Consider the following 72,089-nt stretch of genomic DNA (forward strand, 5'->3'; position numbering starts at 1 on the left):
ATGGTGGGGCAGTTTGGAGGGGTAGGGGCTGTAGAGGGGGCAGGGGCTATAGAGGTGTCAGGGGTAGTATGGTGGGGCAGGGGGCTATAGAGGTGGCAGGGGAGTATAGTGGGGGCAGGGGCTATAGAGGTGGCAGGGGAGTATAGTGGGGGCAGGGGGAGTATAGTGGGGGCAGGGGCCGTATAGTGGGGGCAGGGGCCGTATAGTGGGGGCAGGGGCCGTATAGTGGGGGCAGGGGCCGTATAGTGGGGGCAGGGGGTGTATGGTGGGGGCAGGGATAGTATGGTGGGGGCAGGGATAGTATGGTGGGGGCAGGGATAGTATGGTGGGGGCAGGGATAGTATGGTGGGGGCAGGGATAGTATGGTGGGGGCAGGGATAGTATGGTGGGGGCAGGGATAGTATGGTGGGGGCAGGGATAGTATGGTGGGGGAAGGGGGAGTATAGTGGGGGCAGGGGGAGCAGGGGGAGTATAGTGGGGGCAGGGGCAGTATAGTGGGGGCAGGGGCAGTATAGTGGGGGCAGGGGCAGTATAGTGGGGGCAGGGGCCGTATGGTGGGGGCAGGGGCCGTATGGTGGGGGCAGGGGCCGTATGGTGGGGGCAGGGGCCGTATGGTGGGGGCAGGGGGAGTATAGTGGGGGCAGGGGCCGTATAGTGGGGGCAGGGGCCGTATAGTGGGGGCAGGGGCCGTATAGTGGGGGCAGGGGGTGTATGGTGGGGGCAGGGATAGTATGGTGGGGGCAGGGATAGTATGGTGGGGGCAGGGGGAGTATAGTGGGGGCAGGGGGAGCAGGGGGAGTATAGTGGGGGCAGGGGCAGTATAGTGGGGGCAGGGATAGTATAGTGGGGGCAGGGATAGTATAGTGGGGGCAGGGATAGTATAGTGGGGGCAGGGATAGTATAGTGGGGGCAGGGGGAGTATGGTGGGGGCAGGGGGAGTATGGTGGGGGGCAGGGGGAGTATGGTGGGGGGCAGGGGGAGTATGGTGGGGGGCAGGGGGAGTATGGTGGGGGGCAGGGGGAGTATGGTGGGGGCAGGGGGAGTATGGTGGGGGCAGGGGGGAGTATGGTGGGGGCAGGGGCAGTATAGTGGGGGCAGGGGCAGTATAGTGGGGGCAGGGGCAGTATAGTGGGGGCAGGGATAGTATAGTGGGGGCAGGGATAGTATAGTGGGGGCAGGGATAGTATAGTGGGGGCAGGGGGAGTATGGTGGGGGGCAGGGGGAGTATGGTGGGGGGCAGGGGGAGTATGGTGGGGGCAGGGGGGAGTATGGTGGGGGCAGGGGGAGTATGGTGGGGGCAGGGGCTGAAAAAAAAAAACGTTTTGATTTAAAAAAAAAAAAAAAAAAAAAAATTCGACAAGTTCTTCCCCCACCCCCTCCCAGAGACTTACCTTGGGCCGGGGAGGGAGAACCTTACCCCTGGTGGTCGGCTGGGACGGGCTGCACTGGAGGCTGGAGCTGCAGTCAGGACCGCTGGGGAGTCTGGGAGCAGTAGAAGTCCCGCCCCCTTCTGACATCATCAGAGGAGGACGGCTGACTTCACTGCCAGGCTCCTGCTGTGTGCTGGCTGCAGGGAGAGAGGGGAGATTACAAATCCGAGTCTCCAGCCAGAGGCAGGGGCGGAGCCAGAGGCAGGGGCGGGGCCAGAGGCAGGGGATTCGGATTTTTGCGCCCCCCTCCTCTGGCGCCCTAAGGCGGCCGCCTGTGCCGCCTTATGGACGCGCCGGCCCTGAGCGTTTAGCAATTCCACCAATTATGGAAGCAATATTATGGAAAAACAATTTCAATGTCCACAGAGGACGGCCTCTCCGGCAGGTTGTACAAAGCAGAATACAATTCCTGGAATGTCTAAGGAATTTTATAATAAGGAATAGAAGGAATTGTACAAGAATTAAGCACTTATTAAAAACTGGATTAAAAAAATCCCATAGATTAAATATGTAATACGTCCTTCTTAGAGTTATTTGAGAAAGATAAACATTCTGAATAAAGCATCTTAAAATACTGTTTGTTTTTTTATTTTCTTCATAAAGTGCACAAGGACATAAATAAAGATAGATTAAATATCTAGTAGGTTGTCTGATTTATTAATATACAGCTAAAACCTCTAGTTAAAACAAGATCTTACAGTAAGGACACTATATCAGTTTCAAAGTTTTTACAGACTCCCAACATGTAAAAACTAATTCTCCCCCCCCCCCCCCCCATGCACACCCCCCACATGCCCCCCCATGCAGGCCCTCACACACAGTCACACACACCATATTACAACATTTACACACACTATTAACACACAGACATTTTGCACACACCATAAAACACACAGATACACGCACTGGCATATAAAGACAGCTTGTCACACAGATACCCACACTCAGAAACACACTGGCACATACACACAGATACACACACTCAGAAACACACTGGCACATACACACAGATACACACACTCAGAAACACACTGGCACATACACACAGATACACACACTGAGCGGCAGCTTGCAATACGATTAACCTGCAGTGTCAATATGGAGCCGAGAAGTAGCTGGCCTGGTAAGCAACAACCATTGCAGATTGAAACTACCCGAATCCTCTTAGTCCTGCTAGAACCCTCAGAGTCACTGCCCGCTTGCAGTGCAGAGATTTACCACTTTCTAACTAGCCACAGAATGAGTGTCTGAGGTCTCACTGTGATCACTGAGTAGCTGAGCCTACACTATGCCTTGTGCGGTATGGGTTATTAGCAATATATGCCATTTACCTCCTTCCTTTTGTCCTTTCTAGACCTTTTCCTACTACTGTGAGCAAGTGATAGCAGACGTCTCTCCTGACAAAATGGCAACTTAATGGGAGGGAGCCCACACCATGTTGCAGCCAATGGAATTGAAATCACCATTGATTTGAGTCTGTGATCAGCACTCACATCACTTTGAGCACTGCATATAGCTCCTCTGTCAGTCACGGCCACTAAACATGGTCTTGATGTAGATTAATTTAGAAATAAACAAATATGTTTAAATGTCTATCTGTTCCTGTCCAAATCTGAGATGATTAAATTGCGTATACGCAGAAGTAAGCTCACACTGACACATGGAGTTCAGGTTAAAAGCACTTCAGAAAATTTAATGCAATCTGGCTGGAAAACAGTTATGCAGATCTTTTTAAAGGCAAAATGACATCATCATTGAATATCAGATAATAACAAATAAACATCATTAATTGGATTAAATGTTATGTGACTATATCAGTGTCCACCCATCAATATTATTAATTGGATCAAAAACTAAGTGGTTAGCTTCGTGTCCACCCACCAAGAGGTGGTATTATTTTGGACACGGGTGGGGACAAGGGGGTCTTGAGCGTCATTTTACACGGTCGGTGATGTCAGATCTCGTGGCCAGGTGCAAGGTCTCTTATGAATAGAACATTTCATTACTACAGTGTTCTCATGGCCTTCAATTTATACTATGTTGCGAGTTAGGGGAAATTCAGCAGTTCCTGGGTTAGTCATATCTTTATGGAAAAATACAGTCTTTGTCTATTGTGTTAGATGTGCTGAGCAATTCTGTCATGTAATGTAGTTTTCATATGGAGAAGTCAGGTTATGAGGACAAAATGGAGGATTTGTCACAGCATCAGGTTAAAATGGAGTTAGTGCAATAATTCAATACAAGTACAATAAAGACTTTTTAATAATTCTACATCAGTCTGAACCACCAGAGAGGAGCCGCAAGTATTTCGATTGATATCTGGGTCTCCCTGGTGTGATCAGGGATTTAACCCCTTAAGGACACATGCCATGTGTGACATGTCATGATTCCCTTTTATTCCAGAAGTTTGGTCCATAAGGGGTTAACCTTACTCACACCCAAACCCCTGGACGTTCCATGTCAACACAGCTAAAGCCCACTCTGTGGAGGTCAGCATAGAATGCCTTAATGAGGTCACATTAAGAAGGAACCCTACATCGACAGCACTGCAGAACATGTCGGTGCTTTATAACTAACCAGAATTGTCTTTGCCGTGTCATAAATCTCATCAACTCATCTCAAAGCTTAAATCCTCCAACCTATTAAACACTCTGTAATACACAGTGATAGTAATTAGTAAATCCCAGGAGTGAACCAAGCATTGCCCGTGCACATGGCCGCTCTGCTGGTTGTGTCTGTAAATACGTGTGTGTTTGTTTGTGTGTGTCAGTAAGGAGCTGCACTGACAGGATGAGAGGAGTTTAGAGGGACACCCCAAGCACCATAACCACTACAGTGACCTGTAGAAGTCATGGTACAGAGCTCCTCAGCATTAATACTCCCAGTAACGTGCTATTACAGAGCTCCACAGCATTAATACTCCCAGTAATGTGCTATTATAGAGCTCCACAGCAATAATACTCCCAGTAATGTGCTATTATAGAGCTCCACGGCATTAATACTCCCAGTAACGTGCTATTACAGAGCCCCAGAGCAATAATACTCCCAGTAACGTGCTATTACAGAGCTACACAGGAATAATACTCCCAGTAATGCGCTATTACAGAGCTCCACGGCAATAATACTCCCAGTAATGTGCTATTATAGAGCTCCACGGCATTAATACTCCCAGTAATGTGCAATTACAGAGCTCCACGGCATTAATACTCCCAGTAACGTGCTATTACAGAGCCCCAGAGCAATAATACTCCCAGTAATGCGCTATTACAGAGCTCCACAGCAATAATACTCCCAGTAACGTGCTATTACAGAGCTCCACAGCAATAATACTCCCAGTAATGTGCTATTATAGAGCTCCACGGCATTAATACTCCCAGTAATGTGCAATTACAGAGCTCCACGGCATTAATACTCCCAGTAATGTGCAATTACAGAACTCCACTGCATTAATACTCCCAGTAACGTGCTATTACAGAGCTCCACAGCAATAATACTCCCAGTAATGCGCTATTACAGAGCTCCACAGCAATAATACTCCCAGTAATGTGCTATTATAGAGCTCCACGGCATTAATACTCCCAGTAATGTGCAATTACAGAGCTCCACGGCATTAATACTCCCAGTAATGTGCAATTACAGAGCTCCACGGCATTAATACTCCCAGTAACGTGCTATTACAGAGCTCCACAGCAATAATACTCCCAGTAATGCGCTATTACAGAGCTCCACAGCAATAATACTCCCAGTAATGTGCTATTACAGAGCTCCACAGCATTAATACTCCCAGTAACGTGCTATTACAGAGCCCCAGAGCAATAATACTCCCAGTAATGCGCTATTACAGAGCTCCACAGCAATAATACTCCCAGTAATGTGCTATTATAGAGCTCCACGGCATTAATACTCCCAGTAATGTGCAATTACAGAGCTCCACGGCATTAATACTCCCAGTAATGTGCAATTACAGAGCTCCACGGCATTAATACTCCCAGTAACGTGCTATTACAGAGCTCCACAGCAATAATACTCCCAGTAATGCGCTATTACAGAGCTCCACAGCAATAATACTCCCAGTAATGTGCTATTATAGAGCTCCACGGAATTAATACTCCCAGTAATGTGCAATTACAGAGCTCCACTGCATTAATACTCCCAGTAATGTGCAATTACAGAGCTCCACGGCATTAATACTCCCAGTAACGTGCTATTACAGAGCTCCACAGCAATAATACTCCCAGTAACGCGCTATTACAGAGCTCCACAGCAATAATACTCACAGTAATGTGCTATTATAGAGCTCCACTGCATTAATACTCCCAGTAATGTGCAATTACAGAGCTCCACGGCATTAATACTCCCAGTAATGTGCAATTACAGAGCTCCACTGCATTAATACTCCCAGTAACGTGCTATTACAGAGCTCCACAGCAATAATACTCCCAGTAATGCGCTATTACAGAGCTCCACAGCAATAATACTCCCAGTAATGTGCTATTATAGAGCTCCACGGCATTAATACTCCCAGTAATGTGCAATTACAGAGCTCCACGGCATTAATACTCCCAGTAATGTGCAATTACAGAGCTCCACGGCATTAATACTCCCAGTAACGTGCTATTACAGAGCTCCACAGCAATAATACTCCCAGTAATGCGCTATTACAGAGCTCCACAGCAATAATACTCCCAGTAATGTGCTATTATAGAGCTCCACAGCATTAATACTCCCAGTAATGTGCAATTACAGAGCTCCACGGCATTAATACTCCCAGTAATGTGCAATTACAGAGCTCCACGGCATTAATACTCCCAGTAACGTGCTATTACAGAGCTCCACAGCAATAATACTCCCAGTAATGCGCTATTACAGAGCTCCACAGCAATAATACTCCCAGTAATGTGCTATTATAGAGCTCCACGGCATTAATACTCCCAGTAATGTGCAATTACAGAGCTCCACGGCATTAATACTCCCAGTAATGTGCAATTACAGAGCTCCACGGCATTAATACTCCCAGTAACGTGCTATTACAGAGCTCCACAGCAATAATACTCCCAGTAATGTGCAATTACAGAGCTCCACTGCATTAATACTGCCAGTAATGTGCTATTACAGAGCTCCACAGCAATAATACACCAAGTAATGTGTCTTTAAACTGCAATAAATGTATTTAGAAATCGGTCTGTGTTAATTAAATCACAGTTTAGTTGCAAAACGTGTTCTTGGTAAGTCACTAAATATTCTCTGAGCCCTGCCCCCACCCCTACAGTTAAAGTACCCCTCTATGTCCTTTTGAGGAATGTTGGGGGTATTCATTTGCCTTAACCAAACAAAGAACTGGCCCTGGTCAAAACCCATGTAACAGACACATCTATCGTGTGTAAACAAGTACTGAAACAGGACGTGAAACTCTGCCGTAAAGTAACGCCTGCCACCATGGACCCTTCACCTTATGTTAATGGTAAGGACACGGACAGGGTTATTTATTGTCTGGAATTCAAATTCATTTCAAATCTAAGGCATCAGCAGAACGCTTCTGGTTCAGCTATTTTGGCCTCAAATGTTAATCCAAATGGGCTGTGAACTCCCGACAATTCTCCCTTTGGTGAATAACCCTGATGGAGCCTTCTGGGACAGTCATCGCAGTGATTAGAAGACGTTTAGATGGTAATGGAATGCTACAATGATATCCTCGGGATGCAAACATGGACAGATTTGTACAGATAAAGTGTAAATGTATCTCCGCATTATGTTATTGGAACTTCAGGTGCCGGAAAAGCCCAGTTTATGTCAAACCGCTGGAAAACACTTTGACAAAACCCAGCTTGTCACCAGTGCGACAAATTAAAGTGCATCCTGCGTCTATGTGCAATTTGTTAAACAGCTTTGTTCAGGCTCTCATCATTCTGGGATCAATTTAGACGTTGGCCGCTGCATGCCCACATTATATTATTGCATTTATCTCTCCTGCATCATTATTCATGCAAATGTACCTGCGTTATCTGTGCTACACTGCGCATGCACCTTTTGGAGATGATGACCTATGACAGGATTATTTAAACTCATTTCACACTGTGCCCTGTCAGGCTTGCCTTGTGGTGGTCCAAGAGCGCTTTACAATCTGGTTTATATTTTGGCTTTTTGACCTCAGCTGGAACGTTGACCATTCTCCATTCTGAATTCCTTGAACCATGGCCAATCTAAGGTCCAGTAATACGCCTCTATACCATTCTGTAACTACCGTAGTCAGACATAACTTAAAGGAACACTATAGTCACCTAAATTACTTTAGCTAAATAAAGCAGTTTTAGTGTATAGATCATTCCCCTGCAATTTCACTGCTCAATTCACTGTCATTTAGGAGTTAAATCACTTTGTTTCTGTTTATGCAGCCCTAGCCACACCTCCCCTGGCTATGATTGACAGTGCCTGCATGAAAAAAAAAACTGGTTTCACTTTCAAACAGATGTAATTTACCTTAAATAATTGTATCTCAATCTCTAAATTGAACTTTAATCCCATACAGGAGACTCTTGCAGGGTCTAGAAAGCTATTAACATAGCAGGGGATAAGACAATCTTAATTAAACAGAACTTGCAATAAAGAAAGCATAAATAGGGCTCTCTTTACAGGAAGTGTTTATGGAAGGCTGTGCAAGTCACATGCAGGGAGGTGTGACTAGGGTTCATAAACAAAGGGATTTAACTCCTAAATGGCAGAGGATTGAGCAGTGAGGCTGCAGGGGCATGTTCTATACACCAAAACTGCTTCATTAAGCTAAAGTTGTTCAAGTGACTATAGTGTCCCTTTAACCCCTTAAGGACACATGACGTGTGTGACACGTCATGATTCCCTTTTATTCCAGAAGCTTGGTCCTTAAGGGGTTAAAGGCTCACTCCAACCACCATGACACCTTCCGCTTTTAGAAGTGGTTATGGTAGTAGCAGTCTGTATGTGCAGCGTTTTTACTTGAAACCCTGTACAAACAGAGATATTTATCGAAGGCTATTTGCACCCCTGACACACATGACTGTTCAGGGCTGTCAAAAGTGAATTCTGTGCAAAATGTACATCTGTCGTCAGCGCACTCAGCTGGCAGAACATGTAATGGGATTCTCACTCGCAGGGAGCCTCCCCATGTTGCCTGTTCTTCACCAATCCCTTTGCAACCAAGTTCAGAGTGCGTGCAGGAACTCAGATCTAATGCTTCTGTATGAGATATATTCAATATATATGATTTTAAAGATTACAAGACAAGCAGCAGATATTATTTACAAATTAACTTAATCATTAAGATTCTTCTTACTGCTGCACTCGGTGACGTCTCTACATGTTCATATTACATGTATATTAAGTTATTATTTATGTTATATGTATATTATTATGTTATTATTTATATTATATGTATATTATTATTTTATTATTTATGTTATATGTATATTATTATGTTATTATTTATGTTATTATTTATGTTATATGTATATTATTATGTTATTTATATTACATGTATATTATTATGTTATTATTATGTTATTATTATGTTATTATTTATGTTATATGTATATTATTATGTTATTATTTATGTTATATGTATATTATGTTATTATTTATGTTATATGTATATTATTATGTTATTATTTATGTTATATGTATATTATTATGTTATTATTTATGTTGTATGTATATTATTTATGTAATTATTTATGTTATATGTATACAGCTCTGATTATTCCGGCTGGCTGTGAGACAATAAGCATGCAGAGATATAACTCCCTTTCTGGCTGAATACAATCACTGGCTGCTATAAAATACGTTATGTTTCAATTTATGGGCTATCACATTTTTCATGCCTTTTAGATTAAAATGAATTCCTTTTGTTCCTACGAACTGGAACTTGTATCTTCTGTGAAGTGTCCTGATGTCGGACTTTCTTCGTTGATCGGTGTTTGATCTGTGGATGTTCTGCTTGGCTTTTACAGCAACATAGATTTTTATTAAGTGGATAAAATGTATTGGACACGATGGTCGACGCAGAAAATGTATCATAAAATCATGAATCAAAAGGGGACGGAAAGAGAAGGAGGAGAAAGAACAGGAGACACATAGTGGGAATTATGGAAAAATTGTTATTCATGAAACTGGATAAATTGTTTTATCACTATTGATGATAATCCACGTGGACCTTTGTTGGCCAAACTGAGTAAGAATGTTGTGAAGCACATTAAGTAAGCAAGTGCCACGTTTTGGTAAGGTACCCACTTAAGGCAAGGGCCTGTCTGGGGTACTATAACTCTACGTAATTCAGCGGGAGTGATAGCAACAGATATTTGTATCTACCATAACTGGACTGTGTTAACCCCTTAAGGACCAAACTTCTGGAATAAAAGGGAAATATGACATGGCCCACACGTCATGTGTCCTTAAGGGATTAAAGATCTGTAACAGATTGGTCCCAAACGGACTTGCTGACAGTCTGCGACAATGTGATATCCTATCGCTTTTTTTCAAAGCTGTAAAGATTCTCGAAGTGGGAGCGTTGTTCTATTACTGAGTGATTCTTACTAGACTCCCTCCTGTACAGAAAGTTAGGCAAATTTCTGCAAAATGTGTGAATACAAATACAGTGATATCAAATTATAAGTAATTATAAATCAAAGTGAGATGTTTTAATACTTTAATATTGCAAGAACATAATAAGGAAATATATTGGCATAACTGGAGGCAAAGTATGTGTCTCTATCCATTCGAACAAATTGGATAGTTATCTCAATACATATAAATAATACAGTATCATATTATGGGTAACGGGCTGCACATAGAGGGTCACATTCATTCACAGGGATCTCATTCAATGTACCCCATAGCTACTCCTTATCACCCCGGTTACAACCAGAATGATTGCGATAAAGATCAGTAGAATGCTGAGCACGGTCGCAGCGATGTTGAGAGAACGCGCTGTGCCACCATACGATACGGCGCCATTCATGTCGCCCACCATCTTCCGATCCCTTGACTGTGGAGTAAGAGGAAAGAAAAGGTTATAGAGATTTACGTACTTGTTATTTTCTAATTGAAATATTACGTTATATCATTAAATCATTCCGTTTGGATAAGGTTTTTTCTAAAGTGCGAATTGTCAGGAATTTAACCCCTTAAGGACCAAACTTCTGGAATAAAAGGGAATCATGACATGTCACACATGTCATGTGTCCTTGGGAGTTCAAAGTTTACACCAGAGAAGCCAAACTGAAAATATAGCTTAGTTATGGTTTTCAATAAATTAAATTGTAAAATTCACTTGGAATGTTCAACAATGTCCACTTTATAGGGAATAACTCCAGTTCAATAAAGTGCGCTGTGCCTTTAAAAGCGTGCCATCAAATTCGTGTACATAAATTGTAAAACAAAGTGCTTATTTAGTAATGTGCAAATAACACTTCAACTAGTGCAAAGCAGTGTGATACAATTGTTTTACAGTGTATTGACACAATAAGCCCTTTAACCCCTTAAGGACCAAACTTCTGGAATAAAAGGGAATCATGACATGTCACACATGTCATGTGTCCTTAAGGGGTTAAACTTTGCACAAATATGTGAATGGAAATTGCACTTTGAGAATATTGCACTAGTTAAAGTGTTATTTACACAATGCTAAATATTGCACTAGTTAAAGTGTTATTTACACAATGCTAAATATTGCACTAGTTAAAGTGTTATTTACACAATGCTAAATATTGCACTAGTTAAAGTGTTATTTGCACAATGCTAAATATTGCACTAGTTAAAGTGTTATTTACACAATGCTAAATATTGCTCTAGTTAAAGTGTTATTTGCACGATGCTAAATATTGCACTAGTTAAAGTGTTATTTGCACAATGCTAAATATTGCACTAGTTAAAGTGTTATTTACACAATGCTAAATATTGCACTAGTTAAAGTGTTATTTACACAATGCTAAATATTGCACTAGTTAAAGTGTTATTTACACAATGCTAAATATTGCACTAGTTAAAGTGTTATTTGCACGATGCTAAATATTGCACTAGTTAAAGTGTTATTTACACAATGCTAAATACTGCACTAGTTAAAGTGTTATTTGCACAATGCTAAATATTGCACTAGTTAAAGTGTTATTTACACAATGCTAAATATTGCACTAGTTAAAGTGTTATTTACACAATGCTAAATATTGCACTAGTTAAAGTGTTATTTACACATTGCTAAATATTGCACTAGTTAAAGTGTTATTTACACAATGCTAAATATTGCACTAGTTAAAGTGTTATTTACACAATGCTAAATATTGCACTAGTTAAAGTGTTATTTACACAATGCTAAATATTGCACTAGTTAACCCCTTAACGACGCTGGACGGAAATTTTCCGTCAAGGCAGACCTACCCTTAAGGACGCTTGACGGAAAATTTCCGTCATTTACTAAAGTTAACACCAGATCGCCGCGATCGCGGCGATCGTGGGGTTAACGCTGTTGCTGGGTGCCTCGGCGTTTGAGGAAGCCCAGCATCAGCCAATAGCGCTGTCCCAGCACATGTGATCGCTGTGACAGCCAGTCACAGCGATCACAGTGCTGCTGGGATTTCCTGATCCTCCTCCCTCCACCTCTGTGTGTGTTTAGAAGTGGAGAGAGACGGATCGGTTGAAATTTTGTGTCCCTGACAGACACAAAGTATTTTAAAGTTTAAAAAATCCCTTTACTTCCTTTCCCTGTAAAAATTAACAAGGGTTTAACCCTTTGATCACTGGCAGCAGTGATCACAATACTGATCACAGTACTTTACTGAGATCAGTTTTTTTTTTTGTAACCCTCAGGGGTTAACTTTATTTTATTTTAAACCCTCAGGGGTTAAATATATTTAATTTATTTTTTGTACTATTATTTTCAGTTAATTAGTCAGCTGGGGTGGATTGAAGCTAGGGGGAATTGGGGAATCTAGCATTAGTGTAGCTAGGAAGCTGAAAAGTTTTAGAAAGTTATTAAAAGTTATTAAAAGTTTGTAAAAGTTTGTAAAAGTTTATAAAATCATAAAAAAAAAGTGAAAAAAGGAAAAAAGAGGAAAAAAAAGTAGTTTATTTTAAGTCAAAGCATTTCTGCTTTGCTAGGTGTAAGCACTGTGTTTAGCGGTGATCTGATTTCTGTTTTTACCCACAGGGGTTAATTTTTTTTTAAGTTTTTAGAAGTTTTTAAGAGTTTTAAAAAAGTTAAAAAAAAGTATTAAAAAAAGTTCAGAAAACAAAAAAAAGTATAAAAAAAAGTTAAAAAAAACAAAAAAAAATACGTTATTTAGTTAAAGTTAATTTTAAGCTTTGACCATGCTTAGAAGGTTTAGTGCCGAGGAGGCATATAATATATTAGCAGCCGACTCAGAGGCAACCGACACTGCCTCAGAGAGTGTAGAGGGTGACTATGTGCCAGACACAGATGAAGAGAGTGAAGATACCCCTGGCACTGCTCCTGGCGCTGATATTTGGGTGCCCCCTAACAATTTTGTCCCCGACATCCCTCTGTTCACTGCGACTCCTGGTATTCAGGGAGACGTGACCAGCTATAACTCCCAGGATTTTATGGAGCTGTTCCTTGGGGATGATTTTTTAGGGCAGATAGTTACACAAACAAATATTTATGCAGCGCAGTATCTGGCACAAAATGCAACAAGTCACCTTGCCACAAAAGGGAGCTGGTACCCCACCAGTGTGCCAGAGTTAAAACAGTTCTGGGCACTAACCATGCTGATGGGAATTATAAAAAAGCCCAGCATCCGAATGTACTGGTCCAAAAACCCAGTATGCAATACTCCCATTTTCTCTCAGACCATGAGTAGGCCCAGATATGAATCAGTACTGCGCTTTCTGCACTTCAATGACAATTTGAAGTGCCACCCCAAAGATCATCCGCAGTATGACAAACTCTATAAAATCCGCCCCCTAATTAACCATTTTAATAAAGAATTTGGCCTAATTTATACTCCCCAAAAGAATATATGTATTGACGAGTCCCTAATGAAATACAAGGGTAGACTGGGGTTTAAGCAATACATACCAGCCAAAAGATCCCGGTATGGCATCAAGCTATACAAGTTATGTGAAAGTAGCAGTGGGTATGTTTATACCTTCAGAGTATATGAAGGTAAAGATAGCCACCGGGATCCCCCAGGTTGCCCTGATGTAGTTGGGACTAGCGGAAAAATAGTTTGGGATCTAATGAACCCGCTACTGAACAAGGGGTACCACCTCTACCTTGATAATTACTACAATAGCATACCCCTTCAAAAAATGCTATATTGTTTTGAGACTGTGGTCTGCGGCACTATCCGCAAGACACGCACTGGCTTCCCCAAGGCTCTGGCAGAGAAAAAAATTAAAAAGGGGGAAACTGCTGCTCTATGCCAGGACGAACTGCTGGCTCTGAAATACAGAGACAAAAAGGAGGTGTTCATACTGACTACCATGCACAGTGAACACACACGGTATAAGAAAGTGGGCATTTATTTAATGCAAATGGCTACTCATAACGCATTCATCCTTTTCAAAAAGGCAAATCCTCAGCTGAAATGTACTTTTCTTACATTTCAGTTCCAGCTAATTTCGGTGCTGCTCACTGAGTGCCACAGTGGGGAGCCATCAGCAGGGCCTAGCAGCAGAAATATTCAGACAGGTCACTTCTGCTTTCGGATACCACCAACCCCCAAAAAAAAGACCCCCCAGAAAAGGTGCAGGCTGTGTTACCAGAGAGGCATTCGAACGGAGACCAGTTTCTACTGCCCTGATTGTCCCTCTCAGCCTGGCCTTTGTATTGGGAACTGTTTTAAATTATTTCATACTCAGGGCCAATAGTATGTTGTAGTTCTTCTGTTATTTAACCACTGACTATATATATATTATTTTATTTTTACCTTTTATTTAGTTAATTGGGGTGGATGATAGTTCCTGGGAAATTGGGGAGTTTAGTGCGTATGCTAGGGGTAAAAAAAAAAAAAAAAAAAAAAAAAAATAACATTATTATTACATTGTTTTGTTAAAGTTCTTGTGTAAAAAGTTAAAAATGCTTAGGAAGTACAGTTAGAGAATTCTGACAGCGGATTGAGATGTGACAGACAGTGCCTCAGAGTTTGACCCAAAATGGGACATGGACCCAGCATGCAAATTCAAAGTTTGAAACAAACCTGAAATGACTGAGTCTCAAATGTGCCCCTTCAACATCCACATATACCTGAGAAAGGTACACACGGGGGTATTGCTGTACTCAGACGACATAGCTGAGTGACATATGAAGCATTATACTGCCGTAGCACACCTAAGGATTGTAAACTATGCATTAAAATCTCAAAGTGTGTGCCAAAAAGGCAGAGAAAATGCTTACTACTACTAGACTTGGTACTCACTAGCGAAAAAATTATCCCACCCTAAGGTTCAAAACGGGCCTTTTGAAATACCCTGGGGTGTCTTCTTTAAAAAATGGTAGGCCTTTGTTGGGGAAGTTTGAATTCTCAACCTGTTAAATGCCCAAAATGGGACATGGACCCAGCGTAAAAATTCAAAGTTTGAAACAGACCTCAAATTGCCGAGTCTCAAAGTTGCCCCTCCAACATCCACATATACCTGGGAAAGGTACACACGAGGGTATTGCTGTACTCAGACGACATAGCTGAGTGACATATGAAGCGTTATACTGCCGTAGCACACCTAAGGATTGTAAACTATGCAGTAAAATCTCAAAGTGTGTGCCAAAAAGGCAGAGAAAATGCTTACTACTACTAGACTTGATACTAACTAGCGAAAAAATGATTCCACCCTAAGGTTCAAAATGGGCCTTTTGAAATACCCTGGGGTGTCTACTTTAAAAAACGGTAGGCCTTTGTGGGGAAAGTTTGAATAAGCAAACCTGCTATTAGAACCCAAAATGAGTCATAAACCTATAAAATTCTGTGAAAACTGAAATGGTCAGGTCTCCTATATGGCAGTGTAGCGTCAGGTATTCCGACTGAAGGCCTACATTGGGGGTATCGTTTTACTCATAGGAGATAGCTCAGCATAATTTAGGTTGTTTGATCATATTGGAACATCTCAAATATACAAAATGCCCAGCACAAATGTAATGCTTAAGGAAAAAATGCGAAAAATATTTTTTTACCACAAACTTTGACATATAATGGCGAAAAAATGGCGACATGTTAAGGCACAATATATGCCATACGAGATACCCTGGAGTGTCTACTTTCACAAATGGTAGGCCTTTTTGCGGTTTTTGAAACAGTCAAACTGCTATAATGGCCCAAATTGAAACATAAGCCCTGCAAATCCGTCTCTCAAAATTCTACTCTAAAAACTGAAATGGTCAGGTCTCCTTTATGGCACTGTAACGTCACCAAATAGTGTCAAAGACATACATTGGGGGTATTGTTTTACTCAGAAGACTTAGCTGAGCATAATTAGGGGTGTTTTATCATAGTGGAACATATCAAATATACAAAATGCCCAGCACAAATGTAATGCTTAAGGAAAAAATGCGAAAAATATTTTTTTACCACAAACTTTGACATATAATGGCAACAAAATGGCGACATTTTAAGGCACAATATATGCCATATGAGATACCCTGGAGTGTCTACTTTCACAAATGGTAGGCCTTTTTGAGGTTTTTGAAACAGTCAAACTGCTATAATGGCCCAAATTGAAACATAAGCCCTGCAAATCCGTCTCTCAAAATTCTACTCTAAAAACTGAAATGGTCAGGTCTCCTTTATGGCACTGTAACGTCACCAAATAGTGTCAAAGACATACATTGGGGGTATTGTTTTACTCAGAAGACTTAGCTGAGCATAATTAGGGGTGTTTTATCATAGTGGAACATATCAAATATACAAAATGCCCAGCACAAATGTAATGCTTAAGGAAAAAATGCGAAAAATATTTTTTTACCACAAACTTTGACATATAATGGCGAAAAAATGGCGACATGTTAAGGCACAATATATGCCATATGAGATACCCTGGAGTGTCTACTTTCACAAATGGTAGGCCTTTTTGCGGTTTTTGAAACAGTCAAACTGCTATAATGGCCCAAATTGAAACATAAGCCCTGCAAATCCGTCTCTCAAAATTCTACTCTAAAAACTGAAATGGTCAGGTCTCCTTTATGGCACTGTAACGTCACCAAATAGTGTCAAAGACATACATTGGGGGTATTGTTTTACTCAGAAGACTTAGCTGAGCATAATTAGGGGTGTTTTATCATAGTGGAACATATCAAATATACAAAATGCCCAGCACAAATGTAATGCTTAAGGAAAAAATGCGAAAAATATTTTTTTACCACAAACTTTGACATATAATGGCGAAAAAATGGCGACATGTTAAGGCACAATATATGCCATACGAGATACCCTGGAGTGTCTACTTTCACAAATGGTAGGCCTTTTTGCGGTTTTTGAAACAGTCAAACTGCTATAATGGCCCAAATTGAAACATAAGCCCTGCAAATCCGTCTCTCAAAATTCTACTCTAAAAACTGAAATGGTCAGGTCTCCTTTATGGCACTGTAACGTCACCAAATAGTGTCAAAGACATACATTGGGGGTATTGTTTTACTCAGAAGACTTAGATGAGCATAATTGAAGATTATACTAGCTTTAGTGTACTAATAATCTTAATTTTAGTAATGACAGGAGGCGAATATTTGCATATCTTTCTTTACTGAAAACTCCAGCAGCATAGAAACAGTAACAACCAATCAGAGAAAAGATATGGTGCCCATAAAAGGCCCTGTCTATGACATCACTTCCTCTTTCTTTGAAGCGAAACAATAAATAGCAACAATAAACATAATCATATTACGTCAACAGTTCCACAACATATTAGAATAATCAACTCCAGTAGTTCCGTGATGTAGAGTTATGGGAGGTGAGTATTTGTCTTGAGGAGAAGACGTTCACGCTGTAAGAAAAAGAAAAAGGTGAAAGGACTCTGGCGTGATAACTTGTCCGCATACAATAAACATTAAGAATCTGATATACCAATGGATACTAGAATGAGTAACATATCAATATATATTCATTCTAAAGCAATGATATTTAAGAATCTATAAATACAACATAATTCAAGGTACATGTCTAATTATTCAACCTATACAAGTCTCTCAAGCCACATATCTAAGTAGCAAACATACAACCATAACGTACTTACCTTCCTGAACATAAAGTGTATATTCTGTTCAACACGAGAAAACATGGGAGGGATCCTATAGGGTGGGAAATATTCGCCTCCTGTCATTACTAAAATTAAGATTATTAGTACACTAAAGCTAGTATAATCTTCAATTTTACCACATGACAGGAGGCTTCATATTTGCATTTTTAAAGCTTAGAATTGACCAGTGTGAAGGAAGTATGAGATGTTTGCCGAAATAGAGCGTTCTAAACGTACCCTCTCGCGCTCAAATTGCGCATCGTGTAGTGTCGGTTAGGGAGGCGACGGCCGAAAAAGACTTGTGGGGCCAGCGCTCCCTTGACCGAGTGGGCTCCGAAACAAGGTTCGACGCCCGCCAGATGCAATAGCCAGCGGCTCCATCTGGCCAGTGTAGCGGTAGGCACCTCTCCATGAGGTTCCACGTAAGAAGTCAGGAGTAGACCCATCGCATGAATACGAAGGGGGAATGATTTCGGTATACTCCATTAGCGTTCCGACCACACCTAGTTTGGTGTCTGACACAAAGTATGGGTATGACACCGAAGATGAACTGGACTTAGTTCGTCTCGATATGGTAAAGGTAATCCCATCTGGCGTAATAGAGAAAACCATTCATATCGAAAGCCCTAACGTTCATCACCCGTCTAAATAAGACGAGGCATAACAAGAGGGCTAGTTTGGCTGAAAGTTGTTTCCGTGACAAACAAGGATTGTCCTGCTATTCCCTCAAGGAATCACAGCACCACATCCACCTGCCAGAGGTGTGAATACTCTCGATAATTCGGCACCCCGTAGTAGTCGACAACCCCGTGGATCTTGACCTACTGGTCCGCCCTGTACCGGAACGCGCGCCACCGATATGGCGGATCCGATCACGTTGAGGAATCGATATGACCGCCCCAACGAGACCAGGTGTGACAGATAGTTAAGGATCGGTGGGGCAGGTGCGGTAAAGGGATCGGAATCCCTTTCCACCCTACAAACACTCCAGGCCGGTCAAGCAGAAAAATAGCATTTCCTGGTGCCGGGGACCTGAGTCCCATCAGAGGTCTTAGTTGATGCAATAGGTCGTGGACATTTCGGGAGGCCCTGAAATCGTCCAGTCCACTAGTGCCAGTCGTCCTTCCCTGACAAAGGAGTGGGCTTCCCCTGAGGTCCCGTCAAAAGCAGAGGGAAGGTAGGGAGTGGTAGAGGGTCTTCGCGAGACGTCCCCAGGCGATCCGGGAAATCACGGTTGGCATTGTCCGAGGGGTGTCATGCGCATGAGCGATATCCAGTGTGTGTGTGTGTGTATCGAAGCACCCTTGCCATTGTGGAGAGCGGTTGGGTCCGTTTGCATGGGTTCATCCGCCACTACGTATCCGGAGGAAGAGTTGGATCTAGTGGTTGCATGAGTGACCAGCGTGTATGTATCTAGGCAGCAGTCGTTGCATGGCCCCGTAGTGTAGTGGGCCAGGGAATATCGATTGTATGGAGGAGGAGAGGAGGAGAGGGATCCCACCATCCGGTGAGTATTCTGAGAGGAATCGTATCCAACCTTAGAGCGTGTCCGACATCCATCCGTATAGGGGTGATCTTGTCGGGGACCGACGCGGAACGTAGTTCTCCAAGCCGATGTCGAAACGAGGAATTGACCCGACACAGATGGGGGAGCGATTTGTCTGCGTACTACCAAAAAACCCGTGGAGTCCAGAACGTGGACGTCACTTTGACTGCAAACGTAGCCTGGATTCGCAGAGGGTCAGCAAGTTTTCCAGGTACCCGAGACATCGCACGTCCAAATTCGCGGATGTGAGCCCTCACCGGCTTCAGTAGCTTTGTGGGTACCACGGAGTCGTAAACTGCTGTGTTAGTCCTCATCACTGGGATCGGAGGAAAATTAGGTAGTGTAGGGTAGTGGATATTGACAAGTATGTGTCCTCGGGGTCCAGATGTGTAAACCAGTCGTTATCGTTCAGGAGATCTAGTAGAAGGTTGATTTTCTCTATCCTGAAGCGCTTGTATACCACGTAGGAGTTCCCTTGATGATAGGATGGCTCACTAGCAGATGAAGCGGTTGGTGGTTCGGTTCCGCTACCAACCAGTCTTCCCAAAAAACACCTTTCCCCCAAGGGGTGTGGAGGATTTGCTTCAGCGAGGTTTGGACTAAAGTTAGTGTGGTGGGTAAGTTCCCGCTGTCAAATAGTAGGTCTTGTGCTTCTGGGCTGAATATTAGTCGTGCTTACATTCCACTTCCTCAGAAGGCGAGTTGTCTTTGTGTGTGTGATCTATTATTGTCCAACGTGCGTGCTGGATAGTAGTCTTCTTTGTCGGAAGATTGTGGTGGACCGGGTCGCGAATTCCCAGTGTTCCGTCTACTTGGTCTGTTCAATGGGTGACTTGCCTTAGACCTTAGTGGTGGGGGGGTTGGAGCCCTTCTCTTGCCGTTTTTACATGAAGGCTCATGGGGCTGGGATTCAAACCCACGCCTCCAGAGAGACTGGAGCCTAAAACCAGTGCCTTAGACCACTCGGCCACGCTACCTTGCTGCTGAGGTCTCCCGCAAGCAGTTTGGGGCAGAGCTCATAACAAGAAAAACCTTCTCCACTGAGGCCGCTACTGCATCGTTTATCAATGCCCAGAAGTCCTAGGGGGTTGAGAGTGTTCTTCATGACCCGTTCTCGTCCTGTTGGGAGATAGTGGTAGTCAGTGGGAGTAGAGTTTGAGGGTCCGCACGAAGGGGTGCTAGACTCCTGGTAGCACTGGGGATCACCCAGGTAAAGCGGCTTGAATTGCCTGCATCAGATTGTCAGAGTGTATGAAATACTCGTGTCAAGTGTAGAGGGGTCACCTCCATTAAATTAATCCGGCTATTGGGAGCTGTGGCATAGGCGTGATTGACCGGTAGTGCTGGTCCGGTTAGCCGGGTTCACCATAAATGCATGCCAGAGCTGTATGCACGGATGTAACTATACAGGCTTATTATAGAAGCCCGTGGGACCTGTTTCCATAAAGTCTGCAGTCGCAGGGCCCACGTGTATTCGACTGGGGTCATCCCAGGTGGTGTGCCATGGTAAACCCAGAGGACACCCACATTATAATTGTTGGCACTTTACAAGCATTGCATGCATGTCTGGGGGTCACCCCAGGCGGTGTGCCATGAGAATCTACTCAGAGGACACCCACGTTCATTATGTACGCCAGGTACAGTAAATGTACAGATATGTATCCCTGTGATAAAGTTGAGGCGTAGGACTTCGTGCATTTCATCGGGGTTCACCCCGGGTGGCGTGCCGTGGTAATCCAGAGGACACCCACATCAACATAATGGTCTATGAATGACCTTGCGTGCATATCTGGGGGGTCACCCCAGGTGGTGTGCCATGAAAAATACCCAGAGGACACCCACATCAACGTAATGGTCTATGAATGACCTTGCATGCATATCTGGGGGGTCACCCCAGGTGGTGTGCCATGAAAAATACCCAGAGGGCACCCACATCAATGTAATGGTCTATGAATGACCTTGCATGCCTATCTGGGTGGTCACCCCAGGTGGATTGCCATGAAAAAATACCCAGAGGACAACCACATAAATTTGCACCGTCAGGTACAGTAATATAATATGACCCTTTGTAGGGTACAATAATATAATATGCCCTTTGTAGGGTACAGTAATACAAAAGGCCCTTTGTGGGGTACAGTGATATAGTTGATCTTGTAATAGGTACAGTATATGTTTTGTATAACAACTGTGATGTTGTATGGCTTCACAATAATACCTAGATTGTGTGCGTGCTCAACATATAGTCATCCAGTGTAAGGCACCATGAGAGATATATCCATGAGAATAAAAATTATAATTGTATCAATAAATGAATGTGTCCAGGGAGGGGAACCCCTGAAGGGGTTAATCCAGATGCAGGGCGCGGTGATCGGGTGATTCCTGTAGGGAATAGTAATATAGTATGACCCTGGATAGGGTATAGTAATATAGAGTGAGTAAGGTACAAAGACATAAAGATCCTGGGGTATAGGAAAAACATTGTGTCTCCTTTAATGCCTGCCTGTAAGTATTTGTTTGGCAGACACTGTTGGCAGGCACTGAGGCAAAAAATCGCAACAGGGAAATGTTAAAGAAAAATCAGCACACATGATGCTCTAGCCAGTGTGTAATTCCACAGAAGATTGAACTCTTGCTGTACAGGGGAGTTGAACTCATGGAGGAAGATTCCCAGTGCAAGCCTGTAACCACTGAGCCACCATACAATATGTTATGTCCTGCATGTCCTCTTCCATAGCACACCTGTCATGTGGGTCATGTGGGTAACATTTCATAGTAAATTATCAAACTCAATCATATAGATGTCAAAATACTGCATGTCACTAGCATGATATACAAAGAGAGGCAAATGTATGACATGTAAAGGGGGAAGTTGTAATCTCTGATTTAACAGATTTTGTTTTCTTAGCTTTAATCAGTGGTAGGTGAATGGTTAATTAAGCCAGACATTGCATTGTGTTGAAAAAATTTGTTTGTCTCTTTAAATGCATGCATGTATTGTTTTGTGGGTCTGGAGACATGAATGTTGTAAAATATATGTCTCTTTAAATGCATGCATGTATTATGAATTCAAGGCAGAGTATACATAAAAGTCCTGTGTTGGCAGGCACTGAGGCATTCACAACCAGGGATATAGTGATCCAGAGAAAAAATATATACTTTTAAAAGGGGGGCAGAAAGTGCACAGAAGGGACAGGGTGATAGGGAGCCAAGGTAGGAGAAATGTAAATCAAAATATAGAAACACCAAACTAATTACAATAAGAATTGCCAGAGAGGCAAAATACTCTGACCTGATGTTGGCTGGAGCAGCAAAGAAAGAGGAAGTGATGTCATAGACAGGGCCTTTTATGGGCACCATATCTTTTCTCTGATTGGTTGTTACTGTTTCTATGCTGCTGGAGTTTTCAGTAAAGAAAGATATGCAAATATGAAGCCTCCTGTCATGTGGTAAAATTAGGGGTGTTTTATCATAGTGGAACATATCAAATATACAAAATGCCCAGCACAAATGTAATGCTTAAGGAAAAAATGCGAAAAAAATTTTTTTACCACAAACTTTGACATATAATGGCGAAAAAATGGCGACATGTTAAGGCACAATATATGCCATATGAGATACCCTGGAGTGTCTACTTTCACAAATGGTAGGCCTTTTGCCGTCATTTGAACAACCAAACTACTATAATGCCCCAAAATAAGACATAGGTCCATTAAATCCATCTTTGAACTGTAGAAACTGAAATAGTCTGGCCTCTTATATTTCATTATAGCTTCCCAAAATAGTGGCAAAGGCATACAAGGGGGGTATTGTTGTACTCAGCAGATGTTGCTGAACACAAAATGGGATTTTGACCAGGAATAGCACACAGCAGCTTTACAAAATACACATTTAAAAAACCTTGTTATATGTGTGTATTTCAAAAAACAGAAAAAACACAATTTTACTGCAATATGTAGCAGAGATTGGTGGGAAAATGGCTATGTAAAAAGTGTCAAAATACCCTTAAATAAATAGCCTGTGATGTCTTCTTTATATAAATATATACTTTTGTGTAGCAATTTTGTTTTCTGTGACAGCTGTCAAACTTACAAGTCAAACATACCAACTTCTAAAAGATTTTCACATTTAAATTTTATATTACTCCTTGTATTTTGTGACCTGTAACTTTTAAAATAAGCTGAAATCCTTTACATATTATGCACTTTGAAAAACAAGACACCTAAATGAATTTATTTTTAATTACTTTTCCTAAGCTGGACATATTATACACACACTATTATTGCCAAAACTGTGAAAAATATATATATTTTTTTCATTTTTTTTCATTTTTTTATGTTTTTTTAATAATAAATTAGATTTTATATATGTATAAGTCACATCAAAGTAAAGCCCATCTTGTCCTTTAAAAAACGATATATAATATGTGTTGGTTCAATAAATGAGAGCGATGCAAATTGCAGTTGAACACAAACAGCAGAAAATGCAAAAATAGCTTGAGTCCTTAAGGGTATGTCCAGCTTCTGAAGCTGCGTCCTTAAGGGGTTAAAGTGTTATTTGCACAATGCTAAATATTGCACTAGTTAAAGTGTTATTTACACGATGCTAAATATTGCACTAGTTAAAGTGTTATTTGCACAATGCTAAATATTGCACTAGTTAAAGTGTTATTTACACGATGCTAAATATTGCACTAGTTAAAGTGTTATTTACACAATGCTAAATATTGCACTAGTTAAAGTGTTATTTACACAATGCTAAATATTGCACTAGTTAAAGTGTTATTTGCACGATGCTAAATATTGCACTAGTTAAAGTGTTATTTACACAATGCTAAATATTGCACTAGTTAAAGTGTTATTTACACGATGCTAAATATTGCACTAGTTAAAGTGTTATTTGCACAATGCTAAATATTGCACTAGTTAAAGTGTTATTTGCACAATGCTAAATATTGCACTAGTTAAAGTGTTATTTACACGATGCTAAATATTGCACTAGTTAAAGTGTTATTTGCACAATGCTAAATATTGCACTAGTTAAAGTGTTATTTGCACAATGCTAAATATTGCACTAGTTAAAGTGTTATTTACACGATGCTAAATATTGCACTAGTTAAAGTGTTATTTGCACAATGCTAAATATTGCACTAGTTAAAGTGTTATTTACACAATGCTAAATATTGCACTAGTTAAAGTGTTATTTGCACAATGCTAAATATTGCACTAGTTAAAGTGTTATTTGCACAATGCTAAATATTGCACTAGTTAAAGTGTTATTTACACGATGCTAAATATTGCACTAGTTAAAGTGTTATTTGCACAATGCTAAATATTGCACTAGTTAAAGTGTTATTTACACAATGCTAAATATTGCACTAGTTAAAGTGTTATTTGCACGATGCTAAATATTGCACTAGTTAAAGTGTTATTTACACAATGCTAAATATTGCACTAGTTAAAGTGTAATTTGCACAATGCTAAATATTGCACTAGTTAAAGTGTTATTTACACGATGCTAAATATTGCACTAGTTAAAGTGTTATTTACACGATGCTAAATATTGCACTAGTTAAAGTGTTATTTACACAATGCTAAATATTGCACTAGTTAAAGTGTTATTTACACAATGCTAAATATTGCACTAGTTAAAGTGTTATTTACACGATGCTAAATATTGCACTAGTTAAAGTGTTATTTGCACGATGCTAAATATTGCACTAGTTAAAGTGTTATTTACACAATGCTAAATATTGCACTAGTTAAAGTGTAATTTGCACAATGCTAAATATTGCACTAGTTAAAGTGTTATTTACACAATGCTAAATATTGCACTAGTTAAAGTGTTATTTACACAATGCTAAATATTGCACTAGTTAAAGTGTTATTTACACAATGCTAAATATTGCACTAGTTAAAGTGTTATTTACACGATGCTAAATATTGCACTAGTTAAAGTGTTATTTGCACAATGCTAAATATTGCACTAGTTAAAGTGTTATTTGCACGATGCTAAATATTGCACTAGTTAAAGTGTTATTTGCACAATGCTAAATATTGCACTAGTTAAAGTGTTATTTACACAATGCTAAATATTGCACTAGTTAAAGTGTTATTTACACAATGCTAAATATTGCACTAGTTAAAGTGTTATTTGCACGATGCTAAATATTGCACTAGTTAAAGTGTTATTTACACAATGCTAAATATTGCACTAGTTAAAGTGTTATTTACACAATGCTAAATATTGCACTAGTTAAAGTGTTATTTACACGATGCTAAATATTGCACTAGTTAAAGTGTTATTTGCACAATGCTAAATATTGCACTAGTTAAAGTGTTATTTGCACGATGCTAAATATTGCACTAGTTAAAGTGTTATTTACACATTGCTAAATATTGCACTAGTTAAAGTGTTATTTACACAATGCTAAATATTGCACAAGTTAAAGTGTTATTTACACAATGCTAAATATTGCACTAGTTAAAGTGTTATTTACACAATGCTAAATATTGCACTAGTTAAAGTGTTATTTACACAATGCTAAATATTGCACTAGTTAAAGTGTTATTTACACAATGCTAAATATTGCACTAGTTAAAGTGTTATTTACACAATGCTAAATATTGCACTAGTTAAAGTGTTATTTACACAATGCTAAATATTGCACTAGTTAAGGTGTTATTTACACAATGCTAAATATTGCACAAGTTAAAGTGTTATTTGCACATTGCTAAATATTGCACTAGTTAAAGTGTTATTTGCACATTGCTAAATATTGCACAAGTTAAAGTGTTATTTACACAATGCTAAATATTGCACTAGTTAAAGTGTTATTTACACAATGCTAAATATTGCACTAGTTAAAGTGTTATTTACACAATGCTAAATATTGCACTAGTTAAGGTGTTATTTACACAATGCTAAATATTGCACAAGTTAAAGTGTTATTTGCACATTGCTAAATATTGCACTAGTTAAAGTGTTATTTGCACGATGCTAAATATTGCACTAGTTAAAGTGTTATTTACACAATGCTAAATATTGCACTAGTTAAAGTGTTATTTACACGATGCTAAATATTGCACTAGTTAAAGTGTTATTTACACGATGCTAAATATTGCACTAGTTAAAGTGTTATTTACACAATGCTAAATATTGCACTAGTTGAAGTGTTATTTACACAATTCTAAATATTGCACTAGTTAAAGTGTTATTTGCACAATGCTAAATATTGCACTAGTTAAAGTGTTATTTACACAATGCTAAATATTGCACTAGTTAAAGTGTTATTTGCACGATGCTAAATATTGCACTAGTTAAAATGTTATTTACACAATGCTAAATATTGCACTAGTTAAAGTGTTATTTACACAATGCTAAATATTGCACTAGTTAAAGTGTTATTTGCACAATGCTAAATATTGCACTAGTTAAAGTGTTATTTACACAATGCTAAATATTGCACTAGTTAAAGTGTTATTTGCACGATGCTAAATATTGCACTAGTTAAAGTGTTATTTACACAATGCTAAATATTGCACTAGTTAAAGTGTTATTTACACAATGCTAAATATTGCACTAGTTAAAGTGTTATTTGCACAATGCTAAATATTGCACTAGTTAAAGTGTTATTTACACAATGCTAAATATTGCACTAGTTAAAGTGTTATTTACACAATGCTAAATATTGCACTAGTTAAAGTGTTATTTACACATTGCTAAATATTGCACTAGTTAAAGTGTTATTTACACAATGCGAAATATTGCACTAGTTAAAGTGTTATTTACACAATGCTAAATATTGCACTAGTTAAAGTGTTATTTGCACAATGCTAAATATTGCACTAGTTAAAGTGTTATTTGCACAATACGAAATATTGCACTAGTTAAAGTGTTATTTGCACGATGCTAAATATTGCACTAGTTAAAGTGTTATTTGCACATTGCTAAATATTGCACAAGTTAAAGTGTTATTTGCACGATGCTAAATATTGCACTAGTTAAAGTGTTATTTACACAATGCTAAATATTGCACTAGTTAAAGTGTTATTTACACAATGCTAAATATTGCACTAGTTAAATATTGCACTAGTTAAAGTGTTATTTACACAATGCTAAATATTGCACTAGTTAAAGTGTTATTTACACATTGCTAAATATTGCACTAGTTAAAGTGTTATTTACACAATGCTAAATATTGCACTAGTTAAAGTGTTATTTACACAATGCTAAATATTGCACTAGTTAAAGTGTTATTTACACAATGCTAAATATTGCACTAGTTAAAGTGTTATTTGCACAATGCTAAATATTGCACTAGTTAAAGTGTTATTTGCACAATGCGAAATATTGCACTAGTTAAAGTGTTATTTACACAATGCGAAATATTGCACTAGTTAAAGTGTTATTTACACAATGCTAAATATTGCACTAGTTAAAGTGTTATTTACACATTGCTAAATATTGCACTAGTTAAAGTGTTATTTACACAATGCTAAATATTGCACTAGTTAAAGTGTTATTTGCACAATGTGAAATATTGCACTAGTTAAAGTGTTATTTACACAATGCTAAATATTGCACTAGTTAAAGTGTTATTTACACAATGCTAAATATTGCACTAGTTAAAGTGTTATTTACACAATGCTAAATATTGCACTAGTTAAAGTGTTATTTGCACAATGCTAAATATTGCACTAGTTAAAGTGTTATTTACACAATGCTAAATATTGCACAAGTTAAAGTGTTATTTACACAATGCTAAATATTTCACTAGTTAAAATGTTATTTACACAATGCTAAATATTGCACTAGTTAAAGTGTTATTTACACAATGCTAAATATTGCACTAGTTAAAGTGTTATTTACACAATGCTAAATATTGCACTAGTTAAAGTGTTATTTGCACGATGCTAAATATTGCACTAGTTAAAATGTTATTTACACAATGCTAAATATTGCACTAGTTAAAGTGTTATTTACACAATGCTAAATATTGCACTAGTTAAAGTGTTATTTGCACAATGCTAAATATTGCACTAGTTAAAGTGTTATTTACACAATGCTAAATATTGCACTAGTTAAAGTGTTATTTGCACGATGCTAAATATTGCACTAGTTAAAGTGTTATTTACACAATGCTAAATATTGCACTAGTTAAAGTGTTATTTACACAATGCTAAATATTGCACTAGTTAAAGTGTTATTTGCACAATGCTAAATATTGCACTAGTTAAAGTGTTATTTACACAATGCTAAATATTGCACTAGTTAAAGTGTTATTTACACAATGCTAAATATTGCACTAGTTAAAGTGTTATTTACACATTGCTAAATATTGCACTAGTTAAAGTGTTATTTACACAATGCGAAATATTGCACTAGTTAAAGTGTTATTTACACAATGCTAAATATTGCACTAGTTAAAGTGTTATTTGCACAATGCTAAATATTGCACTAGTTAAAGTGTTATTTGCACAATACGAAATATTGCACTAGTTAAAGTGTTATTTGCACGATGCTAAATATTGCACTAGTTAAAGTGTTATTTGCACATTGCTAAATATTGCACAAGTTAAAGTGTTATTTGCACGATGCTAAATATTGCACTAGTTAAAGTGTTATTTACACAATGCTAAATATTGCACTAGTTAAAGTGTTATTTACACAATGCTAAATATTGCACTAGTTAAATATTGCACTAGTTAAAGTGTTATTTACACAATGCTAAATATTGCACTAGTTAAAGTGTTATTTACACATTGCTAAATATTGCACTAGTTAAAGTGTTATTTACACAATGCTAAATATTGCACTAGTTAAAGTGTTATTTACACAATGCTAAATATTGCACTAGTTAAAGTGTTATTTACACAATGCTAAATATTGCACTAGTTAAAGTGTTATTTGCACAATGCTAAATATTGCACTAGTTAAAGTGTTATTTGCACAATGCGAAATATTGCACTAGTTAAAGTGTTATTTACACAATGCGAAATATTGCACTAGTTAAAGTGTTATTTACACAATGCTAAATATTGCACTAGTTAAAGTGTTATTTACACATTGCTAAATATTGCACTAGTTAAAGTGTTATTTACACAATGCTAAATATTGCACTAGTTAAAGTGTTATTTGCACAATGTGAAATATTGCACTAGTTAAAGTGTTATTTACACAATGCTAAATATTGCACTAGTTAAAGTGTTATTTACACAATGCTAAATATTGCACTAGTTAAAGTGTTATTTACACAATGCTAAATATTGCACTAGTTAAAGTGTTATTTGCACAATGCTAAATATTGCACTAGTTAAAGTGTTATTTACACAATGCTAAATATTGCACAAGTTAAAGTGTTATTTACACAATGCTAAATATTTCACTAGTTAAAATGTTATTTACACAATGCTAAATATTGCACTAGTTAAAGTGTTATTTACACAATGCTAAATATTGCACTAGTTAAAGTGTTATTTACACAATGCTAAATATTGCACTAGTTAAAGTGTTATTTGCACATTGCTAAATATTGCACTAGTTAAAGTGTTATTTACACAATGCTAAATATTGCACTAGTTAAAGTGTTATTTACACATTGCTAAATATTGCACTAGTTAAAGTGTTATTTACACAATGCTAAATATTGCACTAGTTAAAGTGTTATTTGCACAATGCTAAATATTGCACTAAAGTGTTATTTACACAATGCTAAATATTGCACTAGTTAAAGTGTTATTTACACAATGCTAAATATTGCACTAGTTAAAGTGTTATTTGCACATTGCTAAATATTGCACTAGTTAAAGTGTTATTTACACAATGCTAAATATTGCACTAGTTAAAGTGTTATTTACACATTGCTAAATATTGCACTAGTTAAAGTGTTATTTGCACAATGCTAAATATTGCACAAGTTAAAGTGTTATTTGCACAATGCTAAATATTGCACAAGTTAAAGTGTTATTTACACTGCTAAATATTGCACAAGTTAAAGTGTTATTTACACAATGCTAAATATTGCACTAGTTAAAGTGGTATTTACACAATGCTAAATATTGCACAAGTTAAAGTGTTATTTACACAATGCTAAATATTGCACAAGTTAAAGTGTTATTTACACAATGCTAAATATTGCACTAGTTAAAGTGTTATTTGCACAATGCTAAATATTGCACTAGTTAAAGTGTTATTTACACAATGCTAAATATTGCACTAGTTAAAGTGTTATTTACACAATGCTAAATATTGCACTAGTTAAAGTGTTATTTACACAATGCTAAATATTGCACTAGTTAAAGTGTTATTTACACAATGCTAAATATTGCACTAGTTAAAGTGTTATTTACACAATGCTAAATATTGCACTAGTTAAAGTGTTATTTACACGATGCTAAATATTGCACTAGTTAAAGTGTTATTTACACAATGCTAAATATTGCACTAGTTAAAGTGTTATTTACACAATGCTAAATATTGCACTAGTTAAAGTGTTATTTACACAATGCTAAATATTGCACTAGTTAAAGTGTTATTTACACAATGCTAAATATTGCACTAGTTAAAGTGTATTTACACAATGCTAAATATTGCACTAGTTAAAGTGTTATTTACACAATGCTAAATATTGCACTAGTTAAAGTGTTATTTGCACAATGCTAAATATTGCACTAGTTAAAGTGTTATTTGCACAATGCGAAATATTGCACTAGTTAAAGTGTTATTTACACAATGCTAAATATTGCACTAGTTAAAGTGTTATTTACACAATGCTAAATATTGCACTAGTTAAAGTGTTATTTACACAATGCTAAATATTGCACAAGTTAAAGTGTTATTTACACTGCTAAATATTGCACAAGTTAAAGTGTTATTTACACAATGCTAAATATTGCACTAGTTAAAGTGGTATTTACACAATGCTAAATATTGCACAAGTTAAAGTGTTATTTACACAATGCTAAATATTTCACAAGTTAAAGTGTTATTTACACAATGCTAAATATTGCACTAGTTAAAGTGTTATTTGCACAATGCTAAATATTGCACTAGTTAAAGTGTTATTTACACAATGCTAAATATTGCACTAGTTAAAGTGTTATTTACACAATGCTAAATATTGCACTAGTTAAAGTGTTATTTACACAATGCTAAATATTGCACTAGTTAAAGTGTTATTTGCACAATGCTAAATATTGCACTAGTTAAAGTGTTATTTACACAATGCTAAATATTGCACTAGTTAAAGTGTTATTTACACAATGCTAAATATTGCACTAGTTAAAGTGTTATTTACACAATGCTAAATATTGCACTAGTTAAAGTGTTATTTACACATTGCTAAATATTGCACTAGTTAAAGTGTTATTTACACAATGCTAAATATTGCACTAGTTAAAGTGTTATTTACACAATGCTAAATATTGCACTAGTTAAAGTGTTATTTACACAATGCTAAATATTGCACTAGTTAAAGTGTTATTTGCACAATGCTAAATATTGCACTAGTTAAAGTGTTATTTGCACAATGCGAAATATTGCACTAGTTAAAGTGTTATTTACACAATGCTAAATATTGCACTAGTTAAAGTGTTATTTACACATTGCTAAATATTGCACTAGTTAAAGTGTTATTTTCACAATGCTAAATATTGCACTAGTTAAAGTGTTATTTGCACAATGCGAAATATTGCACTAGTTAAAGTGTTATTTACACAATGCTAAATATTGCACTAGTTAAAGTGTTATTTACACAATGCTAAATATTGCACTAGTTAAAGTGTTATTTACACAATGCTAAATATTGCACTAGTTAAAGTGTTATTTACACAATGCTAAATATTGCACTAGTTAAAGTGTTATTTGCACAATGCTAAATATTGCACTAGTTAAAGTGTTATTTACACAATGCTAAATATTGCACTAGTTAAAGTGTTATTTGCACGATGCTAAATATTGCACTAGTTAAAGTGTTATTTACACAATGCTAAATATTGCACTAGTTAAAGTGTTATTTACACAATGCTAAATATTGCACTAGTTAAAGTGTTATTTGCACAATGCTAAATATTGCACTAGTTAAAGTGTTATTTACACAATGCTAAATATTGCACTAGTTAAAGTGTTATTTACACAATGCTAAATATTGCACTAGTTAAAGTGTTATTTACACATTGCTAAATATTGCACTAGTTAAAGTGTTATTTACACAATGCGAAATATTGCACTAGTTAAAGTGTTATTTACACAATGCTAAATATTGCACTAGTTAAAGTGTTATTTGCACAATGCTAAATATTGCACTAGTTAAAGTGTTATTTGCACAATACGAAATATTGCACTAGTTAAAGTGTTATTTGCACGATGCTAAATATTGCACTAGTTAAAGTGTTATTTGCACATTGCTAAATATTGCACAAGTTAAAGTGTTATTTGCACGATGCTAAATATTGCACTAGTTAAAGTGTTATTTACACAATGCTAAATATTGCACTAGTTAAAGTGTTATTTACACAATGCTAAATATTGCACTAGTTAAATATTGCACTAGTTAAAGTGTTATTTACACAATGCTAAATATTGCACTAGTTAAAGTGTTATTTACACATTGCTAAATATTGCACTAGTTAAAGTGTTATTTACACAATGCTAAATATTGCACTAGTTAAAGTGTTATTTACACAATGCTAAATATTGCACTAGTTAAAGTGTTATTTACACAATGCTAAATATTGCACTAGTTAAAGTGTTATTTGCACAATGCTAAATATTGCACTAGTTAAAGTGTTATTTGCACAATGCGAAATATTGCACTAGTTAAAGTGTTATTTACACAATGCGAAATATTGCACTAGTTAAAGTGTTATTTACACAATGCTAAATATTGCACTAGTTAAAGTGTTATTTACACATTGCTAAATATTGCACTAGTTAAAGTGTTATTTACACAATGCTAAATATTGCACTAGTTAAAGTGTTATTTGCACAATGTGAAATATTGCACTAGTTAAAGTGTTATTTACACAATGCTAAATATTGCACTAGTTAAAGTGTTATTTACACAATGCTAAATATTGCACTAGTTAAAGTGTTATTTACACAATGCTAAATATTGCACTAGTTAAAGTGTTATTTGCACAATGCTAAATATTGCACTAGTTAAAGTGTTATTTACACAATGCTAAATATTGCACAAGTTAAAGTGTTATTTACACAATGCTAAATATTTCACTAGTTAAAATGTTATTTACACAATGCTAAATATTGCACTAGTTAAAGTGTTATTTACACAATGCTAAATATTGCACTAGTTAAAGTGTTATTTACACAATGCTAAATATTGCACTAGTTAAAGTGTTATTTGCACGATGCTAAATATTGCACTAGTTAAAATGTTATTTACACAATGCTAAATATTGCACTAGTTAAAGTGTTATTTACACAATGCTAAATATTGCACTAGTTAAAGTGTTATTTGCACAATGCTAAATATTGCACTAGTTAAAGTGTTATTTACACAATGCTAAATATTGCACTAGTTAAAGTGTTATTTGCACGATGCTAAATATTGCACTAGTTAAAGTGTTATTTACACAATGCTAAATATTGCACTAGTTAAAGTGTTATTTACACAATGCTAAATATTGCACTAGTTAAAGTGTTATTTGCACAATGCTAAATATTGCACTAGTTAAAGTGTTATTTACACAATGCTAAATATTGCACTAGTTAAAGTGTTATTTACACAATGCTAAATATTGCACTAGTTAAAGTGTTATTTACACATTGCTAAATATTGCACTAGTTAAAGTGTTATTTACACAATGCGAAATATTGCACTAGTTAAAGTGTTATTTACACAATGCTAAATATTGCACTAGTTAAAGTGTTATTTGCACAATGCTAAATATTGCACTAGTTAAAGTGTTATTTGCACAATACGAAATATTGCACTAGTTAAAGTGTTATTTGCACGATGCTAAATATTGCACTAGTTAAAGTGTTATTTGCACATTGCTAAATATTGCACAAGTTAAAGTGTTATTTGCACGATGCTAAATATTGCACTAGTTAAAGTGTTATTTACACAATGCTAAATATTGCACTAGTTAAAGTGTTATTTACACAATGCTAAATATTGCACTAGTTAAATATTGCACTAGTTAAAGTGTTATTTACACAATGCTAAATATTGCACTAGTTAAAGTGTTATTTACACATTGCTAAATATTGCACTAGTTAAAGTGTTATTTACACAATGCTAAATATTGCACTAGTTAAAGTGTTATTTACACAATGCTAAATATTGCACTAGTTAAAGTGTTATTTACACAATGCTAAATATTGCACTAGTTAAAGTGTTATTTGCACAATGCTAAATATTGCACTAGTTAAAGTGTTATTTGCACAATGCGAAATATTGCACTAGTTAAAGTGTTATTTACACAATGCGAAATATTGCACTAGTTAAAGTGTTATTTACACAATGCTAAATATTGCACTAGTTAAAGTGTTATTTACACATTGCTAAATATTGCACTAGTTAAAGTGTTATTTACACAATGCTAAATATTGCACTAGTTAAAGTGTTATTTGCACAATGTGAAATATTGCACTAGTTAAAGTGTTATTTACACAATGCTAAATATTGCACTAGTTAAAGTGTTATTTACACAATGCTAAATATTGCACTAGTTAAAGTGTTATTTACACAATGCTAAATATTGCACTAGTTAAAGTGTTATTTGCACAATGCTAAATATTGCACTAGTTAAAGTGTTATTTACACAATGCTAAATATTGCACAAGTTAAAGTGTTATTTACACAATGCTAAATATTTCACTAGTTAAAATGTTATTTACACAATGCTAAATATTGCACTAGTTAAAGTGTTATTTACACAATGCTAAATATTGCACTAGTTAAAGTGTTATTTACACAATGCTAAATATTGCACTAGTTAAAGTGTTATTTGCACATTGCTAAATATTGCACTAGTTAAAGTGTTATTTACACAATGCTAAATATTGCACTAGTTAAAGTGTTATTTACACATTGCTAAATATTGCACTAGTTAAAGTGTTATTTACACAATGCTAAATATTGCACTAGTTAAAGTGTTATTTGCACAATGCTAAATATTGCACTAAAGTGTTATTTACACAATGCTAAATATTGCACTAGTTAAAGTGTTATTTACACAATGCTAAATATTGCACTAGTTAAAGTGTTATTTGCACATTGCTAAATATTGCACTAGTTAAAGTGTTATTTACACAATGCTAAATATTGCACTAGTTAAAGTGTTATTTACACATTGCTAAATATTGCACTAGTTAAAGTGTTATTTGCACAATGCTAAATATTGCACAAGTTAAAGTGTTATTTGCACAATGCTAAATATTGCACAAGTTAAAGTGTTATTTACACTGCTAAATATTGCACAAGTTAAAGTGTTATTTACACAATGCTAAATATTGCACTAGTTAAAGTGGTATTTACACAATGCTAAATATTGCACAAGTTAAAGTGTTATTTACACAATGCTAAATATTGCACAAGTTAAAGTGTTATTTACACAATGCTAAATATTGCACTAGTTAAAGTGTTATTTGCACAATGCTAAATATTGCACTAGTTAAAGTGTTATTTACACAATGCTAAATATTGCACTAGTTAAAGTGTTATTTACACAATGCTAAATATTGCACTAGTTAAAGTGTTATTTACACAATGCTAAATATTGCACTAGTTAAAGTGTTATTTACACAATGCTAAATATTGCACTAGTTAAAGTGTTATTTACACAATGCTAAATATTGCACTAGTTAAAGTGTTATTTACACGATGCTAAATATTGCACTAGTTAAAGTGTTATTTACACAATGCTAAATATTGCACTAGTTAAAGTGTTATTTACACAATGCTAAATATTGCACTAGTTAAAGTGTTATTTACACAATGCTAAATATTGCACTAGTTAAAGTGTTATTTACACAATGCTAAATATTGCACTAGTTAAAGTGTATTTACACAATGCTAAATATTGCACTAGTTAAAGTGTTATTTACACAATGCTAAATATTGCACTAGTTAAAGTGTTATTTGCACAATGCTAAATATTGCACTAGTTAAAGTGTTATTTGCACAATGCGAAATATTGCACTAGTTAAAGTGTTATTTACACAATGCTAAATATTGCACTAGTTAAAGTGTTATTTACACAATGCTAAATATTGCACTAGTTAAAGTGTTATTTACACAATGCTAAATATTGCACAAGTTAAAGTGTTATTTACACTGCTAAATATTGCACAAGTTAAAGTGTTATTTACACAATGCTAAATATTGCACTAGTTAAAGTGGTATTTACACAATGCTAAATATTGCACAAGTTAAAGTGTTATTTACACAATGCTAAATATTTCACAAGTTAAAGTGTTATTTACACAATGCTAAATATTGCACTAGTTAAAGTGTTATTTGCACAATGCTAAATATTGCACTAGTTAAAGTGTTATTTACACAATGCTAAATATTGCACTAGTTAAAGTGTTATTTACACAATGCTAAATATTGCACTAGTTAAAGTGTTATTTACACAATGCTAAATATTGCACTAGTTAAAGTGTTATTTGCACAATGCTAAATATTGCACTAGTTAAAGTGTTATTTACACAATGCTAAATATTGCACTAGTTAAAGTGTTATTTACACAATGCTAAATATTGCACTAGTTAAAGTGTTATTTACACAATGCTAAATATTGCACTAGTTAAAGTGTTATTTACACATTGCTAAATATTGCACTAGTTAAAGTGTTATTTACACAATGCTAAATATTGCACTAGTTAAAGTGTTATTTACACAATGCTAAATATTGCACTAGTTAAAGTGTTATTTACACAATGCTAAATATTGCACTAGTTAAAGTGTTATTTGCACAATGCTAAATATTGCACTAGTTAAAGTGTTATTTGCACAATGCGAAATATTGCACTAGTTAAAGTGTTATTTACACAATGCTAAATATTGCACTAGTTAAAGTGTTATTTACACATTGCTAAATATTGCACTAGTTAAAGTGTTATTTTCACAATGCTAAATATTGCACTAGTTAAAGTGTTATTTGCACAATGCGAAATATTGCACTAGTTAAAGTGTTATTTACACAATGCTAAATATTGCACTAGTTAAAGTGTTATTTACACAATGCTAAATATTGCACTAGTTAAAGTGTTATTTACACAATGCTAAATATTGCACTAGTTAAAGTGTTATTTGCACAATGCTAAATATTGCACTAGTTAAAGTGTTATTTACACAATGCTAAATATTGCACAAGTTAAAGTGTTATTTACACAATGCTAAATATTGCACTAGTTAAAGTGTTATTTACACAATGCTAAATATTGCACTAGTTAAAGTGTTATTTACACAATGCTAAATATTGCACTAGTTAAAGTGTTATTTGCACAATGCTAAATATTGCACTAAAGTGTTATTTACACAATGCTAAATATTGCACTAGTTAAAGTGTTATTTACACAATGCTAAATATTGCACTAGTTAAAGTGTTATTTGCACATTGCTAAATATTGCACTAGTTAAAGTGTTATTTACACAATGCTAAATATTGCACTAGTTAAAGTGTTATTTACACATTGCTAAATATTGCACTAGTTAAAGTGTTATTTGCACATTGCTAAATATTGCACAAGTTAAAGTGTTATTTGCACAATGCTAAATATTGCACAAGTTAAAGTGTTATTTACACTGCTAAATATTGCACAAGTTAAAGTGTTATTTACACAATGCTAAATATTGCACTAGTTAAAGTGGTATTTAACCAAAGCTAAATATTGCACAAGTTAAAGTGTTATTTACACAATGCTAAATATTGCACAAGTTAAAGTGTTATTTACACAATGCTAAATATTGCACTAGTTAAAGTGTTATTTGCACAATGCTAAATATTGCACTAGTTAAAGTAATATTTACACGATGCTAAATATTGCACTAGTTAAAGTGTTATTTACACAATGCTAAATATTGCACTAGTTAAAGTGTTATTTACACGATGCTAAATATTGCACTAGTTAAAGTGTTATTTACACAATGCTAAATATTGCACTAGTTAAAGTGTTATTTACACAATGCTAAATATTGCACTAGTTAAAGTGTTATTTACACGATGCTAAATATTGCACTAGTTAAAGTGTTATTTACACAATGCTAAATATTGCACTAGTTAAAGTGTTATTTACACAATGCTAAATATTGCACTAGTTAAAGTGTTATTTACACAATGCTAAATATTGCACTAGTTAAAGTGTTATTTACACAATGCTAAATATTGCACTAGTTAAAGTGTTATTTACACAATGCTAAATATTGCACTAGTTAAAGTGTATTTACACAATGCTAAATATTGCACTAGTTAAAGTGTTATTTACACAATGCTAAATATTGCATTAGTTAAAGTGTTATTTGCACAATGCTAAATATTGCACTAGTTAAAGTGTTATTTGCACAATGCTAAATATTGCACTAGTTAAAGTGTTATTTACACAATGCTAAATATTGCACTAGTTAAAGTGTTATTTACACATTGCTAAATATTGCACTAGTTAAAGTGTTATTTGCACAATGCTAAATATTGCACAAGTTAAAGTGTTATTTGCACAATGCTAAATATTGCACAAGTTAAAGTGTTATTTACACTGCTAAATATTGCACAAGTTAAAGTGTTATTTACACAATGCTAAATATTGCACTAGTTAAAGTGGTATTTACACAATGCTAAATATTGCACAAGTTAAAGTGTTATTTACACAATGCTAAATATTGCACAAGTTAAAGTGTTATTTACACAATGCTAAATATTGCACTAGTTAAAGTGTTATTTGCACAATGCTAAATATTGCACTAGTTAAAGTGTTATTTACACAATGCTAAATATTGCACTAGTTAAAGTGTTATTTACACAATGCTAAATATTGCACTAGTTAAAGTGTTATTTACACGATGCTAAATATTGCACTAGTTAAAGTGTTATTTACACAATGCTAAATATTGCACTAGTTAAAGTGTTATTTACACAATGCTAAATATTGCACTAGTTAAAGTGTTATTTACACGATGCTAAATATTGCACTAGTTAAAGTGTTATTTACACAATGCTAAATATTGCACTAGTTAAAGTGTTATTTACACAATGCTAAATATTGCACTAGTTAAAGTGTTATTTACACAATGCTAAATATTGCACTAGTTAAAGTGTTATTTACACAATGCTAAATATTGCACTAGTTAAAGTGTATTTACACAATGCTAAATATTGCACTAGTTAAAGTGTTATTTACACAATGCTAAATATTGCACTAGTTAAAGTGTTATTTGCACAATGCTAAATATTGCACTAGTTAAAGTGTTATTTGCACAATGCGAAATATTGCACTAGTTAAAGTGTTATTTACACAATGCTAAATATTGCACTAGTTAAAGTGTTATTTACACAATGCTAAATATTGCACTAGTTAAAGTGTTATTTACACAATGCTAAATATTGCACAAGTTAAAGTGTTATTTACACTGCTAAATATTGCACAAGTTAAAGTGTTATTTACACAATGCTAAATATTGCACTAGTTAAAGTGGTATTTACACAATGCTAAATATTGCACAAGTTAAAGTGTTATTTACACAATGCTAAATATTTCACAAGTTAAAGTGTTATTTACACAATGCTAAATATTGCACTAGTTAAAGTGTTATTTGCACAATGCTAAATATTGCACTAGTTAAAGTGTTATTTACACAATGCTAAATATTGCACTAGTTAAAGTGTTATTTACACAATGCTAAATATTGCACTAGTTAAAGTGTTATTTACACAATGCTAAATATTGCACTAGTTAAAGTGTTATTTGCACAATGCTAAATATTGCACTAGTTAAAGTGTTATTTACACAATGCTAAATATTGCACTAGTTAAAGTGTTATTTACACAATGCTAAATATTGCACTAGTTAAAGTGTTATTTACACAATGCTAAATATTGCACTAGTTAAAGTGTTATTTACACATTGCTAAATATTGCACTAGTTAAAGTGTTATTTACACAATGCTAAATATTGCACTAGTTAAAGTGTTATTTACACAATGCTAAATATTGCACTAGTTAAAGTGTTATTTACACAATGCTAAATATTGCACTAGTTAAAGTGTTATTTGCACAATGCTAAATATTGCACTAGTTAAAGTGTTATTTGCACAATGCGAAATATTGCACTAGTTAAAGTGTTATTTACACAATGCTAAATATTGCACTAGTTAAAGTGTTATTTACACATTGCTAAATATTGCACTAGTTAAAGTGTTATTTTCACAATGCTAAATATTGCACTAGTTAAAGTGTTATTTGCACAATGCGAAATATTGCACTAGTTAAAGTGTTATTTACACAATGCTAAATATTGCACTAGTTAAAGTGTTATTTACACAATGCTAAATATTGCACTAGTTAAAGTGTTATTTACACAATGCTAAATATTGCACTAGTTAAAGTGTTATTTGCACAATGCTAAATATTGCACTAGTTAAAGTGTTATTTACACAATGCTAAATATTGCACAAGTTAAAGTGTTATTTACACAATGCTAAATATTGCACTAGTTAAAGTGTTATTTACACAATGCTAAATATTGCACTAGTTAAAGTGTTATTTACACAATGCTAAATATTGCACTAGTTAAAGTGTTATTTGCACAATGCTAAATATTGCACTAAAGTGTTATTTACACAATGCTAAATATTGCACTAGTTAAAGTGTTATTTACACAATGCTAAATATTGCACTAGTTAAAGTGTTATTTGCACATTGCTAAATATTGCACTAGTTAAAGTGTTATTTACACAATGCTAAATATTGCACTAGTTAAAGTGTTATTTACACATTGCTAAATATTGCACTAGTTAAAGTGTTATTTGCACATTGCTAAATATTGCACAAGTTAAAGTGTTATTTGCACAATGCTAAATATTGCACAAGTTAAAGTGTTATTTACACTGCTAAATATTGCACAAGTTAAAGTGTTATTTACACAATGCTAAATATTGCACTAGTTAAAGTGGTATTTAACCAAAGCTAAATATTGCACAAGTTAAAGTGTTATTTACACAATGCTAAATATTGCACAAGTTAAAGTGTTATTTACACAATGCTAAATATTGCACTAGTTAAAGTGTTATTTGCACAATGCTAAATATTGCACTAGTTAAAGTAATATTTACACGATGCTAAATATTGCACTAGTTAAAGTGTTATTTACACAATGCTAAATATTGCACTAGTTAAAGTGTTATTTACACGATGCTAAATATTGCACTAGTTAAAGTGTTATTTACACAATGCTAAATATTGCACTAGTTAAAGTGTTATTTACACAATGCTAAATATTGCACTAGTTAAAGTGTTATTTACACAATGCTAAATATTGCACTAGTTAAAGTGTTATTTACACAATGCTAAATATTGCACTAGTTAAAGTGTTATTTACACAATGCTAAATATTGCACTAGTTAAAGTGTTATTTACACAATGCTAAATATTGCACTAGTTAAAGTGTTATTTACACAATGCTAAATATTGCACTAGTTAAAGTGTTATTTACACAATGCTAAATATTGCACTAGTTAAAGTGTATTTACACAATGCTAAATATTGCACTAGTTAAAGTGTTATTTACACAATGCTAAATATTGCATTAGTTAAAGTGTTATTTGCACAATGCTAAATATTGCACTAGTTAAAGTGTTATTTGCACAATGCTAAATATTGCACTAGTTAAAGTGTTATTTACACAATGCTAAATATTGCACTAGTTAAAGTGTTATTTACACAATGCTAAATATTGCACTAGTTAAAGTGTTATTTACACAATGCTAAATATTGCACTAGTTAAAGTGTTATTTACACAATGCTAAATATTGCACAAGTTAAAGTGTTATTTACACAATGCTAAATATTGCACTAGTTAAAGTGTTATTTACACAATGCTAAATATTGCACTAGTTAAAGTGTTATTTACACAATGCTAAATATTGCACTAAAGTGTTATTTACACAATGCTAAATATTGCACTAGTTAAAGTGTTATTTACACATTGCTAAATATTGCACTAGTTAAAGTGGTATTTGCACATTGCTAAATATTGCACTAGTTAAAGTGTTATTTACACAATGCTAAATATTGCACTAGTTAAAGTGTATTTACACAATGCTAAATATTGCACTAGTTAAAGTGGTATTTGCACATTGCTAAATATTGCACTAGTTAAAGTGTTATTTACACATTGCTAAATATTGCACTAGTTAAAGTGTTATTTACACAATGCTAAATATTGCACTAGTTAAAGTGTTATTTGCACAATGCTAAATATTGCACTAGTTGAAGTGTTATTTGCACAATGCTAAATATTGCACTAGTTAAAGTGTTATTTGCACAATGCTAAATATTGCACTAGTTAAAGTGTTATTTACACAATGCTAAATATTGCACTAGTTAAAGTGTTATTTGCACAATGCTAAATATTGCACTAGTTAAAGTGTTATTTACACAATGCTAAATATTGCACTAGTTAAAGTGTTATTTACACAATGCTAAATATTGCACTAGTTAAAGTGTTTTTTCCACAATGCTAAATATTGCACTAGTTAAAGTGTTATTTGCACAATGCTAAATATTGCACTAGTTAAAGTGTTATTTACACAATGCTAAATATTGCACTAGTTAAAGTGTTATTTACACATTGCTAAATATTGCACTAGTTAAAGTGTTATTTACACAATGCTAAATACTGCACTAGTTAAAGTGTTATTTACACAATGCTAAATATTGCACTAGTTAAAGTGTTATTTACACAATGCTAAATATTGCACTAGTTAAAGTGTTATTTACACAATGCTAAATATTGCACTAGTTAAAGTGTTATTTACACAATGCTAAATACTGCACTAGTTAAAGTGTTATTTACACAATGCTAAATATTGCACTAGTTAAAGTGTTATTTACACGATGCTAAATATTGCACTAGTTAAAGTGTTATTTACACGATGCTAAATATTGCACTAGTTAAAGTGTTATTTACACAATGCTAAATATTGCACTAGTTAAAGTGTTATTTACACAATGCTAAATATTGCACTAGTTAAAGTGTTATTTACACAATGCTAAATATTGCACTAGTTAAAGTGTTATTTACACAATGCTAAATATTGCACTAGTTAAAGTGTTATTTGCACATTGCTAAATATTGCACTAGTTAAAGTGTTATTTACACAATGCTAAATATTGCACTAGTTAAAGTGTTATTTACACAATGCTAAATATTGCACTAGTTAAAGTGTTATTTACACAATGCTAAATATTGCACTAGTTAAAGTGTTATTTACACAATGCTAAATATTGCACTAGTTAAAGTGTTATTTACACAATACTAAATATTGCACTAGTTAAAGTGTTATTTACACAATGCTAAATATTGCACTAAATTGTTATTTACACAATGCTAAATATTGCACTAGTTAAAGTGTTATTTACACATTGCTAAATATTGCACTAGTTAAAGTGTTATTTACACAATGCTAAATATTGCACTAGTTAAAGTGTTATTTGCACATTGCTAAATATTGCACTAGTTAAAGTGTTATTTACACAATGCTAAATATTGCACTAGTTAAAGTGTTATTTACACAATGCTAAATATTGCACTAGTTAAAGTGTTATTTACACAATGCTAAATATTGCACTAGTTAAAGTGTTATTTACACAATGCTAAATATTGCACTAGTTAAAGTGTTATTTACACATTGCTAAATATTGCACTAGTTAAAGTGTTATTTACACAATGCTAAATATTGCACTAGTTAAAGTGTTATTTACACATTGCTAAATATTGCACTAGTTAAAGTGTTATTTACACAATGCTAAATATTGCACTAGTTAAAGTGTTATTTACACAATGCTAAATATTGCACTAGTTAAAGTGTTATTTGCACAATGCTAAATATTGCACTAGTTAAAGTGTTATTTACACAATGCTAAATATTGCACTAGTTAAAGTGTTATTTACACAATGCTAAATATTGCACTAGTTAAAGTGTTATTTACACAATTCTAAATATTGCACTAGTTAAAGTGTTATTTGCACAATGCTAAATATTGCACTAGTTAAAGTGTTATTTACACAATGCTAAATATTGCACTAGTTAAAGTGTTATTTACACAATGCTAAATATTGCACTAGTTAAAGTGTTATTTACACAATGCTAAATATTGCACTAGTTAAAGTGTTATTTGCACAATGCTAAATATTGCACTAGTTAAAGTGTTATTTACACAATGCTAAATATTGCACAAGTTAAAGTGTTATTTACACAATGCTTAATATTGCACTAGTTAAAGTGTTATTTACACAATGCTAAATATTGCACTAGTTAAAGTGTTATTTACACAATGCTAAATATTGCACTAGTTAAAGTGTTATTTACACAATGCTAAATATTGCACTAGTTAAAGTGTTATTTGCACATTGCTAAATATTGCACTAGTTAAAGTGTTATTAACACAATGCTAAATATTGCACTAGTTAAAGTGTTATTTGCACGATGCTAAATATTGCACTAGTTAAAGTGTTATTTACACAATGCTAAATATTGCACTAGTTAAAGTGTTATTTGCACATTGCTAAATATTGCACTAGTTAAAGTGTTATTTACACATTGCTAAATATTGCACTAGTTAAAGTGTTATTTGCACGATGCTAAATATTGCACTAGTTAAAGTGTTATTTACACAATGCTAAATATTGCACTAGTTAAAGTGTTATTTACACAATGCTAAATATTGCACTAGTTAAAGTGTTATTTACACAATGCTAAATATTGCACTAGTTAAAGTGTTATTTGCACAATGCTAAATATTGCACAAATTAAAGTGTTATTTACACATTGCTAAATATTGCACAAATTAAAGTGTTATTTACACAATGCTAAATATTGCACTAGTTAAAGTGTTATTTACACGATGCTAAATATTGCACTAGTTAAAGTGTTATTTACACAATGCTAAATATTGCACTAGTTAAAGTGTTATTTACACGATGCTAAATATTGCACAAGTTAAAGTGTATTTTCACAATGCTAAATATTGCACAAGTTAAAGTTTTATTTTCACAATGCTAAATATTGCACTAGTTAAAGTGTTATTTGCACAATGCTAAATATTGCACAAGTTAAAGTGTATTTACACAATGCTAAATATTGCACAAATTAAAGTGTTATTTACACAATGCTAAATATTGCACTAGTTAAAGTGTTATTTACACGATGCTAAATATTGCACAAGTTAAAGTGTATTTACACAATGCTAAATATTGCACTAGTTAAAGTGTTATTTACACAATGCTAAATATTGCACTAGTTAAAGTGTTATTTACACAATGCTAAATATTGCACTAGTTAAAGTGTTATTTGCACATTGCTAAATATTGCACTAGTTAAAGTGTTATTTACACAATGCTAAATATTGCACAAGTTAAAGTGTTATTTACACAATGCTAAATATTGCACTAGTTAAAGTGTTATTTACACAATGCTAAATATTGCACAAGTTAAAGTGTTATTTACACAATGCTAAATATTGCACTAGTTAAAGTGTTATTTACACGATGCTAAATATTGCACTAGTTAAAGTGTTATTTACACGATGCTAAATATTGCACTAGTTAAAGTGTTATTTGCACGATGCTAAATATTGCACTAGTTAAAGTGTTATTTACACGATGCTAAATATTGCACTAGTTAAAGTGTTATTTACACAATGCTAAATATTGCACTAGTTAAAGTGTTATTTACACAATGCTAAATATTGCACTAGTTAAAGTGTTATTTACACAATGCTAAATATTGCACTAGTTAAAGTGTTATTTACACAATGCTAAATATTGCACTAGTTAAAGTGTTATTTACACAATGCTAAATATTGCACAAGTTAAAGTGTTATTTGCACAATGCGAAATATTGCACTAGTTAAAGTGTTATTTGCACGTTACTAAATATTGCACTAGTTAAAGTGTTATTTACACAATGCTAAATATTGCACTAGTTAAAGTGTTATTTGCACATTGCTAAATATTTCACTAGTTAAAGTGTTATTTACACGATGCTAAATATTGCACTAGTTAAAGTGTTATTTACACAATGCTAAATATTGCACTAGTTAAAGTGTTATTTACACAATGCTAAATATTGCACTAGTTAAAGTGTTATTTACACAATGCTAAATATTTCACAAGTTAAAGTGTTATTTGCACAATGCGAAATATTGCACTAGTTAAAGTGTTATTTGCACAATGCTAAATATTGCACTAGTTAAAGTGTTATTTGCACAATGCTAAATATTGCACTAGTTAAAGTGTTATTTACACATTGCTAAATATTGCACTAGTTAAAGTGTTATTTGCACGATGCTAAATATTGCACTAGTTAAAGTGTTATTTACACAATGCTAAATATTGCACTAGTTAAAGTGTTATTTGCACATTGCTAAATATTGCACTAGTTAAAGTGTTATTTACACAATGCTAAATATTGCACTAGTTAAAGTGTTATTTACACAATGCTAAATATTGCACTAGTTAAAGTGTTATTTACACATTGCTAAATATTGCACTAGTTAAAGTGTTATTTACACATTGCTAAATATTGCACTAGTTAAAGTGTTATTTACACAATGCTAAATATTGCACTAGTTAAAGTGTTATTTACACAATGCTAAATATTGCACTAGTTAAAGTGTTATTTGCACAATGCTAAATATTGCACTAGTTAAAGTGTTATTTACACATTGCTAAATATTGCACTAGTTAAAGTGTTATTTACACATTGCTAAATATTGCACTAGTTAAAGTGTTATTTACACATTGCTAAATATTGCACTAGTTAAAGTGTTATTTGCACGATGCTAAATATTGCACTAGTTAAAGTGTTATTTGCACGATGCTAAATATTGCACTAGTTAAAGTGTTATTTACACAATGCTAAATATTGCACTAGTTAAAGTGTTATTTTCACAATGCTAAATACTGCACTAAAGTGTTATTTACACAATGCTAAATATTGCACTAGTTAAAGTGTTATTTACACAATGCTAAATATTGCACTAGTTAAAGTGTTATTTACACAATGCTAAATATTGCACTAGTTAAAGTGTTATTTACACATTGCTAAATATTGCACTAGTTAAAGTGTTATTTACACATTGCTAAATATTGCACTAGTTAAAGTGTTATTTACACATTGCTAAATATTGCACTAGTTAAAGTGTTATTTACACATTGCTAAATATTGCACTAGTTAAAGTGTTATTTACACATTGCTAAATATTGCACTAGTTAAAGTGTTATTTACACATTGCTAAATATTGCACTAGTTAAAGTGTTATTTGCACAATGCTAAATATTGCACTAGTTAAAGTGTTATTTGCACGATGCTAAATATTGCACTAGTTAAAGTGTTATTTACACAATGCTAAATATTGCACTAGTTAAAGTGTTATTTGCACAATGCTAAATATTGCACTAGTTAAAGTGTTATTTACACAATGCTAAATATTGCACTAGTTAAAGTGTTATTTACACAATGCTAAATATTGCACTAGTTAAAGTGTTATTTGCACAATGCTAAATACTGCACTAAAGTGTTATTTACACAATGCTAAATATTGCACTTGTTAAAGTGTTATTTACACAATGCTAAATATTGCACTAGTTAAAGTGTTATTTACACAATGCTAAATATTGCACTAGTTAAAGTGTTATTTACACATTGCTAAATATTGCACTAGTTAAAGTGTTATTTACACATTGCTAAATATTGCACTAGTTAAAGTGTTATTTACACATTGCTAAATATTGCACTAGTTAAAGTGTTATTTACACATTGCTAAATATTGCACTAGTTAAAGTGTTATTTACACATTGCTAAATATTGCACTAGTTAAAGTGTTATTTACACATTGCTAAATATTGCACTAGTTAAAGTGTTATTTGCACAATGCTAAATATTGCACTAGTTAAAGTGTTATTTGTACGATGCTAAATATTGCACTAGTTAAAGTGTTATTTACACAATGCTAAATATTGCACTAGTTAAAGTGTTATTTGCACAATGCTAAATATTGCACTAGTTAAAGTGTTATTTACACAATGCTAAATATTGCACTAGTTAAAGTGTTATTTACACAATGCTAAATATTGCACTAGTTAAAGTGTTATTTACACAATGCTAAATACTGCACTAAAGTGTTATTTACACAATGCTAAATATTGCACTAGTTAAAGTGTTATTTACACAATGCTAAATATTGCACTAGTTAAAGTGTTATTTACACAATGCTAAATATTGCACTAGTTAAAGTGTTATTTACACATTGCTAAATATTGCACTAGTTAAAGTGTTATTTACACATTGCTAAATATTGCACTAGTTAAAGTGTTATTTGCACAATGCTAAATATTGCACTAGTTAAAGTGTTATTTGTACGATGCTAAATATTGCACTAGTTAAAGTGTTATTTACACAATGCTAAATATTGCACTAGTTAAAGTGTTATTTGCACAATGCTAAATATTGCACTAGTTAAAGTGTTATTTACACAATGCTAAATATTGCACTAGTTAAAGTGTTATTTACACAATGCTAAATATTGCACTAGTTAAAGTGTTATTTACACAATGCTAAATACTGCACTAAAGTGTTATTTACACAATGCTAAATATTGCACTAGTTAAAGTGTTATTTACACAATGCTAAATATTGCACTAGTTAAAGTGTTATTTACACAATGCTAAATATTGCACTAGTTAAAGTGTTATTTACACGATGCTAAATATTGCACTAGTTAAAGTGTTATTTACACGATGCTAAATATTGCACTAGTTAAAGTGTTATTTACACGATGCTAAATATTGCACTAGTTAAAGTGTTATTTACACGATGCTAAATATTGCACTAGTTAAAGTGTTATTTACACGATGCTAAATATTGCACTACTTAAAGTGTTATTTACACAATGCTAAATATTGCACTAGTTAAAGTGTTATTTACACAATGCTAAATATTGCACTAGTTAAAGTGTTATTTACACATTGCTAAATATTGCACTAGTTAAAGTGTTATTTACACATTGCTAAATATTGCACTAGTTAAAGTGTTATTTGCACAATGCTAAATATTGCACTAGTTAAAGTGTTATTTGCACGATGCTAAATATTGCACTAGTTAAAGTGTTATTTACACAATGCTAAATATTGCACTAGTTAAAGTGTTATTTGCACAATGCTAAATATTGCACTAGTTAAAGTGTTATTTACACAATGCTAAATATTGCACTAGTTAAAGTGTTATTTACACAATGCTAAATATTGCACTAGTTAAAGTGTTATTTACACAATGCTAAATACTGCACTAAAGTGTTATTTACACAATGCTAAATATTGCACTAGTTAAAGTGTTATTTACACAATGCTAAATATTGCACTAGTTAAAGTGTTATTTACACAATGCTAAATATTGCACTAGTTAAAGTGTTATTTACACAATGCTAAATATTGCACTAGTTAAAGTGTTATTTACACGATGCTAAATATTGCACTAGTTAAAGTGTTATTTACACGATGCTAAATATTGCACTAGTTAAAGTGTTATTTACACGATGCTAAATATTGCACTAGTTAAAGTGTTATTTACACGATGCTAAATATTGCACTAGTTAAAGTGTTATTTACACAATGCTAAATATTGCACAAGTTAAAGTGTTATTTACACGATGCTAAATATTGCACTAGTTAAAGTGTTATTTACACAATGCTAAATATTGCACTAGTTAAAGTGTTATTTACACAATGCTAAATATTGCACAAGTTAAAGTGTTATTTACACAATGCTTAATATTGCACTAGTTAAAGTGTTATTTACACAATGCTAAATATTGCACTAGTTAAAGTGTTATTTACACGATGCTAAATATTGCACTAGTTAAAGTGTTATTTACACGATGCTAAATATTGCACTAGTTAAAGTGTTATTTACACGATGCTAAATATTGCACTAGTTAAAGTGTTATTTACACAATGCTAAATATTGCACTAGTTAAAGTGTTATTTACACAATGCTAAATATTGCACTAGTTAAAGTGTTATTTACACAATGCTAAATATTGCACTAGTTAAAGTGTTATTTACACATTGCTAAATATTGCACTAGTTAAAGTGTTATTTACACATTGCTAAATATTGCACTAGTTAAAGTGTTATTTACACATTGCTAAATATTGCACTAGTTAAAGTGTTATTTACACATTGCTAAATATTGCACTAGTTAAAGTGTTATTTACACATTGCTAAATATTGCACTAGTTAAAGTGTTATTTACACATTGCTAAATATTGCACTAGTTAAAGTGTTATTTGCACAATGCTAAATATTGCACTAGTTAAAGTGTTATTTGCACGATGCTAAATATTGCACTAGTTAAAGTGTTATTTACACAATGCTAAATATTGCACTAGTTAAAGTGTTATTTGCACAATGCTAAATATTGCACTAGTTAAAGTGTTATTTACACAATGCTAAATATTGCACTAGTTAAAGTGTTATTTACACAATGCTAAATATTGCACTAGTTAAAGTGTTATTTGCACAATGCTAAATACTGCACTAAAGTGTTATTTACACAATGCTAAATATTGCACTTGTTAAAGTGTTATTTACACAATGCTAAATATTGCACTAGTTAAAGTGTTATTTACACAATGCTAAATATTGCACTAGTTAAAGTGTTATTTACACATTGCTAAATATTGCACTAGTTAAAGTGTTATTTACACATTGCTAAATATTGCACTAGTTAAAGTGTTATTTACACATTGCTAAATATTGCACTAGTTAAAGTGTTATTTACACATTGCTAAATATTGCACTAGTTAAAGTGTTATTTACACATTGCTAAATATTGCACTAGTTAAAGTGTTATTTACACATTGCTAAATATTGCACTAGTTAAAGTGTTATTTGCACAATGCTAAATATTGCACTAGTTAAAGTGTTATTTGTACGATGCTAAATATTGCACTAGTTAAAGTGTTATTTACACAATGCTAAATATTGCACTAGTTAAAGTGTTATTTGCACAATGCTAAATATTGCACTAGTTAAAGTGTTATTTACACAATGCTAAATATTGCACTAGTTAAAGTGTTATTTACACAATGCTAAATATTGCACTAGTTAAAGTGTTATTTACACAATGCTAAATACTGCACTAAAGTGTTATTTACACAATGCTAAATATTGCACTAGTTAAAGTGTTATTTACACAATGCTAAATATTGCACTAGTTAAAGTGTTATTTACACAATGCTAAATATTGCACTAGTTAAAGTGTTATTTACACATTGCTAAATATTGCACTAGTTAAAGTGTTATTTACACATTGCTAAATATTGCACTAGTTAAAGTGTTATTTGCACAATGCTAAATATTGCACTAGTTAAAGTGTTATTTGTACGATGCTAAATATTGCACTAGTTAAAGTGTTATTTACACAATGCTAAATATTGCACTAGTTAAAGTGTTATTTGCACAATGCTAAATATTGCACTAGTTAAAGTGTTATTTACACAATGCTAAATATTGCACTAGTTAAAGTGTTATTTACACAATGCTAAATATTGCACTAGTTAAAGTGTTATTTACACAATGCTAAATACTGCACTAAAGTGTTATTTACACAATGCTAAATATTGCACTAGTTAAAGTGTTATTTACACAATGCTAAATATTGCACTAGTTAAAGTGTTATTTACACAATGCTAAATATTGCACTAGTTAAAGTGTTATTTACACGATGCTAAATATTGCACTAGTTAAAGTGTTATTTACACGATGCTAAATATTGCACTAGTTAAAGTGTTATTTACACGATGCTAAATATTGCACTAGTTAAAGTGTTATTTACACGATGCTAAATATTGCACTAGTTAAAGTGTTATTTACACGATGCTAAATATTGCACTAGTTAAAGTGTTATTTACACAATGCTAAATATTGCACTAGTTAAAGTGTTATTTACACAATGCTAAATATTGCACTAGTTAAAGTGTTATTTACACATTGCTAAATATTGCACTAGTTAAAGTGTTATTTACACATTGCTAAATATTGCACTAGTTAAAGTGTTATTTGCACAATGCTAAATATTGCACTAGTTAAAGTGTTATTTGCACGATGCTAAATATTGCACTAGTTAAAGTGTTATTTACACAATGCTAAATATTGCACTAGTTAAAGTGTTATTTGCACAATGCTAAATATTGCACTAGTTAAAGTGTTATTTACACAATGCTAAATATTGCACTAGTTAAAGTGTTATTTACACAATGCTAAATATTGCACTAGTTAAAGTGTTATTTACACAATGCTAAATACTGCACTAAAGTGTTATTTACACAATGCTAAATATTGCACTAGTTAAAGTGTTATTTACACAATGCTAAATATTGCACTAGTTAAAGTGTTATTTACACAATGCTAAATATTGCACTAGTTAAAGTGTTATTTACACAATGCTAAATATTGCACTAGTTAAAGTGTTATTTACACGATGCTAAATATTGCACTAGTTAAAGTGTTATTTACACGATGCTAAATATTGCACTAGTTAAAGTGTTATTTACACGATGCTAAATATTGCACTAGTTAAAGTGTTATTTACACGATGCTAAATATTGCACTAGTTAAAGTGTTATTTACACAATGCTAAATATTGCACAAGTTAAAGTGTTATTTACACGATGCTAAATATTGCACTAGTTAAAGTGTTATTTACACAATGCTAAATATTGCACTAGTTAAAGTGTTATTTACACAATGCTAAATATTGCACAAGTTAAAGTGTTATTTACACAATGCTTAATATTGCACTAGTTAAAGTGTTATTTACACAATGCTAAATATTGCACTAGTTAAAGTGTTATTTACACGATGCTAAATATTGCACTAGTTAAAGTGTTATTTACACGATGCTAAATATTGCACTAGTTAAAGTGTTATTTACACAATGCTAAATATTGCACAAGTTAAAGTGTTATTTACACAATGCTTAATATTGCACTAGTTAAAGTGTTATTTACACAATGCTAAATATTGCACTAGTTAAAGTGTTATTTACACGATGCTAAATATTGCACTAGTTAAAGTGTTATTTACACGATGCTAAGTATTGCACTAGTTAAAGTGTTATTTACACGATGCTAAATATTGCACTAGTTAAAGTGTTATTTACACAATGCTAAATATTGCACTAGTTAAAGTGTTATTTACACAATGCTAAATATTGCACAAGTTAAAGTGTTATTTACACAATGCTTAATATTGCACTAGTTAAAGTGTTATTTACACAATGCTAAATATTGCACTAGTTAAAGTGTTATTTACACGATGCTAAATATTGCACTAGTTAAAGTGTTATTTACACAATGCTAAATATCATTAAGTATCATTATATATAATATCTGCTAATAAGTAACTGTAAGTATCATTATATATAATATCTGCTAATAAGTAACTGTAAGTATTATTATATATAATATCTGGTAATAAGTAACTAAGTATTATTATACATAATATCTGCTAATAAGTAACTCTAAGTATTATTATATATAATATCTGGTAATAAGTAACTCTAAGTATCATTATATATAATATCTGCTAATAAGTAACTGTAAGTATTATTATATATAATATCTGCTAATAAGTAACTGTAAGTATTATTATATATAATATCTGGTAATAAGTAACTGTAAGTATTATTATATATAATATCTGGTAATAAGTAACTAAGTATTATTATACATAATATCTGCTAATAAGTAACTCTAAGTATTATTATATATAATATCTGCTAATAAGTAACTGTAAGTATTATTATATATAATATCTGGTAATAAGTAACGCTAAGTATCATTATATATAATATCTGCTAATAAGTAACTGTAAGTATTATTATATATAATATCTGGTAATAAGTAACTAAGTATTATTATACATAATATCTGGTAATATGTAACTCTAAGTATTATTATATATAATATCTGGTAATAAGTAACTGTAAGTATCATTATATATAATATCTGGTAATAAGTAACTGTAAGTATCATTATATATAATATCTGGTAATAAGTAACTGTAAGTATTATTATATATAATATCTGCTAATAAGTAACTGTAAGTATTATTATATATAATATCTGCTAATAAGTAACTGTAAGTATTATTATATATAATATCTGCTAATAAGTAACTCTTAGTATCATTATATTAACCCCCACTTAGTGTCTGTGTGTTTTTTTCCCCAATTGGGGCCTATTGAACTTACTATTTTAGATTTTCTTTATCATATCTTCTTTTTGACTATATCATTTATGTCTGTAGCTTGGTGTGTTGAACATTTACTCTTTTTTGGGAAATATTTTTGGTATCGTGACCTCATTTTTTAGGGGGACCTGATCCAATCTATCTTTATGTTGGGTTATGCTCTAAATTACCCTACAACGTGATAGTTTACTTGTTACACATAGATGTGTCTTTTTGTAGTCTCCCACTCAGCCAGTGAGAACATGGCCTGCTCTGTTCCAAGCATTGCATCTGGACATCCTACCAGCTTGACCTCCACTAGTAGAGATCCGCTGGGCCAAGCCGCTGCACTGAGTGCTATCCAGTAATTTAATATATCACTGAGTCCATTGCTTTCATTTAGGAACAACACTGGGGGCTTTCGGTGCCCTTCTTCTGTTTCAGCTACCTTAATATTTACCCATGGGGGAACTGGTTTGTGTTCCTGGGGATACACGTACCTCTGATATATAGTATAGATACTTTGTGTCACTCTGCTTACTGTTCATGAACATTGCTACAGAATTTATCATTACAATCTACTGGCATTTTTTAAAACCAGGAATGCCAATATGTATGTCATAGATAACCGTAAGCAGGGAATTTGACAATTTGTATTGAAATATTTTTTGCTATAACTACTACGCATAAAAAAGTCAACCTGTGTATCATAATATTTTAGATCTTGTGTATAACTTACAAAAATGTTGATTTCCAATGTGAATGAGAAAATCAATTGTGTAGATTCCCATCAGTTAATTTGTATTTATCCCAAAACAACAATCTATACTAAAAACAAATAAATCTCCCTCTAAATACAAATACTGCTGTTTTGTGCCAGTATAAATAAGTGAAAGGGTTAATATTCAGAAAAAAAATATTTGAATGCATAATTTAGTTTTACATTAATGTTTTAATTTGCACTGCGTTCACAATGGGGGATTCCTGTTCAGCTAGGCTCAGTGCCATTCTAACCTGGCAGTTTATGGTCACACACAGCATGTCCACTCCCGCAAGATGGAGTGCCAGAAGCTGAAGACGACCTCCTGGGAGAAGGTGGCGGCAGCCCTGAGGGACAGGTTCAGGTAAATAAAAAGTACCTTCCCATGCAGCTCCTTGATTCAGTCAGGAGTTCCTAAGTTTTTGCAGGTAGCTCCCAGGCACACCATGCCTCAAAGGCTCTCCTGTCAGCCTATGAGTGGTCCGAGGCCGCAGAGAGGGTGCACTGTGCTGCAAGGCATGGGTTGGAGGAGCCTACAATAGTGATATAGTCCTTTGTAGGAGAAGGTGGCAGTTGGAAGACATGTACCAGTCCTAGGTGACCAGGCAGTCTGTCAAAATTAAACTGGGACATTAATAAACAGGTGCATTAGTTGTTGGAAGAAAATGTGATGTTGAAAACTGAATGAAAATTTTGTTTTTCATTAATTTCATCAAAAAATAAAGAATTGGTCGAAAATATAACTAATGCCTGAAGGAACGAATGGGTCGCTGAATGAATTGTGTTTGGTGCCATTAGTTTATGCGTTGTAAAACTGCTGCTGTTCTGAGTGAATAAATGATATACATAAATAAAATAAAAAAAAATATTGGGGCTTGTGTTCTTTCTCCATATTATCATCTACACCTATCATTAAATGTAATCTATTGCACATACTCCGGACTCATATTGTTAGATATATAATAAATATTAACACACATTAATTATACATTTCTGTTAACTCTTTCAATTCCCAGAAACTCTAGTTTGGTAGGATCTAGGGATGTGCATGGGCAAAAAATTCAGTTCGGTTCGTTTCTGAAATTCGGTTAAGTAAAAAAATTCAGCACTTTGGCAATTCGGTTCGGTTTGGCACTTCAGAAATTCGGGACTTCGGCAATTCAGAACTTCAGCAATTCTGAACTTCGGGATTCGGAACATCTGTAGGGCTCCCTACCCCTAACCCTACCCCTACCTCTACCCCTAACCCTACGCTTAACCCAACCCTACCTCTACCCCTGTCATCATTCACTTCATTTTTCTACCCTCTCTTGTTTTGTCACTTTTCAGAAATTCAAAGCACTTCAGCACTTCCGAAATTCGTCACTTTGGCAATTTGGTTCGGTTTGTCACTTCAGAAATTTGGCACTTTGGAAATTTGGCAATTTGGCACTTCGGCATTGCCTAACAAATTTGTCCGAATTCACATTCGTAACGAAATGGATTGCACATGTCTAGTAGGATCTCCGTTATGTCTTTAAGTAAAATTTAGGGACAGTGGATGTTCCTTAAAGCCTCTTCGATGTTTCGAATATGCTCCTGAATGCGGGTTTGGATTTGTCTTTTAGTTTCCCCCACATACTGTAAATGACATGGGCAAGTTAAGACATAGATGCAGTTCTTTAATTTTTTACTCGTAATGCCTCCTTCTAACTCTTTCTTAACTTTATTTGGAGCACCCGTCCCCTTACATGTCAAGCAGTACCCACACTGAAAGAATCCTTCTTTATTATTCAAGAAGGTATTAATATTACCTTTCTTGTTCTTACAACTACTTTGTATTACATTATTTTTAATACTTGGTACTCCTCTAGAGATGATTCTAGGTTTACTGGGAACTATGTGTTGTAAAATTGGATCTCCAGATAAAATGAACCAATATTTGTTAACGATCCTCTTTAGATTCTTATTATTTCCTGAATAATAAAAATTAATGGGACTTAATTTGTCTTCTTCAAAGTCTTGTTTATTTTCAGAGTCTCATGAGTCTTTCCTATCTAAAGCTTGTACCTCCCGGTATGCTCTGTTTAATATATCCTCTGGGAAATTTTTTACTCTAAAGTCATCTAATAACGTTAAAGTCATCTGCTCTGAAAGCAAATGGCTCTAAAGTTATTGGTTGATTTTAGAGCCAAAAATTATTCTGGAGAAAATATAGTTGCATAGGCTGGAAATAGACATGTTTATAAAGTTCAGCCTTGCTCACATCTGTTTTAGCTGAAAGTAGGCACAAAACCCAGTTTGAAGCACTTCCAATTTTGCAACAAACTAGGAAAAATATTTTTTTGCAAGTATTCATCCAGTTTTCTGTTTAAACATCTGTACGGACTCTGATAAAACCACCTCTTCAGGCAGAAAATTCTACATCCTGATTGTTCTTATGGTAAAAAAACATTTCCTTTGCCTTAGACAAAATCTTCTTTCTTCCAGTCTAAACGCATGACCTCGTGCCCTATGTAAAGTCCGGTTTGTGAATAGATTTCCACACAATGGTTTGTATTGGCCCCGAATATATTTGTATAATGTTATCATATACCCTCTCAGGGGACGTTTTTCTAAACTAAATAGGTTTAAATTTGTTAACCTTTCTTCATAGCTGATATGTTCCATTCCTTTTATTAATTTTGAAGCCTGTCTCTGTATTCTCTCTAGTGCCATAATATCCTTCTTTAGAACAGGTGCCCAGAATTGCACAGCATATTCAATTTGTGGTGCTACCAGCGATAAAGAGGCAAAATTATATTCTTATCCTGAGAACTAATGCCACTTTCATACTTAAAAATTCCTTACTGGCCTTGGCCACTGCTGATTGACATTGCACATTGTTGCATAGTTTGTTGTCTATAACAATTCCCAAGTCCTTTTCGTGTGTTGTTATCCCTAATTCGCTTCCATTAAGGGTATACGTTGCTTGTGTATTCTTTACGCCGAAGCGCATAACTTTGCATTTTTCAATATAAAATTTCATCTGCCATTTGAGTGCTTAGTCTAACAGTCTATCTAAATTCCTCTGCAGCAAAGTAATATCTTGCTCACATTGTATTATTTTACAGAGTTTTGTGTCATCTGTAAACACTGAAACATGACTTTTAATGCCTATTTCAAGATCATTTATAAATATGTTAAATAGAAGCGTTCCCAGAACAGACCCCTGAGGGACACCACTTACCATCTCTGTCCAGCTTGAAAATTTACCATTAATGACAAATTGTTGTACTCTATCCTTAAGCCAATGTTCTACCCAAGAACAAGAATATGCATCTTAGTGGCAAAGTGTGTAGCTCCTGCGAGCTGTTTTTTCATACACCCCAAAGGTTACATACAGAAATCCGTCCATGGATGTTTTCTTCGGTGGTAATTCTACTAAAGTGTTAACTTTGTATTCAGAAAGTTAGCTGTGTGTCCCTTTAATAGAAAAGAGTCACAGAGAAGCAGTGAACCTCCATCTTATTGCACCCACAATGCTCTTCCAAACCTAAGAGTCCAGAATAGCCAATGGGGAAACAATTATCAAGCAATGCTTCCAATTCAGCTAATATGGCATGAAATTTAAAATTCACATTGAATTTCCGACAATTATTACTTTTAGATAAACACAGCATTATTGGCGACTTGAGTTGCTGCTTCTTAACTCCTTTAGAGCAGATAGTGCCAGGACTGTCATGATATAATGGGGTTTTCCTTAACCCTTACCATGAAGGGGTTAAATAAAACACAGGTTAGGGATTGGTAGAGTCTAGCAGAATAAAATGTTAATGGAAGTTCTATTACTATATCGCACGAGACACTGCAAACTTTAAACAGAAGTTAAATAGTTTGGTTTCTTACCTTGACAGAAAACACAAGGGCTATCAATCCCAGACAGCAAAAATTCATATACGCCATATTAAAGGTGGACCACACCACATGATCTTGTACAGGAGAAATATTGTGTGTTACAGTCACCACAGTGGACTGTAGTGGTGGACTGATCACGTTCTGAATCCTCTTGCTCTCGTCCCCTAGTGGACCTTGATCCTGACATTCATAGGAAGGGGGACCCCCACTGTAGTATGTATTAGGCTGCATCCCTCAGGCGATCTCTGTTAGGAAGGGATAATTGGGAGTGCTGTGTACGAATGATGAGGTCTCTGCCTGCTGTATGAAATAAGAAGGCTGAAGTTACAGAGGGAGGTGCTGGGAAGAAGACTTTATTTGCAAACCAGGATGTAAAAGCCAATAATTACTTTTACACAAAAACCATTTGTTTTTCAAACACAAGAAAGATGCCTCAACCATTCCGGGTAATCTGAGAACCGATGCACACAATAGCTTCAATTTCATTTTAATCTTTTAACCATTTTTAAGGTGTAATGTGCTTTTTTACAAATTCTAACTAAATTATTTACTTAGTTTCTCACTAATGGGTTTTCATTAACAATACATTACATCCGCATAGTCATTGATATTTTTCCTGGGACAAAGTAGTTTTTTTTTTGTAAGTAGATAAATGCTCATACTGTGGAAAAATATAGGAGATTTGTGTGGTCTTTCAGGCTAAAAAATAGTCGGAAGACCTTTGCATGTGACAAAAGTCCACAAGTCCTGATTTTTGTTTCCCTGCTTTGGTGCATTGGAATTCATCCCCTTCCCTTTGTACAAATTGTATTAGAAGAATGAAATACATTCTGGACCCAAGGGGAGTAGAGGGGTATAGACACTGTGACACTTACTATTAGGCTTAGCTATGGTGTGAGGGTGGACTCAGTTGGAGCAGACACCTGACTTAGAGATGTTAGTGATTGTGATTATGATTATTGTAATGTGATTGTGATTATTGTAATGTTTCTCTGCTATGCTAAACATAAGTCTCAATAAAAAAATATTGAATGAAAAAAAAAACCTCTTGTGCCTTAAACCACCCAAGTAAGAGTGAGAATTGGAGTGGTTCTATGTCAATTCCTCACTGGAGAAGCTTCAGGTAGTATCCTTAGTAGATACGAGTGGAATGGGCCATAATGTTGCTGATTTGTTTTATAACAGACACGAGAGATAATTGACGTTAGCCAGGAGCCCAGACAAGCTAGCAGCTTTATGTCCTAATTACAGTGCATTAACAACAAACCGTTTCTAGCTTGAGATGCAATAGACTCAATATAATTGTTAAGATCTTGCACAACATTCAAGTTATGTCAAAGAGAAATAATGATATATTCATGCTTAATGAAGATAAGGGAAAGGAAGGATAGTATATGAATATACATCAGTGTGATGGAACGCAGTCACTGAGTGCCATACCCACATGTGCCCACTGCTTATTCGTATGTTCCCCCTGTTTACCCTGTGTGGTGAAGCCAACCTCGCCACTGTGAACTGGAGGAGCCTGGTTGCCCGTCTGCTGCCTTTGGATTATGGACCGGCAGCTAAAGGGTTAATTTTACTGTGCAGAAGGATTTATTTCTCCCTTTCTGCACAGCCGTTCGGTAGATTCTATCTACCGAACAAACAGCCGTTTATCAACCTCCCCAATTCGGTAGTTTATTTTATGTGAATGTTTTACCCATGCCATGGATAGCCATGCCATGGAGCCTGTTCGTATAATTAAAGACTTTAGCTCCATGGCAATTAAACTGTGTTCGTGTGGTCGAGTGCCATTCACCTAATAATGTGCACTCAGACCTGAGCTATCTGGGGATATGTTACATGTCTATATTTTCTGTACCATTTGTCCTATTGTATATTTTAAAGTGATATACTGTATTTGTATCACCACGTGCATAATGGAGTCTTGCCTTTTTCCTGGGAGATAATTGAATTACTTCTCTAATTATCTCCAGGACAGAGGGGAGGAAGCCAGGATGCATTGTGGGAAAGTATTGTGGCTGTATGTACTAAAATGCTACATGTCTGTCTGCTGTTTCAGTCTCCCATTTGGTCCCTTAGGGGAGTGTCCACCAGGTGGGAGACCTGCATAAATACTGGGCAGGTAGCCCTCAGTAAAACAGATTCTGCTTGACCCTTAAACCGATGCGTCGTCTCGTTATTGGGGGAATTGGATTGTATGCTGACTGCCAGGAGTGTGTCAGGGTACCTGTGGTCTCTACCTCCGAAAGAGGTAGAGACTTAGCTGTTCCTCCATCCAGATGGCCTGATGGCTCCCTTCCCCACGGTCTATCCAGTCATGCAAGGCCGGCCGCGAGGGAGTGACTGCCTTTTACAGCATCTAGGCAGGAAGTTGTCATCAGGACATTCCTCCGGAACGACCTGTCACTCAATTGCTGCAGGACCAATCAGGAAGCCTCGGAGGCGTGGTTACTGCTCTGAACAGGGTATTTAACAGAGCTTCTTTCATTAGCTCATTGCCCTGTCGTGGTTCTAGCTTGTTCTAGTCACTCAGTGCTTGTGTATTCTATTATCCCTTTTGGTTTTGACCCGGCTTGTTTACCTTACTCTGCTTATCTCTGTTACCCTTGATTCGGCTTGTCTCTCGCTTACCTGTCTTCTGTTACCCTCGACCTCGGCTTGTCTTTGACCATTCTTTACTGTACTACTTACGTTAGTCCGGCCATTCTAAGGTCCGGTATACGTATCTGGCTACTGTTTGTACTCTGCGTGTTGGATCCCTGTCCCGATCCTGACATTACGACAGGGCCAATGGATCCTGCAAGTACAAACAGTCAGCTTGCTTCTCCTGATCCTAGGTTTGAAGCCATGGATCATAGAATGGATCAGATGGCGCTTGCGCTACAGGCACTTTTATCTCGTGCCAATAACCCACCAGAGGAGATACATAATACCCCTATTTCTCCTGTCGGTTCAGGTCTAGAGGTAGCCACAGTGGGTGCTTCTTCTCGCATTACCCCCCCAGTACGCTATGGCGGGGCTCCTGAGAAGTGTCGGGGTTTTTTAAATCAAATTAGTATCCACTTTGAATTGCAACCTCGCTCCTATCCTACAGATAGGGCTAAGGTAGGATTTATTATCACCCTACTTATTGAGAAGGCTCTGAGATGGGCCAACCCATTATGGGAAAACGAAAACCCATTGGTGTATAACTATAATGCATTTGTAGCTGCTTTTAGAAGAACATTTGACCCTCCAGGTAGAAAGGTGAATGCAGCCAGATTACTGTTGCGCCTGAGACAGGAGAACCGAACACTTGTGGATTATGCACTAGAGTTCAGGTCTCTGGCGTCAGAAGTCAAGTGGAATGAGCAGGCATTTATGGATGTATTTTTGAATGGCCTATCTGATGTAATCCTTGATGAGGTTGCTACTAGAGAACTCCCTGAGAATTTAGAGGACTTAATTTCGTTCATCTCTCGGATAGATGAACGTTTAAGAGAGAGACAGAACACTCGAGAGAGGAATCGGAGACCTTCTTTTAGGTTAGCCCCCGCTTTTCCAAGTCCTGACTCCACAGTATGTTTGCTTCCTGAACCTATGCAGATAGGGTATACCCGCCTCTCTGAGGAGGAAAGACAGTACAGGAGAAGAGAGGGTCTGTGTATGTATTGTGGAGCCAAAGGGCATTTACTCTCGAACTGTTCTAACCGTCCGGGAAACGCTCGCACCTAAGTCTCTCTAGAGGACAGGCCTTGGGTGTTTCTATTTTGTCCTCTACTCCTAATTATAAAGATCACAGGCTTCTGCTACCAGTTTCCTTAACTTGGGAGAAGGAAGTAGTCAGGGCTATGGCTTTGATAGATTCCGGTGCTGCTGAGAATTTTATAGACCAAGCCTTTGCTATTAAAAACAATTTCCCATCCCAGCTAAGGGAGACACCCTTGGCCGTTGAGGCCATAGATGGTAGACCACTACTAGATCCTGTTATCTTTCGTGAGACCGTACCCATTAATTTAAATGTTGGTATCCTACACGTGGAGAATTTATCTCTTTTGCTGATTTCGTCCCCTTCCGTTCCCATAGTTCTGGGGTACCCATGGTTGAAGAAACATAACCCTATTATCGATTGGGAGTTAGGGGAGATACTCTCGTGGGGCCAGGGCTGCCAGGAGAGGTGTTTAGGCAAGGTTTCTCCATTAGCTAACATTAACATACCGGAGAATCCTACTCAGTCCACAGAAGGACAGATACCAGACCTTTACCTGGACTTAAAGGCAGTATTTGACAAGAAGAATGCCGATTCTTTACCGCCCCACAGGTCATTTGATTGTAAAATTAAGCTTCTACCCGGGACTATGCCTCCGAGGGGTCATGTATATCCCTTGTCTGTTCAGGAAAACTTGGTTCTAGAGGAGTATATTCGGGAGAATTTAGAAAAGGGATTCATTAGGAGGTCTTCTTCTCCGGCCGGGGCTGGGTTCTTTTTCATTAAGAAAAAGGATGGCACGCTGAGACCTTGTATCGATTACCGAGGCTTGAATAAAATAACTGTCAGAAATGCCTATCCTATCCCACTGATTACCGAGTTATTTGATCGTCTTAAGGGCTCCAAAATCTTCACCAAGTTAGATCTCAGAGGGGCTTACAATTTGGTGAGAATCCAGCAAGGTCACGAGTGGATGACGGCATTCAATACCCGGTATGGCCATTACGAATACACTGTTATGCCATTTGGACTATGCAATGCCCCTGCAGTATTTCAAGATTTGATTAATGAGGTACTTAGGGAGTTTCAGCATGATTGTGTTATTGTTTACCTGGACGACATACTAATACACTCTAAGGAGATTGAGACTCACCATAGACAGGTCAGAATGGTGTTACACAAACTTCTGCAACATGGTCTATACTGCAAATTGGAGAAGTGCAGTTTTGATCAGGCTCAGGTAGACTTCCTGGGGTACGTGATTTCTGGGGAATGTTTTAAAATGGATCCTGGTAAACTCCAATCTATTTTAGACTGGCCTTTGCCCAAAGGACTCAAGGCTATCCAAAGGTTTATTGGGTTTTCCAACTACTATAGGCGCTTCATTAAGGGTTACTCCTCTATCATTGCGCCTATTACCAATATGACCAAACAAGGGGCTGATACTAAGTTCTGGTCTGAGGAAGCTCTTGGTGCTTTTAAGACTCTCAAGGAACTTTTTGCCTCAGCTCCCATTCTAGTTCATCCTGATACGACTCTGCCTTTCTTGCTCTAGGTCGATGCTTCTGAGACAGGAGTTGGGGCTGTTCTGTCTCAAAGGTTAGGGGTGGATAAACCGTTACACCCTTGTGGTTTCTTCTCTAAAAAATTTTCTGGGCCTGAGAGCAGATATGACATCGGGGAGAGGGAATTGTTAGCGGTCATTAAGGCTTTAAAGGAGTGGAGACATTTACTGGAAGGGACACTACACCCTGTTACTATTCTAACGGATCATAAGAACTTGTCTTATATTGGGGAGGCGAAGCGCTTGTCCGCCAGGCAGGCTCGCTGGGCTTTGTTCCTCACTCACTTTAATTATGTTCTTACGTATAGACCTGGTTCTAAGAACTCTAAAGCCGATGCATTGTCTCGTCAATATGAACCATCCACTATAACTGAACCACTTCTGTCCTCCATAGTTCCTAAGGGGAATATCATCGCGAACACGAATCTCAGGATTCACTCTCCATTGCTTTCTGAGATCATGAAGTTTCAGCATTTGGCACCTAAACAGACCCCTGGGGATCGACACTTCGTTCCTGCCGCTCTCCAACTGGAGGTGCTACGCTGTCTCCATAACAGTAAGGTGGCTGGGCATCCTGGCATCCACAAGACTTATGCGCTGGTCTCTAAAGATTTTTGGTGGACTGACTTACGCAAGGATATTAAAGAATTCATCGGGGCATGTGAAGTTTGTACCAAGACCAAGCTACCCCATTCGCTTCCATGCGGATTTCTACACCCTTTAGAGGTTCCTGAAAAGCCTTGGTCCTGCCTGGCAATGGACTTCATTGTTGATTTGCCTATCTCTAAAAAGCAGACTGTCATCCTCACTGTGGTAGACAGATTTACTAAAATGGCTCACTTCATTCCCTTACCTAAACTCCCATCTTCGCCCGAATTAGCGGAGATATTCGCCAGGGAGATTTTCCGTTTGCATGGGATACCTTCCCAGATTGTCTCTGACAGAGGCTCCCAATTTGTTTCCCGTTTTTGGAGATCATTCTGCTCCCAACTAGGCATCAAATTGAATTTCTCCTCTGCCTATCATCCTCAGTCCAATGGAGCTGCTGAACGCACTAACCAAAAAGTTGAACAATATTTACGTTGTTTCGTTTCAGAACACCAGGACGATTGGGTCGGTTTGATTCCTTGGGCGGAGTTTGCACATAACAATCTCATTTGTGATTCTACGCATTCTAGCCCTTTTTTCTTGAATTATGGCTTTCATCCTTCCATCCTTCCTTCGGAGTCTTCTTCTCAAGGGATACCGTCGGTGGATGTACATGTTGCCAATTTAAGAGTTGTGGGATCAAACTCGACAAAGCCTTCTGCACAATTCTACGCTGGTTAAAAAACACGCTGACAAACGTAGAAGGGCAGCACCGGTGTTTGTTCCAGGCGATAGAGTATGGTTAAGTACTAGAAACATTCGGTTAAAAGTGCCGTCCATGAAGTTTGCTCCTCGATATATTGGACCTTACAGGGTACTGTCTCAAATTAACCCAGTTGCGTATCGTTTAGCGTTGCCTAATGCCTTACGCATTCCTAATTCATTTCATGTTTCCTTGCTAAAACCATTAATATGTAACAGGTTCTCCTCCACGATCGCCCCTCCCCGCTCAGTTCAGGTGGAGGGTCAGGAGGAGTATGAGGTCAATTCCATCGTTGATTCTCGAATCTCCCGGGGGAAACTGCAATATCTGGTCGATTGGAAGGGTTATGGTCCTGAGGAGAGAAGTTGGGTACCTCAGGAGGAGGTGCATGCTCCCCGTCTCCGCAGGGCGTTTCACTCTCGATGCCCTTCTCGCCCTGGTGTATTCCGCCCGGTGGGCGTATCTGAGAGGGGGGGTACTGTCAGGGTACCTGTGGTCTCTACCTCCGAAAGAGGTAGAGACTTAGCTGTTCCTCCATCCAGACGGCCTGATGGCTCCCTTCCCCACGGTCTATCCGGTCATGCAAGGCCGGCCGCGAGGGAGTGACTGCCTTTTACAGCATCTAGGCAGGAAGTTGTCATCAGGACACTCCTCCGGAACGACCTGTCACTCAATTGCAGCAGGACCAATCAGGAAGCCTCGGAGGCGTGGTTACTGCTCTGAACAGGGTATTTAACAGAGCTTCTTTCATTAGCTCATTGCCCTGTCGTGGTTCTAGCTTGTTCTAGTCACTCAGTGCTTGTGTATTCTATTATCCCTTTTGGTTTTGACCCGGCTTGTTTACCTTACTCTGCTTATCTCTGTTACCCTTGATTCGGCTTGTCTCTCGCTTACCTGTCTTCTGTTACCCTCGACCTCGGCTTGTCTTTGACCATTCTTTACTGTACTACTTACGTTAGTCCGGCCATTCTAAGGTCCGGTATACGTATCTGGCTACTGTTTGTACTCTGCGTGTTGGATCCCTGTCCCGATCCTGACAGAGTGTAAGCGGATTGTATGCTTTTCCTGTTCGGCTGATTCCAGGGTTCGTGTGTTTCCAGTTCGTGAGTTGGTGAATTCGTACAGTTTGGAGTCCGGGAGATTGGTGATTGCAGTAGCTGCTGGTCTATCTGGAAGGGGATTATCGCCTAAACGTTTTTTATCCTCTTGTGAGTGAAACGGTCCGTTACACCCTGTGTGTTTTGTGTGCTGTGCCTTGTTCTCCCGTTCAGGAGCGTTCATACGAACAGAACCCATTCATCACCCGAACAGGGACCACCCCAGTACCCCCATTAGAATGTTCACACCAATCAATTAGAACATCCACACCAGTAACATAAGTGCAAAACTGCAAGGGAAGTAATTAATGCGTGCTACCTTGGGTGGCCGCCATTTCGTAAAGACGAACGCCACCCAGGGGGAGCATTCATATCCTTAAAGGAGACGCTTCCCTTGCCTGGTGTTCGCACAGGAGCCTCACGAACGGAGACCGGTCAGGGAAATGTACTGGTGTGGGGTTCCTGAGGTTGGTGGGGACATGTTTGGGGACTGGCTATGTTGGTGGGATTTCTGTGCCTGGGAGACAAAGAGCCCCTTTTCCTGCAGGGGCTCGCCCTAACTGCTTCTCGAGGAGCCATAATCACTGGCCAGAGGAAATCAAGGAGCCTCCTGCTTGCAGCCGGGCTGTCAGCAGGGCAAACAGCGGCTCCCTACCAGGGAGCTTCCCAAAGAGCGCTCTCTTCAGTACTACCCACGTGGAGATATCCACCGGAGAGAGAGACGCGAGCCACAGCAGAATCCCTGGATCTGTGAGTTGGCTTCACCCACACACACACAGCACCCCCCCCACACACACACAGCACCCCCCACACACACACACAGCAACCCCACACACTTACACAGCACCCCTTATACACACACACACACACAGCACCCCCACGCACACAACACCCCCACACACACACAACACCCCCACACACACAGCACCCCCCCACACACAGCACCCCCCCACACACAGCACCCCCCCACCCACACACACACCCCCACACACCCCCACACCCCCACACACACACACAGCACCCCCACACACACACACACAGCACCCCCCCACACACACACAGCACCCCCCCACACACACACACACACAGCACCCCCCACACACACACAGCACCCCCCCACACACACACACAGCACCCCCCACACACACACACAGCACCCCCACACACACACACAGCACCCCCACACACACACACACAGCAACCCCCCCCACACACACACAGCACCCCCCCACACACACACACAGCACCCCCACACACACACAGCACCCCCACGCACACAACACCCCCCCACACACACACAACACCCCCACACACACAGCACCCCCCCACACACAGCACCCCCCCACACACAGCACCCCCCCCCACACACACACCCCCACACACACACCCCCCCACACACACACACATCCCCCCCACACACACACACACACACCCACACACACACACCCCTCCACACACACACACCCCCCACACACACACACACACCCACACACACACACCCCACACACACACACCCCCCCACACACACACCCCCCCACACACACACACCCCACACACACACACCCCACACACACACACCCCCCACACACACACACCCCACACACACACACAGCACCCACACACACAGCACCCACACACAGCACCCCCACACACACACACAGCACCCCCCCACACACACACAGCACCCCCCCACACACACACAGCACCCCCCACACACACACAGCACCCCCCCACACACACACACACAGCACCCCCCACACACACACAGCACCCCCCCACACACACACACAGCACCCCCACACACACACACAGCACCCCCACAAACACACACAGCACCCCCACACACACACACAGCACCCCCACACACACACACAGCACCCCCACACACACACACACAGCACCCCCACACACACACGCAATTGCTGTGTTGGCACTTTAAGGAAAAAAAAGTTGTATTGCGGTTTGGACACTCGGGCTCAAAAAGGTTCGCCATCACTGCCCTATACCCCATAAACCTACACTACACTCCCTGCACTCTCATACGTTATACCCCTATAAAAACACACATTACACCCCCTGCGTGCACCCACACTAATTTATATCCCCTATAAATACATATTCTGCACCCCCTGTACACACCACACCACCAATGCATACATTATCCCCCCTATACACATGTGCTCTACAGCTCCTATATGCATACACACACTAGAGCCCCTAGATATACTCACAAACACACAGTACAGCTCCTTACATACACACACTCCACAGGCCCTATATAAATACACACACACACACAAACACACATACTTTACAACCCAGAGACACACACACTACAGTCCCTAGCCACATGCAGTACGCCACAAACAGACCCCTTCACACACACAATTGCTCTACACACATGCAACGTCCAAACATATACAACAACACAAGGAACATCCCCACACATGCACAACACTCTTTAACAGTCCGGTTCCTGTTTTGTTCTCTGGTATCCCACTATTGAGGACCCCAGAGACAAATCGCCAGCAAACGCAGCACAAACTCATCCCCCCCCCCCCCTTCCCCCCAAAAAAACCTCATGGCATTTATTTTAGCCAGGAGCACTGGATGCTCTGGAGGAGTGTCACATTAACATACTCATTTGGTGGGGGGAAGGGGTTGTGCGTGTCAATGGTGGTGACATGACATGCCCCCTTTCTGACCCCGCCCCTAATAGTGGGCTGCTCTGCCTTTAATTGCCCGGGCTGAATTTTTGTCCCAGTCCGGCCCACCTCAAGACTCTACTTGTTGGAGGTGTGGTACCTATTCCGGTACATATATTCATATATGATGGGCTTGTCCAGTAGCTAAGTCACTTTGGGCTTGGGCATTTAATATTTTTTCTGAAGTATCTCTTAACGAGGTATCTTTTAATGAAATAAATAAAAATCCAGCCTCTGCCCTTTTACATCTGAATTGGCCCTTTAAGTCACGTAAATACATCTGTTTAGCTATTCACTGTTTTGTTGCAGTTAAAAATCATCATTGCTAGACAGTGGAAATATTCTAACCCCTTTCAGAAAACCTCCTTGATTAATCAAATTATATTCCAATTGACAATGGAAAAAGATATCACTAAAAATTGTTTAGTAGTCTGAAAAGAAAGAGACTGGTATTCAACCTGGCTTCAAAACTTTCCCCAATTATATGATTAACTTAATAATTTCAATCAATTAGATCAATTAGAATAATAACATTTACAATTTCTTTGTATATTATTCTTTCTGGCTAGTTGAAAATAGCCCAGGGATAAGTTAGTAGGTAAACAAATTTGCGTCTACTTCTATCGATACATCTTTTTCCTTTTTTTCTTGTTACAGATATATGTCTGTGATATTTTTAGGACTTTCCTGCTCTTAATAATAGGTGAAGGGTTCATTTTTTGTCTTTCTTTTTTATACACTTGACTGAATTCGATATGTATTCGATATGATGTTTATTCCATCTATGAGGATGTTTCATCCGTATCAATCGACTATACTATGTATGTTGTATGTATGTATTTTGAATTTTTTTGTATTACGAAAATAAAAAAATTTCAATAAAAAAAAAGATTAAAAAAAAAACAAAAACCTAAAATATATTTTCAGTTTTTACAGTGTACATATATTGGCAATATACAGTAGATACAAAATGTAAATACAGAGTGTTATAATTTTTGTTTTACATTTTAAATAAATGGCGAATATTTATTTCTTAATTTTAATTTATTTGGCATCTTCACAGCAATTCACAAAAATATAAAAGTACAACAATTGCCATTTCAAGCTTTTGAAACATAAATACCGAAGCATTCAAATATTATATTTAACATTTTTACATAACATATGGGCAAATCCTTTGGTTACTTTAACAAAAATATTGGAATTTCAATAAAATGGTACTTATTTCTTAGGAGATTTGATCTTTTCCTTTGGATCGGGTGAAGTGTTTTTACTGATGAGCATTGTAGCAGAATGACCCTTTTCCCCTTCCTTTGTTCGGCTGTCCGTTCCCCTCGTTAGTTTCCCGAACTACCCTTTGTGTGGTCCCTGAGTTTGGTTATTTTAACAACCAACCTCCCCTGGCTGTTAACTTCAAAATTGATCATTAAATTTCAGAGGGTTCCTCTGTGGGGCCGCCGTTCGTATTACAGAAAGCATGTGTGCAAACAAACGGCGGCCATCTTGTTTCTTGAACATGGCCAGCGGTATATGGTCGTCAATGGCCTGGAACTAATTTCGCCTCCTGAACACCCAGTAAATTATTACCGCTGCCCATTGAATTTCCCAAACCAGTAGGAGAATGGTGTTCGGGAGACCTAACCTACCGAACAAGGGGAACTTTCGTATGCTAGCAGCCAGGAAGAGCCTTCATTGACATTCGTGCGAGAACACCTAAAAGAAGACCGGTCAAAGCCTAAAATCCTCTGGAACTATTTTGGGGCTTCACTCGAATGGCAGTCCTAATCTACTGAACGGATTTGAGTGATATTTGGATAAAGTGGGCGCTCAGATCCCTGCTATTCGGTGAACTAACTTTCGTGGAGTTCTGAGATATTAATATAAATGTTATATAATTTTACGATATTGTATATTTTCTCTACCCCTGGGAGATAATATAATTAAAGAGTTGTTCTTACTCAATTATCTACCAGGTACAGAGAAGGAGTCTGTGTAATGTTGCTTTGTCCCCTGTCCCCAACAAGGCCCGGCAAGGGAAAACCCCTGGAATGTAATTTGTAAACCCCTTGCATGGGGAGTTGTATAAAAGCCAGCTGTGGCTGAATAAATCAGTTGACTCCCAGAACTGTGTGTCGTCCAGTTACCGGGGGGGATTGTACCCTGGATATCGTGTTACTTCCTCAGCTACAAGGAGTCTACAGCGGAGATATTGAGGCTGAATATTGGAGCTCCGCTAAAAGTATATTGTTTTATTTGATCTTGTGAGTGTAAATTGTAATAAATCTTGTTTCTATTTGTTTTCAGTTTTGCACTATGTGTTTGTCTCTCCTCTCTTTCCCTTTATATGTATACATGGAGTGAAGGGAAGAAGGTGCTGCAGTCTTTTGA

General features: G+C 36.0%; 1 protein-coding gene across 1 annotated transcript; it reads right to left on the bottom strand.

The window, feature by feature from the left end:
* Nucleotides 1–10,087: 10,087 nt before the first annotated feature.
* On the bottom strand, nt 10,088–59,590 carry LOC134578432 (dispanin subfamily A member 2b-like). The gene is made up of 2 exons (XM_063437434.1): nt 59,282–59,590; nt 10,088–10,443 (listed from the first exon to the last, which is right to left on the bottom strand). Exons 1-2 carry the CDS (start codon nt 59,519–59,521, stop codon nt 10,279–10,281), a joined length of 405 nt encoding a protein of 134 aa, XP_063293504.1. The 5' UTR covers nt 59,522–59,590; the 3' UTR covers nt 10,088–10,278.
* Between the last annotated feature and the right edge of the window lie 12,499 nt (nt 59,591–72,089).

Source organism: Pelobates fuscus, chromosome 12, assembly GCF_036172605.1.
Source record: "Pelobates fuscus isolate aPelFus1 chromosome 12, aPelFus1.pri, whole genome shotgun sequence".
In the NCBI taxonomy this organism is placed as follows: domain Eukaryota; kingdom Metazoa; phylum Chordata; class Amphibia; order Anura; family Pelobatidae; genus Pelobates; species Pelobates fuscus.

Coding starts and splice junctions, on each gene's coding strand:
- LOC134578432 (XM_063437434.1), bottom strand. CDS start 59,521: ATGCAGCCTAATACATACTACAGTGGGGGTCCCCCTTCCTATGAATGT. Junction 10,444..59,281: donor CCCTTGTGTTTTCTGTCAAG/GTAAGAAACCAA, acceptor CTTACTCCACAG/TCAAGGGATCGGAAGATGGT.